This window comes from Primulina eburnea, chromosome 7, assembly GCF_022965805.1.
Source record: "Primulina eburnea isolate SZY01 chromosome 7, ASM2296580v1, whole genome shotgun sequence".
NCBI classification, from domain to species: Eukaryota; Viridiplantae; Streptophyta; class Magnoliopsida; order Lamiales; family Gesneriaceae; genus Primulina; species Primulina eburnea.
The window spans coordinates 24,494,515-24,566,603 of NC_133107.1; the positions used below are offsets into that span (position 1 = coordinate 24,494,515).

Here is a 72,089-nt window from a genome sequence, read left to right on the forward strand (position 1 = left end):
AACCATTTTTCTGAGCATTTATCTGTATTCCAACTCCATGAGAGAAATCGTTGCCATAAATTGAAACATTTATTAACCTGTGAGGATATGGAGTTGAGACTCTTACTAGGAATTTCTGAAGGCCGTGTACATTTAACTACCTAAAATAAGCTTTGAATTAATCATCTCAAATTATTTCATAAATTATAATTATGATGATCTTGATATAACTTTGACAGTTTTCAAATTTTATTTAAACACTTAGATAGTTCTGATTACATTTCTATTTAAATTAATCAATATGTTTTGTATTGCTATTAACGCTTAAATTGCTAGGGACTAGCAATAAGCTGGTTGGGAGGTGTGATAAACATAAAAATTGTACATTAATTAAATGTTTTATAATATAAATATATAGTTTTTGTTTTATTAAATTTTTAAATATTATATGTTTTATAATAAATTGTATAAAATATAAGTTGTTGTGTAATTATAAGTTTTTACTATTTTTACAGGTTCGATAAAACAAGAATAACCTTGGCGTTGCAAATGGGATTAAGATGATTCTTGGACCTGTAGAAAGTTGATGTTAATATCTACAATATTGGTGGCAAGCATGAGATAAAAATCCTCTCACAATTGGGATCAAATTAAGCAACAATTAAAGTTACCGAAGGAGTGGCAGTTTTACCATGCTCTAGTATTTTGACCATATCTCTCAAACTACTTGGTCAAATATTCTGAAAAAAATACCACAACTAGACAACTCAATTATCCACATGTTTCATTTTATGTGAAGAAGAAAATTCGGAGAAGATGCTTGTCAAAAGTGATGTGCAATATAATATTAATTTCTTGGAACACCAATGAAGACTTATGTGTAAAAAATAATATTTTATTTGTGGTTGTCTCCCCAAATTTGGCTATAAATAGGGGTGCATTGTAATGTATTGAGATATCCCTCATTCTATGAACAAATCTTTGAGTTCATAATATTTCTCTCTATATTTTTCTTTTATTTCTTCATTTAAATATAATTAGCATGTTAATTTCATATTCAAAGTTTTACACTTTGAATAATGAATAGCTAACTTCCTAAAGTTGAGATGATAAGGTGAAGCTCTTGGCATGATAATAAGGTTATTATAAGGTAAGAATCTATGTTTTATATTATTTAATCATTATTTATTGTTTATGTTATATTTATTTCTTTAAGCATTTTTATACCCTACTTATAAGTGGGAGTTTTGATTTATTGTTGCTATATGTTACACTAAATTCTTGGAACCATTTAAATGTTAGTTTGGTATTACCAACCATTTAAAATGGATGCCTTGAGTTATTATATATAAATATATTATAATATTAAATTCTTGGAACCATTTAAATGTTAGTTTGGTTTTACCAACCATTTAACTTGGATTCCTTGATTTATTATATATGAATATATTATAGTATTAATTTATTGGTACCATTTAAATGTTTGTTTGGTTTTACCAACCATTTAAAGTGGGAACCTTGATTTAGTGTTTACAAATATATATAGCACAATAAATACTTGACCACATTTATAAGTTTTGGTATATATTATGTACTTATAAGATTATAATTTATAACATAATATAAATATGATTATTTAATATATTGGAACCATTTTATTAAGTGGATTTCAATATTGTTCGTTAATGTTAACTTTATTAAAATACCAAGAGTGGATCCTTTAATCTCAACTACTTAAATTTAAATTTGAACAATTAAAATTTACCCATTAAAGATTCAATTAAAATTAAAAAGAAACAAAAACAAAAACAAAAAGACATTGTAGTGGACTTGTAATTACCTTAGCTTCCCTGTGGATACGATATTCGGACTCACCGAATTATACTACTTGTGGACAACCTGCTCTTGGGAGTGCAACAATCAAAGTCGCAACACCTGATCCGTTTTAGCAATTTAAGCATGCAAGGCATAAGTACTCAAAAATATAATACACATGTGACGTAAACATAATATTCATATCTTCATGCAGGCAGCAACATATTAAATCACATAAAGCATGTAAAACCTCCAAATTCAGATTCGACGACTTTCCTCACTGTACCAAGACGTGTCTTTTCAGCGTGCTTATGTCCTCACTCACATGCACCCTGAGAAACTTCCCAGGAGGTCACCCACCCCAAAACTGTCCCAAGTCAAGCACGTTTAACTTTGGAGTTCTTATGTGATGAGCTACCGAAAAGAAGATGCACCTTCGTGATGTGAGTAGTACATATCAAATCTTTTAAGTCCTATTCAACTGTACAGTCCATTACATTGAACAGTCTCGGAATCTCTCGCATTCCGGTGTGGGATTGGTTCATTCATGTTCCCTCCACCTAGAAGCATGTCAGGAGCCGCTCATTGTCTGTGCAACCTCATAGCACCGGCGATCACCCCCCGCCCTCTTCAGCCCCGGGCCTCACATTCCCCCAGATAGAGAGATCAAATTTATGATTGATGTTATAGCAGGAATCCATCCGATCTCGAAATCTTCTTATCGATTGGCTCCTATAGAGATGAAAGAATTGAATGAACAGTTACATGAGTTACTAGATAAATGGTTTATTAGACCCTGTTTTTTTTGTGAAGAATAAAGATGATAGCCTTCGTCTATGTATTGATTATAGGGAGTTGAACAAAGTGACAATCAAAAATAGATATCCACTCCTCAGAATTGATTATTTGTTTGATTAATTACAAGGAGATGCTATCTTTTTGAAGATTGATTTAAAATCAGGCTATCATCAAATAAAAGTAAAGTCAGATAATATCTCAAAGACTTCTTTTTTAACGAGGTATGTGCATTATGAATTTCTTGTAATGCCATTTGGAATAACGAATGCACCAGCTGATTTATGGTTTTGATGAACATAATTTTCAAGCCATTTTTAGAAAAATTCATGATTGTATTTATAGATGATATTCTCATCTACTCACGAACTATAGAGGAACATCGAGAACATCTGAAACTAGTTCTGCAAACATTGAAGGATAAACATTTATATGCCAAATGGAAGAAATGCGAATTTTGGCTTGAACAAATAGCATTCTTGGGCTATATCATCTCCAAAGAAGGCGTTCAATTGATCCAAGCAAGATTGAAGCTGTTAATAACTGGCCACGACCAACTACTGTTGCTGAATTACGTAGTTTTCTTGGGTTGGTTGGTTATTACCGTCATTTTATAGCAGAATTCTCAAAAAAATCATTGCTTTTAACTGCTTCGATAAGAAAATATGTGAAATTTGTATGGAACGAAGCATGTGATCACAGTTTCCAAGAGCTAAAGACAAAATTGACATCAACACCAGTTCTTGCAATTCCAAAAGGATCGAGAGGATTTTTAGTGTAAAGTGATGCGTCAAAACATGGCCTAGGAGCAGTCTTAATGCAGCATGGGAAAGTTATTACTTATGCATCAAGAAATTTGAAGGAATATGAAAAGAGATATCCTACACATGATTTAGAACTGGCAGCAGTGGTATTTGCGTTGAAAATATGGTGCCAATATCTTTATGGTGAGCGGTGTGAAATTTACACTAACCACAAGAGTTTGAAATATTTCTTCACGCAAAAAGAACTGAATATACGACAACGACGCTGGTTGGAATTAGTGAGAGATTATAATTGTTGTGTTAATTATCATCCAGGTAAAGCCAGTGTTTTTGCAGATGCGTTAAGTCGAAAATCTAGTTCGATTGCCGCAATGAAAGTACAAGAATCAAGCAAAAAGAACTGAATATACGACAACGACGCTGGTTGGAATTAGTGAGAGATTATCATTGTTGTATTAATTATCAACCAGGTAAAGCCAATGTTGTTGCAGATGCGTTAAGTTGAAAATCTAGTTCTATTGCTGCAATGCAAGTACAATAAAAAACTTATGGGATTTACAAAACTTGAAGATTGACATTATTCAAAGGGAGCTGCAATCCGGTTATCATCCCTCATGGTTCGACCAACACTTGCAGATAGAATCAAGGCCGAACAAAGTGCAGTTAATGAATTGCAACAACTGAGACACCGAGATGAGGAAAAAGGAAATTTGAAATTTGAATTGAATGGAGAAGGAATGTGGACATATCGAGGTAGATTGTGTGTGCCAAAACCAGAATCAATAAGAATTTACATTCTTATAGATGCACATGCTACACCCTATTCGATTCATCCAGGAGGCATAAAAATGTACAAAGATTTAAAATCATTATTTTGGTGGCCGGGTATTGAAAGAGACATTGCTCAATTTGTTGCACAATGTCTAACTTTTCAACAGGTCAAGACTGAACAATAAAAGCCAGCAGGACTCCTTAAACCATTACCCATTCCTGAGTGGAAATGGGAACATATTACAATTGATTTCATTCTTGGGTTGCCAATAACACAAAGAGGATTCAATGCTATATGGGTTATTGTTGATCGGCTCACAAAATCAGCTCAATTTCTTCCAGTGAAGACCACCTACATGATGAATCAATATGCTGAAGAATACATCAAAGAGATAGCGAGGCTTCATGGCATCCCAATGTCCATTGTATCTGATAGAGATCCCAAATTTACGTCTGCATTTTGGAAAATTTTACATCATGCTATGGGAACTCGATTAGCATTTAGTACAACATTCCACCCTCAAACTGATGGAGAATCAGAATGAGTAAATCAGATATTAGAAGATATGTTGAGGGCGTGTACTATTGATTTTCCAGGTAGTTGGGACAGTAAAATACCGTTGGATGAGTTTACATATAACAATAGTTATCAGTCAAGTATTGAAATGTAACCATATACTGCATTATATGGTAGGAAATGTCGATATCTAGAACATTGGGATGAAATAGGAGAAAGAAAGTTATTAGGCCCTGAATTGGTGCAACATACAGTAGAATCAGTAACCAAGAACAAAGAAAAAATGCACACTGCCTAGAGCCGACAGAAAAGTTATGCTGATGTGTGACGTTGTCAATTGGAATTTCATGTTGGTGACCATGTATTTGTAAAAATATCACCATTGAAGGGCATTTTTCATTTCGGTAAGAAGGGAAAATTAAGTCCAAGATATATCGGTCCATTTGAAATCTTGGAAAAAATAGGAGACAGAGCATACCGAGTTGCATTACCGCCAAATTTGTCAAATGTTTATAATGTTTTTCATGTTTAATTGCTACGGAAATATTTGACCAATCCATCTCATGTTCTTCATTACGAACCATTGGAGCATGCATCGAATATCTCGTATGAATTACGGCAGTCCAGATCCTCGATAGAAAATCAAAAGTATTATGAGACAAGGAAATACCCTTTGTCAAAACTATTATGGCACAATCATGCAATCAAAGAAGCAACTTGGGAGCGAGAAGACGAAATTCAACAGAGATATCCTGAACTATATGGTACGTAAAATTTCAAGGACGAAATTCTTTGAAAGAAATGAGATTTGTAATGCCCGGTTACTAGTACAAATGATTAATAATGCGTTTATGTCATTTATTATATTGTTATTTGTTCATTATGTTTCACGTGCTGATTGAGGTATCAATAGTGAGATTGAGTATGAATTATATATTTTACATGGTGTATTGAGAATGAATATATGTTTAAATAGTAATAGTAAGATGTGTAGGTAAAATAGTGTAATGAAAGTTGGTATAGAACTGCAGGAAATGAGTATAAAATATGTCAGTTCTTACTGGTTTTAGCATAATGATTCAGATATTGATCAAATTTTGTGAGGCCACAATAATTAGAAATCTAAGATATAAGTTTACAACTTTCATGTTTTGAGTTTGTTCCAAATCATTGTGGAAGACAAGTCAAAAGCGCCCCGAAGTGTGTCGTGTGTCTTGTTATTCTTACAATGACACATTTTGGTAGATTGAGGATAACATTTTACTCGGACCTTCAAATGACATGCGGCCAATTGGAGAAGCAAAATAAGACATAGGGCTACAACTTTCGTGTTTATCACTATTTTAAATTATGAAGGGAAGAAACGTTTCTGGAGCAATCTTTGATGAAACTGTGTGCAGAGGCAGAATGTGTGGCGCTCGAGCAAAAAGATCTTAGAGCCCGAGCATCGGTGCACCAAAAATTTAGTGTTTGGACAGAAAGTTCTGCGCCCGAGCGGTAAGATCTTACCGTCCAAGCGCCGCTTTGTGTAGGAAAAGTTAAGTTTCGAAATCTTGAAGCAGTCTTACCACTTCTTCCACCTTAACTCATCATAAACACAAAAGTAACAAGAACCCTTCCTAGTTTTCATCTCTCTTGTTGTTATACATGTAGAGGTATAAATTTCACCTATTATAGCCATAGTAACTGAACTATTGATATATTTGACAGCATAAGAACGAGAAACATCGCCTCAAACCAGTATTCGTATGCTTGATGTAAGGCCCGAGAAATTTATTTCGTTAATCAGAAAAGGATTTGACGATGATTATTATAATCATGGATGATAATTGAGATACTTATAGACGGAACCGATTAGACCGGGAGAGTCGAGAAAAGAATTGATAAAAGGTGCCAATACAAGTCCCCGCGCACATGCACGACTTGAATGCGCGCACATGCGCGGAACGTCCAGTAGCATTGGCGCATATGCGCGACGTAAATGGCGCACATGCGCGGGAGGGGCAGTAGGTACGGCGCATATGCGCGAGAAAAGTGGCGCATATGCGCGAGAAGTCAAAGCACTAGTTTGCATAATTGGCGCATATGCGCGACATAAATGGCGCATATGCGCGGGATAGGCAGAATGATTGGCGCATATGCACGGAATAATTGGCGCATATGCGCGAAACGTGCAGAACATGCACAACGCCACTTGCCCTTGTATTATGAAACGGGGGTATATATATATATAAGCATGCGAAATCCATCAGAAACAAGAGAAGGAAGAGAAAGAAAAGAAAGAAAAAGAAAAAGGAAACCGAGGGAAAATTTGGAAATTGAGAACGATCCGTTCGTCTGATTTTTAATCCGACTTCAGTACTGTGTTCCTATCAACGCAGGTTACAACTGGACGTAAGTTTTATTACGTTTAGACAAGATTTGAATTTATGATATTGTCAGAATTGAATATGAATCAGATATGATGTTTCTGCTACAGTAGACAGTATCGAATTGAAGTCAGATTAAAGAACAGACTGTTTCTGTAATTGTTATGATTTTTAAAATATATTGACTGAGATTCTATATCAGAATTGTGTTAATATTCAGAGTATGAATTATGTTAACACAGATTATGAGTTCCAGTACTATATATGTGATGTTCAGATTGACGGGGTTATTCAGATTGTATTATTATGCCGTCGAAACCTCAGTTGATTTAGATTAATCAGATTCAGATATGATTTCGATCAGATTGTGATATTATTGATATGACTCAGATTGTATCTTGTTCAGACATTGATCAGATTGTATACTGAATTAAGTAGTGATCAGAACAGATTGTATATTGAGTTATTCACTGATACATTGTATTCGATATTGTCATTTCAGATTTGATATGGACAGAATTGAATACAGGTCATCGTCTTCGTCAGACAGGGACGACAAAGGTATAATTCATGTGATAGTCGGGAAGCATAACTCAAATTATATTAATTTGAGTTTCCCAATAAAATCACATACTAGATTATTATTTATATTGTTACCTGATTATGCTTTGATTATAGAATTGTATTCAAGCATGTAAGGTAATTGTGATATTCATTTATGAATATGATTATGCTTTGGTTACAGATTGTTATTCATTGCAGTTAAGATAGGAAAGTCTTGACAGTCATTGTCAGACTTCTAGACGTTTGGTGTATCGTACATAGGAGCAGACATTGTCCTATTGTAGCACCACGATACAGCCATGGCCGAAGTCTAGGAATAAGACGTACAGTTACCACGATTGGTTGAGTAGGTAACAGCCATTGACGTCTTATTCATTACGGGATCCCTAGAGTTATAGTTGAGTCGAGTCTAGACATGATTTGACTAGAACTGCATGCGTTTATAGATGTGGTCTCATAGAATATGAAACCCATATTTATTTCTTTCAGTATGATAGCATGTTTATATGATTTGATTTAAATTGCATGTCTATCTGAAAGGAGTTGCATGCTTATTGTGATTTGATTTCATAGATTATGAAATCCATTCCTTTGAATATATTCATGACAGCATGTCTTATAATTTAGATTATTTATATACATGCTTACCATGTTTTATACTGGGATTTATTCTCACCGGAGTTATCCGGCTGTTGTCTTGTTTTGTATGTGTGCATGACAACAGGTGGGGCTGGATCAGGGTCGAGATGACGATGAGAGAAGACGAGTTAGCGTGGTGATTCCGGACTTGTAGCAGACTTGGTTTATTACTTGAATTTAGTAATTGAACCTTAGACTTAGGTTGTACAGTATTGTACTTTTCTACTGAACTGTAGTTTTTATACAGAGATGTATATTGTTTAGATTCCATTACCTTCCGCAGTTATATTTTAAAAAGAAAAATTTTTAGACCCTGTTTATCAGAACTGATAATTAAATCCCAATAATGAGTAAAAAGATGATTAGCGTCCGGGTCCCCACAACAGGTGGTATCAGAGCTGATAGTTCCTTTAGACTTAGATTATCAGAGCGATAGATCCTTTAGATTGAGATAATCAGAGTTGATAAATTCTTAAGATTAAGATAGCAGAGAATGAGCGGGGTAGATTGAATTTTTCTGTCCTTGCATGTGATTGCTAGCATGAGATTTATTTCAATATTGACTACATTGTGTGTGCTAGCATGATTTACTGCTTTCCCTATTACATGTTGGTTGTTATCTGAGTTGATTGCAGCATGTAATTGTTAAGCCTGGATCAGAACCGAGTCTGAATCAGAGGTATATGATCAGAGGAGGGCTGAGACAGATTATATAGATTGTGTATTAATGTGTTTGATATTCAGATATACCGCCTCGGAGATTTCCAGAAAGGGGTAGTACTTCGTCTGAACAGATGGATGCATCAGAAACTCAATTAGAAGAAAAGATGAAAGAGTTTCAGTTATTACAGCCGCCGGTTCTGAATGGTACCGAGACATCTGAAGATTGTCAGAACTGGTTTGATGATATAGAAATCTTGTTAGATTTACTTGACTGTACAGATGAACAGAGGGTTAAAATGATGCCTTACCAGTTACGAGAAGCCGCCAGGAGTTGGTGGATTACCAGTACAAGAATGTGGGCACAGAGAGGTACAGTGATTTCATGGGAAATATTCAGAACTGAATTTTATCGACGATTTTTCTCAGTCTCGTACCGAGAGGACAAGAAAGCAGAGTTTGAGAATTTGAGCCAAGGGCAGCTGAATATTGACCAATATATTGCTAAATTCTCTACTCTACTGCATTTTGCTCCTCATTTAGCTAGGAATGATGAAGCTGTAGTGAATCAGTTCATCAGAGGGTGAATTCGGAGGTAGTTGCATTTATGAATTTGCAACGACCTTATCATTTTGCTGATATCTTGAGTAGAGCAAAGAGAGCGGAGATGAGTCTGATTAGACAATTGACAAGGTTGTGTGTGAAGCCACTTCAGACACAGCAATCCCCTCTTCGATATGATCACGGCAGAACGAGTGGGAAGCAAGATTTGCTGAAAGCTCGAAAGAAGTCATTCAAGAAGTTGGGAAGTGGTTCTAGCCCGAGTTATACTGGAGTATATTGCAGTACTTGCGGAGGGAGACATCCCACCGAGCAATGCCAGGGAGTAACTGGTAGATGCAATATTTGTGGACAGCCGGGACACTTTGCTAAAGTCTGTCCCCAGAAGCGTTCCCGAAGATTGTAGGGAACAGAGTTCAATTGTAAACATAGATCCAGAATTCACAACAGGTACTATTCTTTATGATTCTATTGCATATGTATTGATATATACTAATGCATTTGTTAAGAATATCTTTGACTGAGTAGCATGGAAATATGCTATATCGGTTGGGTTTGTATGTACTGTAGTATTGATGTCCTTGCTTGTTGAGGAAATGTTGATATCAGAGATTTCTGTATATATTGTATACTACAGTTAGATGAGAATGAAATAGAGATAGATTATGATGTACTTGTGTTTTCTGATTTGAACGCATTGTTGATATATATATATGCTGAACAAGTACAGACCGATTGTTGAAATTGTTCCAGAAATAGTAAGATTCAGACCAGAGATGACTGATCAGTGGAGATACCACGATAAGGATTCTAGATTTAGAATTCCTTTGATATTTGTATTGTATATGACTCGATTAGTACAGAAAGGAGCAGATTGCATCCTTATGTATTCAGTAGACCTACTGAAATCGAGCCTAGCATTGGCAGATTTGCCAATGAGGTGTGAATTGGCTGATGTTGCCAGATAAGATTTTAGAATTGCTTTATATCAGAAAGATGGATTTCAGAATTTAATTCAGATCAGATACTGATTGTTGTTTTAGAATTCAGTACAGAATGATATTGAATGTACAGAATGATACAGAATGAATTAAAAGATCAATAGAAGAGTACCGACCAGGAGTACATTGATTTAGTGTTTCGCTTAGGCATATTTCAGTATATTCAGAGATGTTCTAATGATTTTATGCTCATTGTATCTATGAGATTTTGATATAATTGCAGCAATTGATTGACTGAATCGAATATCTGAAGATTATAGTGAATACTCTGAGAACTGTGATGATTGTATACAGAAATTATTCAGATAAGAATCTTGCTTGAAACAGATTGTATTCAAAGGATGCAATATCTGAAGATTAGTATACAGATTGATTTCGTTACAGTTGAGATTGCAATCAGGGATTGATAAGAAACCGACATCAGAAATTTCAGAAATGTCAGAATTGTCAGAAATGTATTTTGTCCGATTTGACAGATTATTTTGTTTGACTGTTGCTTTATATCTGCTGAATATTGTTATTGTTCTAAATCAATATTTGAGACATCTTATATTGTTTTGGGGAGCATATTTTGTTTGCAGATGAGATATAACAGTTGATCAGAATGACATGAAGATATTTACCAGAAATCCTTATTTTATGAGTTCACTGAACTCACTAGATCTGTATAGGATATTGCTATTTCGTTTCTGATTTGATATTACTGTTGTTTTGAATCCGTATATGCTACAGATTAGTGTGAACTAGAGGGAGTATATACAGTTTCAACCGAATCAGAGTTGAATTCAAGAGTTACAGTAATTCAAGAATGTGATCAGAATGTTCAGAACTTGATTGTAATAATCAGAACAGAGTAACAGATATGTGATTTTGTATTTTGTATGAGATGGATTATCTTATGATGTCAGAATGTTTCAGAATTGATATCGATAGTCAGAGCCGAATACCAGGTAGGTATATTTTCTTTTATTTATATTATTAACTGATTTGTTTATATCAAATAGTTCGAATCAGAAAGGACAGATAGTGTCAGAAACTTACAGTAATGAATTCAATGTTCAGTCTGATGATGGAGAGAGTATTGTATTCGAACAGATAGTTGTGATATAGACAGATAAGATCAGTTATAACAGAATTGTGTTGAAATGTTGGCAGAAATTGTACTGATATGTTTAAATCGCTAACAGAAAAGACAGAAAGATAGGAATCAGAAGACTTATTACAGAATTGTACGGTTCTAAATAGAAATGGGAGTACATTTCTATGGCTTTCGTAATGAAATTACCGCCATTTTCTATAGATTATGATATGATATGATTAAGATTGACAGATTGTTCAATCTATATCTATCAGTTTGTACCAGATAACGTACAAACATGACCAAATGACACGGATCGATGTCAGAAAAGTGATCGGAAAGATCAGAATGCCACAGTAGATTATATTAGATTGTGATTTGATTGATTTTGTACGTGTGACAGAGTATATCACGAGCTCTCTCTTAGATGGTTTTACAGATTGACAGACCGTCAGAATGTATTAGCCAGATATTAGAAGAGTTTAGCACAGCTTAGTGCTGAATGTTAGCACTAGTTGTTATGACTTATTATCACTGTGTGACAATAACTATTAGTTTATCAGATGGGTAATGCGATAGTTATAGACCAGACATTACACAGTGAATACTATAGAATTCTTTTGAAGAAAATTCGAAGAAAAATGAAGATAGTTCAGAAAGAACAGATGTCATAAACCAACATCGGATGATGACGATTGGTATATGAAGCTGAAGACTGTAGATGTCTTTGATAACAGCAGATGGTACGGATATGTGATGAACTGGGATTGGTTTATACGGATGTTGTATAACCAACATGGCAAGATCTGTCAGAAGGATTGGAGAAGTACTATGATATTATACTTGGGGAATTCATATTCCAGACTGGAATCAGATATTTTAGTTTTGATTTACACTCTGTTATGCATTTCTTCTGATATCTCTGAATTGATTACTTAGAGTTCGAGGACGAACTCAGATCTAAGAGGGGGAGAAATGTAAGGCCCGAGAAATTTATTTCGTTAATCAGAAAAGGATTTGACGATGATTATTATAATCATGGATGATAATTGAGATACTTATAGACGGAACCGATTAGACCGGGAGAGTCGAGAAAAGAATTGATAAAAGGTGCCAATACAAGTCCCCGCGCACATGCACGACTTGAATGCGTGCACATGCGCGGAACGTCCAGTAGCATTGGCGCATATGCGCGACGTAAATGGCGCACATGCGCGGGAGGGGCAGTAGGTACGGCGCATATGCGCGAGAAAAGTGGCGCATATGCGCGAGAAGTCAAAGCGCTAGTTTGCATAACTGGCGCATATGCGCGACATAAATGGCGCATATGCGCGGGATAGGCAGAATGATTGGCGCATATGCACGGAATAATTGGCGCATATGCGCGAGAAGACAAATGCTAGTTTTTATAACTGGCGCATATGCGCGACATTGTTGGCGCATATGCGCGAAACGTGCAGAACATGCACAACGCCACTTGCCCTTGTATTATGAAACGGGGGTATATATATATATAAGCATGCGAAATCCATCAGAAACAAGAGAAGGAAGAGAAAGAAAAGAAAGAAAAAGAAAAAGGAAACCGAGGGAAAATTTGGAAATTGAGAACGATCCGTTCGTCTGATTTTTAATCCGACTTCAGTACTGTGTTCCTATCAACGCAGGCTACAACTGGACGTAAGTTTTATTACGTTTAGACAAGATTTGAATTTATGATATTGTCAGAATTGAATATGAATCAGATATGATGTTTCTGCTACAGTAGACAGTATCGAATTGAAGTCAGATTAAAGAACAGACTGTTTCTGTAATTGTTATTATTTTTAAAAGATATTGACTGAGATTCTATATCAGAATTGTGTTAATATTCAGAGTATGAATTATGTTAACACAGATTATGAGTTCCAGTACTATATATGTGATGTTCAGATTGACGGGGTTATTCAGATTGTATTATTATGCCGTCGAAACCTCAGTTGATTTAGATTAATCAGATTCAGATATGATTTCGATCAGATTGTGATATTATTGATATGACTCAGATTGTATCTTGTTCAGAAATTGATCAGATTGTATACTGAATTAAGTAGTGATCAGAACAGATTGTATATTGAGTTATTCACTGATACATTGTATTCGATATTGTCATTTCAGATTTGATATGGATAGAATTGAATACAGGTCATCGTCTTCGTCAGACAGGGACGACAAAGGTATAATTCATGTGATAGTCGGGAAGCATAACTCAAATTAGATTAATTTGAGTTTCCCAATAAAATCACATACTAGATTATTGTTTATATTGTTACCTGATTATGCTTTGATTATAGAATTGTATTCAAGCATGTAAGGTAATTGTGATATTCAGTTATGAATATGATTATGCTTTGGTTACAGATTGTTATTCATTGCAGTTAAGATAGGAAAGTCTTGACAGTCATTGTCAGACTTCTAGACGTTCGGTGTATCGTACATAGGAGCAGACATTGTCCTATTGTAGCACCACGATACAGCCATGGCCGAAGTCTAGGAATAAGACGTACAGTTACCACGATCGGTTGAGTAGGTAACAGCCATTGACGTCTTATTCATTACGGGATCCCTAGAGTTATAGTTGAGTCGAGTCTAGACATGATTTGACTAGAACTGCATGCGTTTATAGATGTGGTCTCATAGAATATGAAACCCATATTTATTGCTTTCAGTATGATAGCATGTTTATATGATTTGATTTAAATTGCATGTCTATCTGAAAGGAGTTGCATGCTTATTGTGATTTGATTTCATAGATTATGAAATCCATTCCTTTGAATATATTCATGACAGCATGTCTTATAATTTAGATTATTTATATACATGCTTACCATGTTTTATACTGGGATTTATTCTCACCGGAGTTATCCGGCTGTTGTCTTGTTTTGTATGTGTGCATGACAACAGGTGGGGCTGGATCAGGGTCGAGATGACGATGAGAGAAGACGAGTTAGCGTGGTGATTCCGGACTTGTAGCAGACTTGGTTTATTACTTGAATTTAGTAATTGAACCTTAGACTTAGGTTGTACAGTATTGTACTTTTCTACTGAACTGTAGTTTTTATACAGAGATGTATATTGTTTAGATTCCATTACCTTCCGCAGTTATATTTTAAAAAGAAAAATTTTTAGACCCTGTTTATCAGAACTGATAATTAAATCCCAATAATGAGTAAAAAGATGATTAGCGTCCGGGTCCCCACACTTGAACAGTAAGTTGGCATGTTTTGAAGTAACACATGAGTAATATTGTGTATTTCAAATGCTTCCCATTGATTATTGCAATATTTATATTGTTATTATGTTTATTGATGAAAACATAGCACCATATTCCATTGTTATATATTAAATATGAAAAAAATTCATGAATATAGAAGATAGGTGCTATGTCATGAACATGAAATAAAAGGAAAATGACGGATTTTTATATGATATATGAGCTTGTTGACATCATGGGTGGTTTTAAGTCTTTCAAACCTATTGGCCAATACATGTTCATAGGGCGTGGGGTTGTCAAAGAAGCTCCCTGACGTCCAACACAATAGTAGTTATATAATAAAGCAAGAACAGTAGTACATGTCAACTAATGAGGCTCAAGTACAAAAATGAACATGATATATGCTATCGTATGATATGGTTTAAAGATTCATTGTTGATCACAACTTGATATGTATAATTCTTCGATGCATATTGATACGTATAAGTGCCAACTTATTGAGATTTATAAACTCACGAAGCTCATGTATTACAAGATCAGGTAATGAAGATACATAAAATTCCGGTTCACCAATGGAAGCTTGTGACGTGCCTTGCCTCGACAAGAACCTGGACGTCTTATAGCATAGCTTCCACATATGTATTATAGTGGACTTTATGTCAGGGTTTGAAACAAGTTTTACAATGTTTATGACTATGTGTATAACGATACAAAGTATGTTTGTATATGAAAATATGATTATATGTACGTATATGTTGGAAACTGAATTTCGGTTGTTTGACAAAATAAGTGCTTAAATCGATTGGATTAACTGATCAAGAAGTTTGAGAGTAACTGAACAAATACTTAAAAATGAACCTACACAGTCAATTACATTCAGTTGTGAGCTTATCAGCCATTGCTTCAGCTGATTCCTCAGCTGTTTATGTCATTAGTTAACGAAAAGAACATTCAACCGACAAACAGTACAAAAGCAAATTGCAACTATTAGTGGAAACTATTCAATTCAGATGCAGTGTACGAATGTCAGAAAAAGATTGAAGTGACAAACAACGGATATAAAGAATCAAATTATATTGATTATTACCGTTGTGAGAAGCCTATAAATAGCATAGATGAGCAGTTAAAAAAGAGAGACACGATAAAAACGATCATTGTTGCTGTTACTCTGCTGAAACTCTCACTTATATTCAAAGAATTAGAAGCTCACTTTTATCAGATTTATTCGTAGCAATATAGGTTACTTTTCGAGCTTACTAGCACAATTCATATTATTGTAAATTTGATCTTAAAGAGATCAGTTGTGCTAAGTTCAGTTGACTACTGTGAAATATTTTGTAAACTAAGAGTTTCAATTTTGGCAGTGTTAAGTCCAAACTCAAGTGAGTCTGTACAAGTGTTTGTATTGATCAAAGTCTTTTAGTGGATATCCTATCCTTGTGATAGATGAGGTGATGTAGGACTGATTGAAATCTCCGAACATCTATAAAATCTCGTGTTTTCTCTGATCAGTTTTTCATTACATCTATGAGTCCGTTTATTTCCGCAATTTATTGTTAATTGATTGATATTGACTGACAAGATTTTGAGTTTTAGTTTGTCACTAAACTGACTCAAAATTCGAAAAGATTGTGAAAATTAATAGTGTTTATTCAACCTCCCCTTCTAAACACTTCTTCACCAGTTAATCGATCCTATCAAGTGGTATCAGAGCAGTTAAATCTTGTCTCAGAATATTCTTATCCACAAAATTGATCACCGTGTCTTTATTCAATAAAATACCGATGTTTTCCAGAGAAGATTTCGATGACTGGAAAATCAGAATGCAGGCTGACTTAGTTACACAAGACGACGATATGTGGTATGTCATTACTGAAGGACCCATGAAAATCTTAGAGGCAAATACAACAGTTGCAATAACGGATGGGGCACCTCATCACATTGAGAAGCTTAGAGAGGAATGGACAACAGAAGATAAGAGGAAAGCCAACCTCGACAATGTGGCTAAGACATCTTATACAAAACGCTGGATAAATCACATTCAAAAAAATCAAAATGTGCAAAACTGCTAAAGAGATATGGGAGAAATTGATTCAGCTTTGTGAAAGAAACAAACAAACCAAGGAGAACAAGCTATCAGTTACTGTTCAGAAATTTGATAATATCAAGATGAAAGTTGGAGAATCCATGATCAATTATGATGAGAGGGTCAGTGGTATCATAAATGAGCTGAATGCACTTGGAAAGGTGTATTCTAACAAAGAAATAGCTGAACTTCACGAATGGGACGTAAAGACCATGGTTATGCGTTAGTCAAAGGACCTTAACAAGGTTGAACTTCACGATCTGTTTGCTTATCTAAAGGCATAAGAGTTTGAACTACAAACCAGAGAAGGGGAACCTTCCACATCAAATGTCACAACTGATTTAATTGCTATCAAGCTAGAACCAAATGGTTCAGTTGACAAATCTACTGATCAACTGAGCAATGACGTATTGTCATTGTTTTTCAAGAAGTTTGGAAGGTTTATGAGGAGAAATCAAGGAAACTTCCAGAAAAAATTGTAATGCACATGAGCTGTTCCCGATTGGGCTTAAGTCTCCTCACGGTTATCCCGTTACCCATTACTCATAGAACTTCTCCAGCCTAGGCACTAGAGCTTTTGCCTTCCCAAGATTAGAACCCAAGACATGCTGGACTTATATAGATCTTGGCATCAATCCGGGTACCAGTTGAGCTAGTAGATCAACTGGTACCATGATTGATGCCAAGATCTATATAAGTCCAGGAGGTCATGGGTTCTAATCTTGGGAAGGCAAAAGCTCCAGTGCCTGAGTTGGAGAAGTTCTATGAGTAATGGGTAATGGGATAACCGTGAGGGGACTTAAGCCCAATCGGGAACAGCCCATGTGCGTTACTAGATCAACTGGTACCAGGATTGATGCCAAGATCTATATAAGTCCAGGAGGTCATGGGTTCTAATACTGGGAAGGAAAAAGCTCCAGTGCTTGGGCTGGAGAAGTTCTATGAGTAATGGGTAATGGGATAACCGTGAGGGGAATTAAGCCCAATCAGGAACAGCCCATGTGCGTTACAAAAAAAGGCGCATTTTTTTGTAGTGCACATGGGCTGTTCCCGATTGTGCCTAAGTCCCCTCACGGTTATCCCATTACCCATTACTCATATAACTTCTCCAGCCCAGGCACTGGAGCTTTTGCCTTCCCAAGATTAGAACCCAAGACCTCCTGGACTTATATAGATCTTGGCATCAATCCTGGTACCAGTTGATCTACTAGCTCAATCCTGGTTCTAAATGTCTTGTGACCAAATTATGTTTAGGATTGGAAAGCGTTAAATTATGAACGGGGACCAATCCGCTCACTAAATTATGAACGGGTTAGATCGAGGTTGGAAATCGTTAAATTATGAACGGGGACCAACCAGCCCGTTAAATTATGAACGGGGATCTCATGTATGTGGCAGTGGATACGTCCCTGTCAGCCCAGTACTGTGGTTTGTCTGATCAGGCATTTATTATGTTATGGGTCACTTGCTTTGAAACATGCCTCTACGCAAAATGATGAAGTTATGTATGTTCTAGTATGCAGTATGTTTATGACAAGTTTTCACGTTATGGCACGTCTATGTTATGTACGTATGTTCAAATTTTAGTACGCAAATTCAAGTTCAAATATGTATGTTCTATTTTAAAGTTGCATGCGGTTTTATTATGTAGTACTCGCTATTTCCCAGTTTATACGTGTTGAGTCTTTAGACTCACTAGACTTGATCGATGCAGGTGAGTATGTTGATGAGGAGACAGGAGGTGGCGACCAAAGGGCAGGCTTGGACTGAGCGAGAGGCTAACCCGAGGACCGCAATGTTTGTGTTTTTACACAAATGTTAAATTACTCTGATTTCATATTTTGATGGAAATACTTTGAGCAAACCTTTTGTGAGCAAATTTTATTGTAGTTATTTTGAACAACCATGTCTTATGGGGGACTTGGTTGAGATATTTTATGGCAAACTTTGAATGTTATTTTATATTTAAGAAAATTTTTTAATTTTTCCGCAAATTTTGAGTATGAAATGTACGGTACGTTACAACAATATCAGAAAAATCACTCCAAATAAGAACCTTATACTTGCTACAATTGTGGCACGACTGGCCATTTCATTGCTGACTGCCCCAAGCCAAAGAAGGACAGTCGAGGATCAACCGAAAAAGAAAAGAAGCCCTATGAGCATAGAAGAAGAACCAGGGATAACAAGAAATCTCTCAGAAAGAAACATGAGGTGCTTCTAGCTGAGGAGAGTAAGTAGAAGTAGGCAGAAACTGACAGTGAGGAGTCAGAACCTGAAAGCCCAATCAGTTCAAGTGATGATGAAGATGAATTCACGTGCTTAATGGTAGATGATGCTGAACTAAAGTCAACAAGTGAACATGTATTTGACTTCAGCTCTACTGATTTCACTCGTGAGGAACTTATCATCACATTGCATGACATGGTAAATGAGTATCACAAACTTGCTCGATCATTTGAGAAAGTCAGAGCTGAGCAAAATGATCCCCATGATAACAAAACTGAAACTGATGAGTCAGTGGAAGTGTTAAATCAACAAAGAGAGATTGCAAAGCGAAAGCCTGAAATGATTGAGAACCAAGCTTTGATAAATCAGTTTAAAACTGAAATTTGAAAACATACTGAACTGATTCAGGCTTGGAACAACTCTTCAGTTACATTGACTGAAATGCAAAATTCACAAAAATCAGTGGTTGATAAAACTGGTTTAGGATTTAACAGTAACGTTGAAAATTCTGCAAGTGATACACAACCAATGTTGAATAAAAGCAAAGGAAAGTACATTAACTTTGTAAAATCAACCATGATAAATGAATTCTCAGAACCGAGTAAACCAACTGTTCAATCGACTGAAAGTAAGAACAAAACCAAATGATATGGAATTGGATATAGCTCTGAGAGTTCAACCGATTCAAGAAACTGGTCACCTAAACGATTCAGTTACAAAAATCAGCACTCAAGGAATGGCTATTATAATTACTACAACTGTAAGCCAGTTCAGAAACGGTATTAAAAGAATAGTTAGTTGAAAAAAAATATAAATTATACTGTTTCTTCCTCACACCACACACTTAATACCCAAAATTCGAGAAAAACTATTTGGAACACAACAACTGGAAAGTTAGTTAGACTAGTCCTAGTCTGGGTTCCCAAAGGTATAATCAGTCAAGGACCCAAATGAATATGGTTACCAAGATTATATACTGTGTGTGATTGCAGGTGACAGGTACAAACAAGGAATCTACCTGGTATCTAGACAGTGGATGTTCACGGCATATGACAGGGGATGCAAATTTGCTATCTCAACTTATAAAATACAATGGACCAAACATCAGTTTTGAAGACAATTCCAAAGGAAAAACTGCGGGTAAGAGTAAGCTTATCCATGATTACTTTACAATCAAAGATGTTTTACTATTTGAGAATTTGAAGTATAACTTGATTAGCATCAGTCAGTTATGCGAAAATAATTTCTCAGTTCAGTTCGACAAACACACTTGTTCAGTTAGAGAGTCAACTGATGAAATCATCCTAAATGGAAATCGTTGTGGAAATACTTACAAAGTCAGTTGGACTGATCAACCTCATGCACCAGTTTGTTTCATTGCTTCCAAATCATCTAAAAACTGGTTGTGGCATAAGAGGTTGAACCACTTAAACTTTAAATCTATTGCCTATCTGAGTAACCATGATTTTGTAACTGGTTTGCCCAAAATAGATTTCTCATAAGATAAAATTTGTTCAGCATGTCAGTTTAGTAAACAAGTAAGATCTTCTTTCAAAAACAAAGGTTGTAAATCATCCTCCCTATGTTTAGAACTATTACATATGGATCATTTTGGTCCAATAACAGTCATGAATTTAGGTGGAATGAAATGCACCTTAGTATTTGTGGATGACTTTTCAAGATTTACTTGGGTTATTTTTCCTAAATCCAAAGACCAAACTGCAGCACAAGTGATTAAGCTTCTCAAAAAACTTTAAAATGAAATATCAGTTGGGAATGATTGTATAAGGTCCGATCTAGGGACTGAATTAATCAATAAAAATCTTTCACAATTCGTAGAAAATGATGGAATCAAGCATGAGCTCTCAGCTGAAAGAACCCCTCAGAAAAATGGTGTAGCTGAGAGAAGAAATCGGACCCTTAAAGAAGCTGCTAGAACGATGCTTGTTGATTCTAGTATTTCTCAAAGGTTTTGGGCAGAAGCATTAAACATTGCATGTTACACTCAGAACAGATCAATGATTAATAAGAATCATTTGAAAACACCATATGAGATCTGGCATGGACGAAAAAGTGTGGTTTCCTACTTCAAAATATTCGGCTGTAGATGTTTTGTTCTCGATAATGGTAAAAATCAGTTAAAAGCTTTTCATGATAAATCTGCAGAGGGAATATTTCTTGGATATTTATCAGTTAGTAAAGCATATAGAGTTTTTTTATAAAAGCTCTTTAAATGTTGAAGAATCAATATATGTTGTATTTGATGAATCTGTGCTAACTGATAAGCCAACTGATCCAGTTGAACCAGTTGATCGATTTACAGATACCAGTTTGGAGGATGATAATGAAGAAGAGAATTATATAAATCGAAACATTCTTCAAACACCTGAACCAGAAGTACTGATCAATCAGTTGAACAGTAAGTTATTCTTGATAATCAGTTGGTGGAGCATATAAATAATATTCAGTTACCAACTGTTCCAGCTCCAACTGAAACTGAAGAAAGCATTCAGTTGCCAACTGAAGCAGTTGCTAATTTGGACGTAACAAATACTGAAGTCAGATGGAAGAAATAACATCCTCCAGAATTATTGATAGGTAATCCATCTGATCCGGTAAGAAATAGAAATCAAATGCTTAATTTATTTATTCATTCAGCTTTTGTTTCACAACTGGAACCGAAGAAAACTGATGAAGCTCATACTAATCCTAACTAAATAAATGCAATGCATGAAGAGCTCAATCAGTTTACCCATAAAAATTTCTGGAACTTAGTTCCAAGACTAGTTTTTAAAACTATTATAGGTACAAAATGGATATTCAGAAACAACTGAACGAAGATGGTTCAGTTGCACACAACCAAGCAAGACTTGTGGCACAAGGATAGAGGCATGAAAAAAGAATTGACTACGATGAAACGTATGCACCAGTTGCAAGCCTGGAAGCAATCAGAATGTTCCTTGCCTATGCATCATTCAAGAATTTTAAAGTTTACCAGATGGATGTGAAAAGTGCCTTTCTGAATGGTCAGTTACAGGAAAAGGTTTATGTTGAACAACCTCCAGCTTTTATCAATTACTATTTTCCTGATCATGTCTATCATTTGAACAAAGCTTTATATGGCCTTAAACAAGCTCCAAGATCTTGGTATGAGAAACTTTTAAAATTTCTAACTGATCATGATTTTATTGTTGGATCAGTTGATAAGACTTTGTTCAAATTTTCGAAGAATGATCACATTTTACTTGTGCAAATTTATGTAGATGATATCATATTTGGGTCAACTAAACCCAAATTATGTGAGAAATTTGCCAAGTTAATGCAGGACAAATTTGAGATGAGTATGATGGGTGAACTGACATTTTTCATCGGTCTACAAGTGAAGCAACTGGAAACTGGTATTTTTATCAGTCAGATCAAATATACGAAGGAATTACTTAAGAAATTTGGCATGGAAACATGTTCAGCTGCAAGTACTCCCATGAGTTCATCAGTTAAACATGGCAATGATCAAGGGGTAATATCAGTTGAGACGACATTCTACAGAGGTTTAATAGGTTCATTATTGTACCTAACTGCTAGCTGTCATGATATTGTATTTGCTGTTTGTATGTGTGCTAGATTTCAGGCAAATCCTAAACAATCGCATTTTTCAGCTGCCAAGCGTATTTTAAAATATCTTAAGGGCACACAAAATGTGGGATTATGGTATGCTAAAGACTCTTCTTTCAATTTAGTTGAATATTCAGATGCTGACTATGCAGGATGTAAGCTAGATCGTAAAAGCATCAGTGGATCATGTTAGTTTCTAGGAGACAGACTGATCTCGTGGTTTAGCAAGAAGAAAACATCCATGGCTACTTCTACAACTGAAGCAGAATACCTTGATGCTGGAAGCTGCTTCGCCCAACAGCTCTGGATCCAGCAAGAACCGAAAGATTATGGGGTTGATGCTAAAGAAACGCCAATATTTTGTGACAATACGAGCACAATTGTGATCACATACAATCCAGTTCTTCACTCAAGGACTAAAAAAGTTGATGTCAGGCATCACTTCATCAGAGATCAAGCTCTAAAGAAAGCTATCAGACTGGAGTATATTCCAACTGAACAACAAGCTGCAGACATCTTCACCAAACCACTACCAGGGACTGAATTTTCACATTTTCGAAATAGTCTTGGTTTAATTGATTTAACTTGATCATAACATTTTTGTTGTCATTTTACTGATTATCTTTTATAACTGATCAGTTGATCTTTTATCAAGAAGTAACTGCTCAGTTAGTCAGTGGTCAGTTAATAACATTTTAGTCATCTGTTATCAGTCAATGTTTTTCGACTAACATCAGTTTGTTTGCAGAAAAGTAAAGAGACAACAATGAATCAAACTGAAATTTTATTGTGAAAACAAAAAAAATCGAAGCACAGTTACACGATGTAATGCCCAGACATTCGTATGCATATGATGTAAGGTAATGTTTATGATTAAGTATGGTCATTATTTCTTTTATGGTTTATTATGATGATCGTTTGGGGATATGTGATGTAATGTTGATGGGTTATGGTTTCAAGATATGATATGAATGATATTGAATGATATAGAATGAAACAGAGAATGTATGGGTAGAATAGAAAGCTGATCTTTAGCTAAGTAGGTAATGGAAGTGCTAAAACGGTATGAAAATGTGGCAGTAATTGTGGTTTTTAGCATAATTTTTTGTATATTGATCCGAATGATGTGAGGCCACTTTCATTAGAAAGATAAGACATAAAGCTATAACTTCATGTCTTGAGTTTTGTTAAAATTATTGTGGAAGACAAGCCAAAAGCACCCCGAAGTTTGTCGTGTGTGTCGTCGTTCCTCCAGTGACACATGTTTGGAGATTGAGCATAAATATTTACTTAGACCTTCAAATGACATAAGGCCATTTGGAAATGCAAGCCAAGACATAGAGCTACAACTTTCATGTTTACCGTTTTTCCAAATTATGATGGGAAGAGGCGTTTCGGAGGCGATCTTTGAGATGGCTGTGCGCAGAGCGGCGCCCGAGCGATAAGAAATGACCGCTCGAGCGCCACTGTTCTGAAATTTTGGTCTTGGGCAGTATGGTCCACGCTAGGGCGGTAGTTTATGACCGCCAGTGCGCCCAGCACAGTACCAAAACGCGTTTTGGGTATTTTAAGGCATAAAATCGGTGGATACTCTCATTTTTCTCATTTCCCTTCTCCTCCTTTCTCTTCTCCATCGATTCTTAGCTAGGGTTCTTCATCATCTTCTTCTTCTGTCATTAAATCAAGCAATTAATCTTCAATCCGAAGTTGGAACATCATCTTTTTAGTGAAAGAGACAAAGGTAAGTGGTTTTTCTTCTTGTTCTTAAGTTGTTGAAGATGGTGGAGTTAGTGCGTGATAGTTGTGATTGATGTATTGGGTTAAATGGTCATCTAATGTTGTTATTTTAGTGTTGATGGTTAGTTATTGGGTTTATTATTGTAGGATCACCATCTTGGTTTAGGAACCAAGTGCTCCAAGTGTTGTAAGTGGAATCATTTCTTCAATGCATCACATGATCCTATATATATGTGTTTTGATGATTTTATGATGTTAACTGTAATAGCCCAACCTTTTATTATGTTAATTCTTATGGTTTATTATTGTTATGATCATGTTTTATGCTTTACTGGTTGAGATTATGTTCTATGGTTACTGGTTATGGATATGTTTATTTGAATGGTTATTGTTTTGGTATTATGTTCATAGTTGGTGATTATGGAGATGAATGGGTAGAATACAAAGTTGATCTTGAGCCAAATAGGAAATGGAAGTGCAGAAATGGTATGAAAAATGTGTTAGTAGTTGTGGTTTTTAGCATAATGTCTAGTATATTGATCCAATTGATGTGAGGCCATTTCCATTAGAAAGATAAGATTTAAGGCTATAACTTTCTTATTTTGAGTTTTGTTTAAATCATTAGGGAAGACGAGCCAAAAGTGGCCCAAAGTGTGTCGTGTGTTTCGTTGTTCCTGCAATGACACATGTTGGGAGAATGGGCATAAATTTTTACTAAGTCCTTCAAATGACCTGAAACCAGTGGGAGATTCACGAAAACACATAAGGCTACAACTTTAATGTTGACCACTTTTGCAAATTCGGAAGTTAAAAATGCGTTTTGGGCAGAATGAGGCGCATTGGCGCTCCAGAACTCGCGCCCTGGCGCACGGGGTGCTGAAGTTATTATTTTTGGGCAGTATGGGGCGCGCATATGCGCCAGAAATGTCGCGCATATGGACCTAGCAGGCTGTTAAAAATTTCCAAAACACGTTTTTGAGGGAATGAAGGCTTATATATGTCTTTTCTAGATGCTTCTCGACATTTCTCTCTTCCCCCATTATTTTCCTACGGTTCAAGCTCCTTTCTCTTCAAGGTTTTATTTCTTTCAATTCTCCACTCCAAGTTCAAGGATTCTAGTAGAAATTTTAGTGTCTCCTACCTTATACTTCAAGCTTCAAGGTAAGAACTTTTATATTTTGGAATTGGAAAGGTTTGGAGTGATGAATGGTTAAGTCTAATTATTGATTCCTTGGATTAATGGTAATGATTTATGGATATTATTATGATTATTGTTGTAGGAATCATTCAAAGAACATCATAGCAACCAAAGTGCTTGTGGGTTGTAAGTAGAAACTTCTCCTTCAGCTCACATGATGAATATAAGTATATAAGCCATGTTTATTGATAATTAGCTCCATTCATTGGTGTATATTTGATCTATATATTGTTATATGTTCATTGTTCAAGGATTTCATTGAATTCATTGATCAAGGAGCTAATACACCATTGTGCCTACCAAGTGTTTGTATAAATGCCTCAATAAGAGTTCCTATGATTAAAGCCAAGGAATGATAGTAATTCATGCATGTCATTGGCCAATCACATGATTATGAGTATCTCTCACAGTTTTGATATATTTATATCAAAGACATACTATCCACAGGTCACAGTTCACATACTATCATTTCCTTTCCTTTCACTCATGCCATGAGATACTATCCATATTTCCTTTATTATGTAATGTTCATTGAAGATAGTATCGCTCTACTTTCATTGCCATTGCTATAGCCACATTTTAAGCCAAAGTTATATATATGTAATTGCTATGTATATCTTTCTACTTACTGAGTTTATTCTCATTCCAGTTATGTCATGTGATGCAGGTGATAAAAAGAAGTGAAACGGATTGTACGAGGCGGGAGAAGTCATATAGAATGCCATGGGAAAAACTTGTTATCATGTCACTTTTTATTTGGGATAAAATGAACATGAGAAGTTTTAAAATATCATGTAGTTTGTTAAATGAATGAGGCAAAAAACAAGTTAGTATGTTGGCTTGTGGTTATGAGTTGAATGCTATTTTGTGAACGATCATGTATATTAGTATGGATAATGTTTATGATGTAAAGGATATATTGTTCTTTCCCTTTTAAATGTTAAGTCTTCCACATACGTTAATTAGTTAATTAAAATGTCATGGGAGTGGGTTGTAACAATTGGTATCAGAGCGAAAGTTCTTGGACCGTATATGACTTCTTCTACCTAAGACAATTCGGTATGTTTTCGATCCTGCGTCTATTGATTTTAACATTGAGAGTTGATCATATTCCATTGTTATTGATGTATTTTCTTCCTATCTATGTTAAAGTGAGCTTATGTGTAGGAAATGCCTCCTAAACGAAAGGTTACCGAAGGGGATGATAGGACCCCTACCACTGATGGGACTACCAACGTTGTAGACGAATTCAATAAATTAATACAAGAACAGGCGACAGTTCATGGTGAACAAATTCAATAGTTGTTGAGCCTGCATACCTCAACCCAGGGTCATGGTCAAGGAAGAGGACAAAGTTGAGTTGAAAGCACCGAAGGTAGTTCTTATGAAGTATTCAGGAGAATGAACCCTCCCAAATTTGTTGGTGGTGCCGATCCACTCGTAGCTCTTGAAAGGGTTAAATCATTGGAGGCTATATTCGATTATCTGAAGTTCAATGATCGAGATAGAGTGAGCTGTTCTGTGTTTATTCTAGTGAAAGCTGCTCGTATATGGTGGGAAGCTACGAAAGTGACTGTCAATGTTCACGAGTCAAAATGGGATGAGTTCAAAGAGTTATTTTATGCCAAGTACTTTTCAAGAGTAGTTAAAGCAAAGAAAGTTAAGGAATTTCTTGAATTGAGCCAAGATTCCTTGTCTGTTGCTGAATATATATTGAAATTTGAAGAAGGATGCGTGTTTGTTCCATTTATTGCTGAAAATGATAAAGTCAGAGGAGAACACTTCCTTCGTGGGTTGAAACCGGAAATTCGAAGGGATGTGCATATGGCAAAAGTGATCACCTATCAAGACATTGTGGAAAGAGCCTTACTTGCCAAGCACGATGAGCAGGAAATTGAGAAGGAGCGGCAATTAAGAAGACAAGCTTTTCAAACTAGAGGGCAAGGTGCAAGTGCTAGTACTCGAGGTGGTTACAAAGGAAGAGGCAAAATGGAGCAACACAATAAATCTTCCTTGCCTTCTTGAGATGTGGAGTGATCGTTATGCCCTAAGTATGGCAAGCCGCACAAAGGTGAGTGTCTGGTTGGAAGTGGCCGATGTTATAGGTGCAAATAAATGGGGCATACCGCACAAAAATGTCCTGTCTCCTCTGACAAAGGAAAAGTTCAAGGAAGAATCTTTACGATGACAAAAGAAGGAGCCAATCCTGATTCTTCAGTCATATCAGGTAATATTCTAATATCTGGAAAGGAAGCACTTACATTGATTGATACTGGTGCAACTCATTCCTTAATATCTGAAGTATTTATGCACTCCTTATCTCGCGAGCCTACTATCATGCCTTTACAATTCAATATTATGTTGCCTTCTGGTGACGAAATTTGTCCTACAAGTATTCTTAAGGCATGTCCAGTACAGATAGGTTCGAGATTGTTGTATGCTGATTTTATTGTAATTCTAATGTTTGCTTTCGATGTTATTTTGGGTATGGATTGGTTATACGCTTATCGTGCTGTGATTGACTGTGTGGAAAAGACCGTGAAGTTTTTAACTTGTGATTATGATAGTGATGAATTTGTTGGGCTATGTTCATCGCTCAGTATTCCCCTTGTTTCTTGTCTACAAGCTACAAAATTATTGAATAAGGGTTGTACTGGTTTTCTTGCCTTAGTATCAGATGTGAATAGGGACAGTAATGTGCAAATTCAGAATATTGATGTAGTTCAGGAGTATCCTGATGTATTTGCTGATTATGTTCCTGGCTTACCTTCTAATCGAGAGGTAGAGTTTGTTATTGAATTGAGTCCAAGTACAGCCCCAATTTCTAAAGCTCCGTTTAGAATGGCTCCAACTGAAATGAAAGAATTGAAGAATCAATTACAGGAGCTATTAGATAAAGGTTTTATCCATCCTAGTTCGTCGCCATGGGGAGCTCCGGTTTTGTTCGTGAAAAAGAAGGATGGATCATTGAGGTTATGCATTGATTATCGAGAACTCAACAAGGTAACTATTAAAAATAAATATCCTTTACCTCGAATCGATGATCTTTTTGATCAATTGCAAGGGGCCACCGTGTTTTCAAAAATCGATCTTCGATCCGGATATCATCAATTGAAAGTAAAAACGGAGGACATACCAAAGACTGCTTTTAGAACGAGGTATGGCCATTATGAATTTTTGGTGATGTCATTTGGATTAACTAATGCTCATTCAGTGTTTATGGATTTGATGAATCGTGTCTTTAAGCCGTATTTGGATACTTTTGTGATTGTATTTATTGACGACATTTTGATATATTCTAAGACACGAGAACTTCATAGTGAGAATTTGAGGATCGTGTTACAGACATTGAGGGAGAATCAATTATATGCGAAGGTAAAGAAATGTGAGTTTTGGTTAGAGCAAGTTGCGTTTTTGGGCCATATTGTGTCAAAAGAAGGAATAGCAGTCCATCCATCCAAGATTGAATCTATTAAGCAATGGTTCATTCCAAAGACAGTTTCAGAGGTATGGAGTTTTCTTGGTTTGGCAGGGTATTACAGACGATTCATTGCAGACTTCTCGAAAATAGCATTGCCATTGACAAGCTTGACACGAAAGGCTATCAAATTTGAATGGACCATAGAATGCCAACAAACATTCCAAACTCTGAAAGATAAGTTAACCTCTGCCCCTGTATTAGTACTTCCTTGTGGTACTGAGGATTTTGTTGTGTATACAGATGCTTCAAAGCTGGGTTATGTGTTGTGTTGATGCAACGTGGGAAAGCCATTTCTTATGCTTCTCGTTAGCTAAAAGAATACAAGAAGAATTATCCCACGCATGATTTGGAGTTGGCGGCTGTGGTATTTGCCTTAAAGATTTGGCGACATTATATATATGGTGAGAAATGTGAAATTTTTACAGATCATAAAAGTTTGAGTTATTTGTTTTTGCAGAAAGAGTTGAATATGAGGCAGCGAAGGTGGTTGGAACTAGTAAAAGACTATTATTGCACCATTAGCTATCATCCTGGAAAAGCTAATGTCGTTGCAGATGCTTTAAGCCGTAAATCCATTTATTTATTGGGTTCCATGATTTAGAAACCGTTATTACTCGATTTTGAAAGGAATGAAATAACTCTGGTATCTCCAGGTACGGTAGATCAGTTATCTACACTAGTTATTCGCTCTACTTTGGTTGATCGAATTTTAAAGGAGCAACAATTGGATATTCAATTATTAGATTTGAAGAATAAAAATGATTTAACAGGAGTTTCTGAATTTGGTTTGGATCGTGATGGTTTATTGAACTTTCGAGGTAGAATTTGTCTTCCTAAGGGAGATGATATTCGGAAAGATATACTTATTGAAGCTCATACAGCGCCATATTCAGTTCATCCTGGCAGTACCAAAATGTATCATGATCTTCGACGTCTTTATTGGTGGCCAGGTATGAAGAAAAATATCATGTTATTTATTTCTGAATGTCTAACCTGTCAGCAGGTTAAGATTGAACATCAAAGACCTGCTGTAACTTTGCAATCTCTCCCAATACCTCACTGGAAATTGGAGCATATCACCATGGACTTCGTAACAGGACTTCCAAGAACACCAAAGGGTTACAACGCCATCTGGATGATTGTTGACAGGTTAACTTAGTCGTCTCATTTTATTCCGGTCAAAACGACGTTTACAGTGAACCAATATGCTGAAGTCTATGTAGCTGAGATTGTAAGACTTCATGGAATCTCTATATCAACTGTATCTGATCGTGACCCGAGGTTTACTTATGAATTCTGGAAAAGTTTGCACAGAGCCTTGGGCACCAAGTTGGCTTTTAGCACGACATATCATCCTCAGGGTGATGGGCAGTCAGAGAGGGTGATTCAAATTCTTGAAGATATGTTACGAGCCTGCAAGATTGATTTCACGGGAAGTTGGGATTCTAAGTTGCCTTTGGTGGAATTCCCGTATAACAACAGCTACCAGTCTTCAATCGGCATGGCACCCTACGAGGCTTTATATGGAAGAAAGTGCTGATCTCCTTTATATTGGGAAAAGGTAGGTGAAAGGAATATGTTGGGCCCAGAATTGGTTCAACAAACAGCAGATGTCGTGGCAGTGATCCAAGAAAGAATGAGGACCGCTCAGTCTCGACAGAAGAGTTATGCCGATGTTCGTCGACGGCCTTTACATTCGAGGTAGGTGACCATGTTTTTATTAAAATAGCTCCTTTTAAGGGAGTGATGCGTTTTGGCAAGAAAGGTAAATCAAGTCCTCGATATATTGGTCCGTTTGAAATTCTTGACAAGATTGGAGACCGAGCCTATCGCCTTGCATTGCCACCAGACTTGGATCGAATGCACAATGTCTTTCATGTGTCTATGCTACGCAAATATCTTCCCAATCCATCTCATGTTCTTCGACATGAATCATTAGATCTTTTACCTAACCTAAGCTATGAAGAAGTACCGGTTCAAATTCTTGATCGCAAGGTAAAAGTATTAAGAAACAAAGATATTGGTATTGTAAAAGTTTTATGGCAGAATCATATGATTGAAGAGGCCACTTGGGAACCGGAGGAAGAAATGAAACATCGTTATCCCAATTCATTCAACGGTAAGCAAATTTCGGGGACGAAATTTTTATAAGGCGGGGAGATTGTAATAGCCCAACCTTTTATTATGTTAATCCTTATGGTTTATTATTGTTATGATAATGTTTTATGCTTTACTGTTTGAGATTATGTTGTATGGTTACTGGTTATGGATATGTTTATTTGAATGGTTATTGTTTTGGTATTATGTTCATAGTTGGTGATGATTATGGAAATGAATGGGTAGAATAAAAAGTTGATCTTGAGCCAAATAGGAAATGGAAGTGCAGAAATGGTATGAAAAATGTGGCAGTAGTTGTGGTTTTTAGCATAATGTCTTGTATATTGATCCAATTGATGTGAGGACATTTTCATTAGAAAGATAATATTTAAGGCTATAACTTTCTTATTTTGAGTTTTGTTTAAATCATTAGGGAAGACGAGCCAAAAGTGGCCCGAAGTGTGTCGTGTGTTTCGTTGTTCCTACAATGACACGTGTTGTGAGAATGGGCATAACTTTTTACTCAGACCTTCAAATGACCTGAAACCAGTGGGAGATTCACGAAAACACATAAGGCTACAACTTTCATGTTGACCATTTTTGCAAATTCGGAAGATAAAAATGCGTTTTGGGCAGAATGAGGCGCGCCGCGCCAGAACTCGCGCCCTGGCGCGCGGGGTGCTGAAGTTATTATTTTTGGGTAGTATGGGGCGCTCATATGCGCCGGAAATGTCGCGAATATGCGCCTAGCAGGCTGTTGAAAATTTCCAAAACACGTTTTTGAGGGAATGAAGGCTTATATATGTCTTTTCTAGATGCTTCTCCACATTTCTCTCTTCCCCCATTATTTTCCTACGGTTCAAGCTCATTTCTCTTCAAGGTTTTCTTTCTTTCAATTCTCCACTCCAAGTTCAAGGATTCTAGTAGAAATTTTAGTGTCTCCTACCTTATACTTCAAGCTTCAAGGTAAGAACTTTTATATTTTGGAATTGGAAAGGTTTGGAGTGATGAAGGGTTAAGTCTAATTATTGATTCCTTGGATTAATGGTAATGATTTATGGATATTATTATTATTGTTGTTGTAGGAATCATTCAAAGAACATCATAGCAACCAAAGTGCTTGTGGGTTGTAAGTAGAAACTTCTCCTTGAGCTCACATGATGAATATATGTATATAAGCCATGTTTATTGATAATTAACTCTTTTCATTGGTATATATTTGATCTATATATTGTTATATGTTCAATGTTAAAGGATTTCATTGAATTCATTGATCAAGGAGCTAATACACCATTGTGTCTATCAAGTGTTTGTATAAATGCCTCAATAAGAGTTCTTATGATTAAAGCCATGGAATGATAGTAATTCAAGCATGTCATTGGCCAATCACATGATTATGAGTATCTCTCACAGTTTTGATATATTTATATATCAAAGACATACTATCCACAGGTCACAGGTCACAGACTATCATTTTCTTTCCTTTCACTCATGCCATGAGATACTATCATATTGCCTTGATTATGTAATGTTCATTGAAGATAGTATCGCTCTAATTTCATTGCCATTGCTATAGCCACGTTTTAAGCCAACGTTATATATATGTAATTGCTATGTATAGCTTTCTACTTACTGAGTTTATTCTCATTCCAATTATGTCATGTGATGCAGGTGATAAAAAGAAGTGAAACGAATTGTTCGAGGCGGAAAAAGTTATATAGAATGCCATGGGAAAGATTTGTTATCATGTCACTTTTTATTTGGGATACAATGAACATGAGAAGTTTTAAAATATCATGTAGTTTGTTAAATAAATGAGGGGAAAAACAAGTTAGTATGTTGGCTTGTGGTTATGAGTTGAATGCTATTTTATGAACGATCATTTATATTAGTATGGATAATGTTTATGATGTAAAGGATATATTGTTCTTTCCCTTTTAAATGTTAAGGCTTCCGCATACGTTAATTAGTTAATTAAAATGTCATGGGAGTGGGTTGTTTCATTAACTCCTTTCAAATTCCATTCATGATATATAAATATATATATATATATATATGTATGTAAATATGTATATATGTAAATATGTATATATGGTAGTGCAATTATATGCATTTTTGAATGAAGGGAGTTAAGCTTTATGATGCCTCAAAGATGTTCGACAAAATGTCTGAATGAAGTTTTATATGATTGAATGATTGGATTGATAGTGATAGTAGCGGTGTTGTCTCTGGCAATTATAAATCCGCAATGTAATTGGCCAAATAACGATGAAAACATGTGCTCTCTTATAAGATGCATTTTATACAGAGGTACATGTCCCTCCTATAAGATTCTTTTTTTACGAAGAAGGTCAGCAATGAATGAACTATCTTATAAGAACTATCAATTCTTCAGTTGATCGATGAAATGAATATAATCCCAATGTATTGTTGTATTATGATTCTTGAAGGATGATATTATGCTGTTTCGATGTTTATGAAATGAGATGGATAATGTTTTCAAGAAAATGAAATTGCGGCTATTCATTTTATGTTTTACAATAAAATATATATGTATCTTGTTAGTACTGATTCCATTTGCTGAGTTTTATACTCATTCCAGTTATGTTCATGTGATGCAGGCATGGGTAAGAAAGACTGATCATCCTCGAGTTGTCGAAGCAAGAGAATGGAATATGCCAAACTTTGGAGATTTTAATTGGATGCTAATTTGTTATGTTAAGCTTTTTATTATTTTTGGAAACATTGAAAACCTTGTTTTGGTATTTGAATTAGAAATATGTGTAGATACTATATTAAATGGTATCTGATGGTTATGAAAATCTTTTGCAAGTATTTTATGTGTTGCTCGAGACAAGTGGCATGCCCTATTTACTGGGAGATGTTGCCCAATTTTTTTATATTACACATTTCTCCAAATTATATTTAAGAGCTTCCGCTCTAATTATGCAATTTAGTCACGAGTGTTACACATGATCCATGTGTTCTGCAGTGGCATCTTGCCAAACAATCAACGAGTTATTCAAATAATGACTCCTAATACTCTTGAAGGTTTCTGTATTAGAAATATTTTCAAGCAAGTGTCATTCCTTCCACAGCATCATATGGATCAACACATCATCCTTGAAAAGCTCGGAAATATGATCGACTTCAGCAAGTCTCTTAAATTTCCTTGCAATTGATCTCAGCTTAGCAGAATCAGGAAATTCATCACTGTTGATTGATTGAAGTTCACGAGCTGTAGTCCAAACGGACATAACTTCTGAAAATACGTACTCTTCAACAGCCTTCTTAAATCGCTGAAAGCGATATGGTGTCCATGAAGGATGATGGACGTGGGTACTGCTTTCATAATCCATCGAAGTTTAAGATGTTATTTTCAAATGAAAAACGGTCTTATTTATAGACAGTTATTGAGAGATAAGAGGAAGACGAAGAGCCATCAGTTATCAAATAGATTTAACTGATCCAGACTAATTTTTCATTACACTTATTTTAATTTTATGCATTTATTAAGGGGGAATATCAAGTTTTAATTGGTAAACTGAGAAGACATCAGTCAGTTGCTCTACAATTGAACTGAATTGGTTCCTAGCTGGTCAATCAGCTGCTGACATAAATGATCTTCTCCAATAAGTTAACTGATTAATCGTATAATATTCCATATTAAGTGAAGTGACTGATTGATTATCTCATTTAATTGCTGTCATTCAATGCATAGTACTTTGAGACGTGGACCCACGTGATCCATTTATATTCTTCACACGTTTTCATCACATGTACACACGCTTTTATCTAAAAATTTCCTGGACTAACACGTGTCCAAAAAATTTAAACAGTCACATACATATGTACAATACCCTGCCTCAATCCATTTCTTTATTCTTACGCGCACATCAGCATTCAAAGCAAATTTCTACTCAAAGCTTATCCTCTTTTGTAGATCTCAATTCACTCAAATGACCAACCGAGTTCCTGCTCACATTTTCAATGCTATGGCTGTTGATTTTGATTCAGTCTTGACTCTGAAGGATGAAGGCATCAAAAATATCTTTCTCAAACATGAAGCATCCGGAGTGAAGGGATTTCTAGGAAAATCTTCCCAACAAATTTATGTGAAGGAGATTCAAGACTTCTATGCTAATGGATACATCACTACTGATGGCAAGATCGCTACTACTGTCAACACTCAGCTGCTGATTGTTGATGAAGACTTCTTCAGCGATCTATTTCAACTGCCTTCTGAGGGGTTTGCACATATCACTGAGGTGAAGGCATCTCTGATGTTGAAGAGATGCAAACTCTTTTTTCTGCCGATGGTCAGAAGATCAAGGTTTTCGATCCCAAGAAGGAATTGAAGCAAGATGCCCAGTTGATGGCTGATATTATAGTCAAGGGTCTATTGGCAAAGGCAGGTTCATTTGCTGCCCTAAACCTGGAAAAAATTCAAGCCATGACGACAATCATGGTTGACAGAAAGATGAACTGAAAGAACATTATCTTCATTATCTTGAAGAACATGTTCCAATCAATCCAGGGGATATGCAGTGCAACTCAGCTATTTGATGAAGGTGAAGGGGTTAGTGGTTGATGCTGATGAGAAACCATCCAAGTTCAAAGTTTTCAATGCTAAAAATGTCCTGCCACCGAAGCTCAAATTGGACATGCCTCCTCAGAAGTTTTTGAAAGTAAAGAAAGAAATTGGGATGCAGGAAATTCCCAAGTCAGTCAAAAAGGCTAAGACAAAAGTTCAGAAGACAACCAAGCGCAAACTGAATGTCTTTGAGACCGACTCTGAGAAGACTCCGTCGTCCAAAATCACCAAGAAACCCAGGACTCTGAAGAACAAACGTGCTGCTACGGTTGGAACCATCCCAACTGAAAGGCTGATTCAGTCAGGAGCTCAACGGCCTATTCATGCTATACCTTAGCAAGCTATTCCAACTGAATCTTCAACTGAGGTTCAGCTACCTCAATCTGCTACTCAATCAAAGGAGAAGATCACCGAATCTGGTGATAAAAAGAAATCGGCTCGAATCATGGCTCCTTTGATCAACATTACTGGCCACACTCCTCTACCGATTGCAAGACCAAAAGGAGTAGTGATCAGAGAGATAATTGATGCCACAACTTCAGGGTTAAGCATTCCTCATGCCCTAACTGATTCAGAAGGTAAAAAGAAAATGCGAGAAGAGCCTAGGCCAACAAACCCAATCCAAACTCATATTGATCTGTTATGGAAAGAGATCAATGAGTTTTCTTTGACAAAGCTGAAAGTCTACGATGAATGGCTTAAATTCAGAACTGAATTTTTTGCTACCCAGCTTTAGAAGAAATCAGTTATGGAGAAATTTATAAAACTGGAGAAGGTTGTGCTTAAAATGGTCAAAACTTCTTCAATTGTTCAAACTCTGGAGCAGAAAAAATACTTATTTGACCATATACGTGAGAAGAAGTTACAAAAAATGCTTACTCAGTTGCGACTCAATTTTGATCCTAGTAGTCCAACCACATTCAATGATAAAGCTGTTTATGATCAACTGGACTCGGATCTTCTATCACTCCAGATAGAAATCAAACAATGGAAAATGGACCAAGAGCTGACTCTTCCAGCAGATTCCCATAATCTCTCAACTCAAGAGCCAACTGAACAATCAGCTCAACATCATGAGAAGTCCAAAGAACCAGTTACTGAGTTTTCCAAGCAAGCAACTGATTTTACTTCCAAAAATGTACAACCATTATCTTCAGCACCTCCATCCTCAGCTACTGAACTTAAAATTTACTTAGATACTGAGCTGTCACTGGAAATTCTTGATGAAGTTATCAATTCTATTACCGCTGATATCCAGCTGGAAACTACTAAAGCAGTTGGAAAAATTTTTGAAACTGAAGATCCAGCCAATCAAGATGAAGAACCAGCCGAACAGGCTATTTTTGAATTAACTGAACATCCAATTCAATCAGCTACCATGACTGAATAGGCAGTTTTTGAAGAGGCTTAGCTAGACTCGGCACAAACTGAAGAAGTGCCAACTGAAGAACCAGCTAATATTTCAGTTGCATATATAACTGAAGAACCAGTTTGTACATCAGCTGCGCAAAAAAATTGAACAACCATCTACTGTTTCAGCTGATCAACAAACTGAAGAGCCATCAAGTACATTTGTAGATCCGAATCTCTCTCTTCCTCAACAACTTCAAGAGGAGGCCTTACCAGAACATGATAAGAAATGGTGACACTTGAAGCAGATACAACTGACAGTGCACTGATCATCTTTGATCAACAAGACAGAGAACAGGAACCAGCAGCTTCTGAAGCTATGTCTCTAGTCATCTCGATAGCAAGTGAATCCTTGATCGAAGAAATTCAGGAGATCCAATCCAATCTCGCCGGTATAGTGTCTACCTTGTCAAATATAAAGTCAACTCAATTCTTGCGCACTATACGATTTGATTCGATGAAAGACAACACCATGGGAAATTTGCACAAAATCCAGAAGGACGTCACTTCTTTATTCCTTCAATTAGACGAAATTCGGAAAGACAGAGTGTCCACTTAAGCTCATTTCCAAACTCAAGCTTTGATTACAAGATGTCTAGACTATCTGGAAAACACTATGTCTAAAAGAATGGATTTACTACAAGACATACTATTCAATGCGGTGTCAGATCTCAACACAGATGTGCGGACTTTATCGAGAAAGGTTGACTGGTTTGACAAAAAAGGGGAAGAACAGGAGCCAAAAAAATCTTCAAAGACCATCTAAGATAAATAGATTCTTTTATTTATTCGGACTTTTGAAGATTATTTCTTCTTTTATTCTTTGTACGAATCTGTACATTGAAAGGATTATTTTATCTACAAGTATTCGATTCAGTTGATCAGTTAATAAATTTCAAGTTTTGTCAAACACCAAAAATGGGGAAATTGTTGGAAACTGAATTTCGGTTGTTTGACAAACTAAATGCTTAAATCGATTGGATTAATTGATCAAGAATTTTGAAATTAACTGAACAAATACTCAAAACTGAACCTACACAGTCAACTACATTCAGTTGTGAGTTTACCAGCCATCGCTTCAGCTGACTCCTCATCTGTACACGTCATCAGTTAATGAAAAGAACATTCAACCGATAAACAGTACAAAAGTAGACTGCAACTATTACTGGAAACGCCGCAATTCAGCTGGACTGTACGAATGTCAGAAAAATATTGACGTGGCAAACAACAAATATAAATATTCAAATTATATTGATTATTATCGTTGAAGAGAAGCCTGTAAATAGCAAAGATGAGCAGTTAAAAAAGAGAGACACGATAAAAACGACCATTCTTGCTATTACTCTGCTGAAACTCTCGCTTATATTCAAAGAATTAGAAGCTCACTTTTATCAGATTTATTTGTAGCATTCTAGGCTACTTTTCGAGCTTACTAGCACAAATCATCTAATTGTAAATCCGATCTTAAAGAGATCAGTTGTGCTAAGTTCAGTTGATTACTGTGAAATATTTTTAAACTAAGAGTTTCAGTTTTGGCAGTGTTAAGTCCAAACTGAAGTGGGTCTGTATAAGTGTTTGTTTTGATCAAAGTATTTTAGTGGATATCCTATCCTTGTGATAGAAGGACTGACGTAGAAGTGATTGAAATCTCCGAACATTCATAAAATCTCGTGTATCCTTTGATCAGTTTTTCATTCTATCTATCATCCATTTTATTTCCGCACTTTATTGTTAACTGATTGATATTGACTGACAAGATTTCTAGAAAAGATTGTGAAAATTAAGAGTGTTTATTCAACCCCCTGTAAGGCCTGAGATTTGATTATTGTAATCTGGAATTAAATTATTGACAAATTGACGTGATTATGGAAGGAAAAGCACGAGGAAGAAGTGGGAAAAATTGTGATATGTGTGAGGGCAGAACACCTCGCGCATATGCGCGAGACAAGGCGCGCATATGCACGAGTAGCCAATGTCGAGGCAGAAGACCTCGCGCATATGCGCAAGAAGTGCCGCGCATATGCGCGAGCAGGTGTTTTCCTAAAATGCGAGACAGAATGTCTCGCGCATATGCGCGGGAACGGGGCGCGCATATGCGCGGGGAGATGAAATGTTATGCGCTGAGACAGTAGGTCTCACGCATATGCGCCGGTGTTGGACGCGCATATGCGCGAGACGTGTTGAATGGAAACATGAGACACATGTCGTGCCATGCCTATTACATGTTAAATTCTCCATTTCAATTCAGAATTTGCAGCAAGAGATCGAGACAAATCCGCCATGGAAATCTTCAAGCTTTTCATCTTTTAGAATTTGATTGTGCAAGATCCAGCCGTTCGATTTTCAATCCGAGTTTAGTTTCGTGCTTCTCTCGTCAAATGATTCAAAGGGATGTAAGTTTTGTTACTTTCCTATATAGTTCAAAATTTTGATGTTGGAGGAATCATAATATGATTTGTATTAGGTGTTCTTGAGATTTTGATAAGTATATAATCAAAACCGGATCGAAGAACGGACACCATATGCAATTGTTATTGATTTTCCAGCCTAGGTGAATGTATTTGTGTAGATTTTGAAATGATGGGTTGTATTCGTTGATGATCATGAATTGTTGAGATTGGCCTCTTGTTATTTGCGTTACCGGGATTTCGAGATTGTGCCGTTATGCCGTCGAAACATACTTAGATTGAGAAGTATTGATTTGAGTTGTATGTGATATTGTACTTCTCGAATGTTATTCCAGATTGGTATTGCAAACTTGAAGTCGAGAATTCAACTGCGAAACCGATAGAAGAACGAGCCAAAGCCAAACCCCGAACAAAGAAAGGTATAAATCAATGTTAACCCGGAATTGATAACTCGAGTAAGATAGAAATTGAGTTTCCCAAAACCACATATTTACTTGTTATTGTTTGATATATTTGAACTCTTTGAATGTATGTGCTTGTCCTATTGAGTTATTGAAAATCATAGAATAGAAGATTGATATCGTAAAACAGTCTTTGGTAGAGGTGCCAAGTCACTGGACGTTTGGTTTATATCTATGCGCTTAGGAGAAGATCAACTCCTATTATAGATACTCGATATAGTGTACCGAAATTCAGGAATAAGAACGTACCACCATCTAAAAGGGGAGAGTAGGTGGGAGACTGGTTACGTTCTTATTCAAACGGGGATCCCTAGATAAGAGTCGAGTCAAAGATTAAGAGGTAAAGAGTGATTTACAGTGTTGTATCTTAGATCATGTTGTAGACATTAAACTTGATCTTGTAAATTAAATAAGATAAAGCATAACTTGTTGTATTATTTTGTACACTTATTTATTGGGTGTTCAATTAAAAAAATAAAATTTCGACCTAGATTATTTAACTAATCCATTTAATCCCAAAGATTATTTAAGAAGATGAATTAGCGTTCGGGTCTCCACACCCCCCTTCTATACACTTCTTCACCAGTTAATCGATCATATCAGTAAAGTTGTTGTTGCTTGAGATTTTAGGGTTTTACAACATGTGGGGACATCATGCCAAAATTTTTATAAACCTTCAAATTGATACTCTTGTTGAATTATTTCATAATAAAGGATATCATCAAACCCTAGTTTGATTATGAACACAAGTATCATTAATCTTGTCAAGTATAAAAGAAGGGTGTTACAATATGAGTTCCAAGAACCATACAACTCTTGCATGTGCATTTGAATGTCAGCTGCATTCATTATTTCCTCAAACTGTCTGCATAGTTCATTTGACATAGAAGCTATCATATTACACTTTAGATTGCATATTACGATCACATCATCTCGCATGCTTCACTAGTTCAACAAGACACATTAGTATATGTTATTTTCTCTTAATTCAAGACAAATTTTATCAGCCAATCTTGAAAACTAGAGTTCGATTAGCTTGTTTTAATTGAGAATAACAGAAACAGATAACTTGACGAAATTGTAAATATAGTGAATATGAAACAGATAATCATTGTCGATTATTTTAAATATTTTATAAGACCTAAAATATGAATTTTAGTTTTTACGAATTTCCACCCACTATTTTGATATTTTCACCACCCTCTGATGAAAACGAGAAATCTAATTATCTTAGTGAGTACACAATACCCAATTGATAAATTATGATTCTGAATAATGTCATCTAATCACAATTTCCAAAAGGTAGAGCTCAATTGTAACCCTCGTGTAATTTTGCATCACGTTTGAGTAGGGCCCAATAATATGTTCATCTTTCTCTTCACGCGTCGAGCCCAACATATAAATGTTGAACCTTAGTGGATAATCGCCATGAGATCCGAAAATAATACGAGGAGAAGTCATAGGAGTTTCACGCAATGCAACCCTCACATAATTTTGCCTCACGTTCGAGTAGGGCCCAATAATATGATCTTCTGTCTCTTCTCGTGTGGAGCCCGACCTATCAATGTTAACCCTTAGTGGATGATAGACATGAGATCCCCAAATAACATGAGCCAAAGTCATAGGAGTTTCACGTAGTCCACATCAAATATATTAGTGGAAGCCATAGCTTTCCGAAGTCCAGACCTTCTCAATAATATAAGTCCGATCGCGGGTAAGGTTTATTATGCAACCACCATTGATGGAAGACAAGAAAATATTAAAAATTTAATTTTCTTTTTAACGGGCATAATTTAAATTTTGAATCTTATCAGAAATGAGATATTTTAATTTTGAAAATTTTATTTCATCATTAATTTTAAAATCTTGTGTTATGTTTGTTTGTATACTTGCTAGATTCATACAACTCTTGTTATTATATTAATAATAACGTATATACTTATTACTTATAATATATCACATGTATTATAAATAATGATGGATGATCGATAACCGAGAGTTAATTGATCAATATGAGCCATATACTGATCCATGTCCAAAACCTACGTAAATTAAGGGATGCAAACGCAATGTTACATAAGCTTCCAATATTTTATATGGTTCGATTTTCAACTCTTGATGGTTTGAGGTCATCATCTTCAAATCTCGAGCTCCCATTAAATCTAATATTTACATTAAATTTTCGTACCATATTAGGATACAAATTTAATGGGTGGGAACGTGTCATAAACCAGCCTCACTTTTAATAATTATCAAATAATGAAAACACAACATGTAAAATATCCTAACACACACCTAGCAAATTATTCATGACTTTCGATCATCTTTTTACCGTATAATATCAAATATTATATTAAATCCATAATATAACATATTATCAACAAATCATGTACCTTGTAAATTATCATTAACCACCATAATTAATAATTAAACAAATTTTTTATTTAACTTTAATTAATTAATTTTTTGTAAAACACTTTTTACCGTAAATAATTAAAATTTAATTATATATAATTATTTATTTAGTAAGAAAATTTCATAATTTAACAAAAATTTACTATCGAGGGTTGATTTGATCAATTTTCATGAAGTATCAATTTCGGCTCAAAAATTTTGAAAAAAGACTCGGGACACACAAAAGGGTCCCTGTCGGACATGGCTGCCCGAGACCATCTTAGGCACCCTGACCGTGCGCTTTTTGTACCGCTCCTGCGCTGATCGAACTGTTCGGGTAGCCACCGTGCGGGCAAGGCTACTAGCGTTGCCCGAACTGTTCAGGTAGCCACCCCATGGGCCAGACTGCAATTTTTATTTTGTTTTAATATTCCTACATATTTATTTTCCTCCCTTAGTCATAAACATTGGCTTTGACACAAGAGATTGAATCATCCGAACTTCAAGTCAATCAATTATCTCAAGAAGCAGAACATAGTTGATGGTTTACCAGATACTAATTTCGTTAAGAATCATATATGTTCTTCATGTAAACTTGGCAAACAAGTAAGATCTAGCTTCTAGAATAAAGGTAGTAAATCAACATCAAGGTTTTTGGAGTTAATTGCATATGGACTTGTTTGATCCAATACCTATCATGAGCTTAGGGGGAATGAAGTATACTCTTGTTATTATTGATGACTTTTCTAGATTTACTTGGGTAAGCTTTCTTCTTGGAAAAGATCAAACCAGTAGCCTCTTGATCAAGTTTCTGAAAAAGATTCAAAATGAAAAATCAATTTCTATCATTAAAATCATAAGTGATCGGGGTACTGAATTTACTAACAAGATTCTTGAGTTATATTTGGATGAATAGGGTATTCATCATTAATATTCAGCTGCCAGAAAGCCTCAACAAAATGGTGTAGCTGAGAGGAGAAACAAAACTCTTAAAGAAGCTGCTAGAACAATGCTAGCAGATGCAAACAACTCTGAGTGCTTCTGGGCAGAAGCAATCAATACAGTGTGTTTCACACAAAACATAACCATGATCAAAAAAGGCACAATCAGACCCTATATGAGATATGGAAAGGAAGTAAGCCTAACGTATCTTATTTTCATGTGTTTGTTTGCAAATGTTTTGTGCACAATAATGGCAAAATTATTTATCTGCATTTGATTCAAAATAAAATGCTGCACTATTTCTTGGATATTCAGCAGTAAGCAAAAGATTCAGAATTTTCCATAATAGAACTATTAATGTTGAAGAATCTATTTATGTTGTTTTTGATGAAGATAGCAATGCTCCTTGAATTTCTAACTTATCAAATCTAAGTAACAGATTAGACAGAAGTCATCTGGAACTGGATAGTGAAGATGATGCAGTACCAAGTGTCAAAGATGCTCAATATCCAGAACCAGACATTCCTCTGGTAAACCAGTTGTTCAGACACAGGACATGCCAGAACCTGCTACTGCTTTAGCTGAGCATGATCCGAATCCATCAAACTAGGAAGAAATTTCTTTAAATCCTTTTGAAAATGTCACCCTCTATCTTTGGTTATTGGTAATCCAACAGCTCCATTAAGAACCAAAAGGAAAATGATAAATGAATATATGGATGCTGCTTTTATTTCTCAGGATAAACCAAAGAAGATTGAAGAAGCTCTTCTGGATCCTAGTTGGATTGAAGCTATGCAAGAAGAGCTGAAGCAATTTAAAAGAAATGAAATTTGGTTTCTTGTACTTAGACCATCTCATCGAGCAGTAATAGGAACTCAGTGGGTATTTAGAAACAAGATAAATGAAGAAGTACTGTTGTTAGAAATAAAACAAGACTGGTGGCTCAAGGTTTCAGACAATAAGAAGGGATAGACTATGATGAAACCTATGCACCAGTACCAAGGTTTGAAGAAATCAGAATATTCTCAGCCTTTGCTGCTTTCATGAACTTCAAAAATTATCAGATGGACATGAAAAGAGTCTTCCTAAATGGTCTACTGCAAGAAGAAGTCTACGTTGAAAAGCCTCCAGGTTTTATTGATCATTTCTTGCCGCATCATGTTTTTAAATTACACAAAGCCTTGTATGTTCTGAAACAGGCACATAGGGCTTGGTATTACACTCTCTCAAAATTTCTTGTCAATCATGATTTTACAATCGGCACAGTAGACAAGAATTTATTTACTTTAGTTAAGAATAAGCATATTTTTTTAGTACAGATTTATGTTGATGACATTATCTTTTGGTCAACTAACCCCAAATTTTGTGAAAGTTTACTAAGATATTGCAGGAATAATTCGAAATGAGCATGATGGGAGAATTGACATTCTTCTTAGGACTACAGATCAAGCAACTCAATACAGGAATCTTCATAAATCAGGTTAAGTACACAAAAGAGCCAGTAGAGGTAACTCAATATCGTGCTCTGCTTCTTCCACTCTAATGAGCAAATCTCCTAAACTTGATAAAGATGAAAATAGAATTTCAGTAGAGGTAACTCAGTATCGTGGTCTAATTGGTACATTGTTATATCTTACTGCCAGTACACCTGATATCATGTTTGCTGTTTGTATTTGTGCAAGATTTCAATCTAACCCTAAGTGTTGGATCTTATGCAGAGCACCTTGAGGTGCTTCAAACAAAATATTCTCCTAGAGCTACAATAGCTCATGTTCTAAGAATGTTTACACCGATGAATTAGATCGAGTTTGGTGTAGAGCCAAGCGGAAAACACTCGAAATAATCCTTCGTTAAGAAATACTGATATATTTGTATATCTTTTGTAATGAATAAACAAAAAACTATATTAGTTTTTGCATTCATTCGTTCAGTTATCGTGAGAACTGAACCAACGTATGCTCTAGCTAATTAAATCAGTTTGAAAACGATAGTTAATTCGGTAAAAACACAAGATATATTTATGGATGTTCGGAGACTTCAACTGCTCCTACATCACCCCTTCTACCACCACGGGTAGGATTCACTAGAAGACTTAGATTTATACAAAACCTTGTACAAACCCACCCAGCTTAGGACTTACCCACTGCCTTAACTGAACTCCTAGACTAGACTGAAGGCAGCACGTTCCAGTCAACACTTCTTTAACGTGTATGTGAGAAAGACTACATACAAAAGTTTATTTTCCTTATGCAAGACTGTATTTGAGTGGTGGTGAGTGTGTGTGTGTGTGTGAGAACTGATCTATGAAAACTACCCGAAAGGTGTTCTCACACACTGAGGGAAATATGCTTCTAATCTAAGCTGATAACACTTTGAAGTGTTCCCTCACAGGTGGGCTGAATGCTTCTTTATTAAGCTGATATGACTCTGAAGCGTGCCCTTTCATATCTGTGTTGTCTTCTCTATATGTTTGAGTCTTCACTGGTCTTCTATTTATAAGCGGGAAGACTGAACGTACAGTGAGACTCGTTTAATGTATCTGTTGCATTTGAATCGGCTCTTTGGACTTTGTGTCTCGTCTTTTTGACTGCCCTTCTGAAGCGCTTTGTCGTTAATGCTCTGATGCAAAATCCATTATTTTCCTTTGACTGGACAGATGTTTTGTAGCTTTGCGCACAGCTGGAATCCACATAAATCATATTGTCTTGATCTGCAACTGATTGCTCCAAAATGAAGTTCTGAAATGGTTAGTTGAACTGGTCTTCAGCTGGGCTGGTGAAATCAGTTAACTCTTCAGTTGAACTGATTTCACTATTGTTCAGTTGAACTGATCTTCAGTTGGGTTCTTCTTCAGCTGAACACTCCTTCACCTGGCCGGGCTTCTGAGGTTCTCTTGCTGAACCAGCTATCAACTGAACAATCAGTTGAACTCTTTTGTGATACATCAGTTTAACTTGTTCAGTTTGGTTGATCGGTTGATGCTTTCAGTTGGCGTCTTCAACACCTTCAGTTTTTCCTCGCTTAACTGATCAGTTAGAAGACTGATCAGTTCCTGGCCACCTGCGCACTAAAGTAAATCATTAGAAACAAAATAGCAAGTTTTGTTAACATCAAAATTAAGATTGCGAACATGAAATGTTTCAACACTAAGCAATCACATTATATTGCTGCTAAACGTATTCTGAAATACTTAAAGGGTACTCAAAATGTCGGCCTATGGTATCCCAATTATTCTTCTTTCAATATTATTGGAAATTCAGATGTTGACTATGCAGGTTGCAAACTGGATAGAAAATCACAAGTGGTTTTTGTCAATTTCTTGGTGATAGGTTGATCTCCTGGTTCAGTAAAAATCAAACTTCCATAGTTACGTCTACTGCTGAAGCAGAATACCTTACTGCTGGAAGCTGCTGTTCTCAAATACTGTGCATGCAACAACAACTTAAGGACTATAGAGTTCAAGCCTCTGAATCACCTATATTCTGTGATAATACCAGTGCTATAGCAATTACACACAATTCAGTACTTCATTCCAGAACGAAGCACATTGACATCAGACATTATTTTATTAGAGATCATGTGCAGAAGAAGGACATTCCTACTGATCAACAAGCAGCATACAACTTTACAAAGCCTCTGCCTGAGAATAATTATTTTCTTAATGTTCTCGGTTTAATTGATTTATCTTAACTACTATTTACTATCTTCTATATTCTTTTATACATTAAGTAAAAGTAGTAGATAAACTAGAGATATGACAATATTTCATTCATAAAACTAGATGCGTTACATTGTCTAAGCTATTACAATTGTTGATATCAGCAATATTGAAAATCATAGAGGAAATCTAACTAGATCTGCTGGAATCACCCCCTCGCTTTGCATGATCGTGGTTTGTGAAATGTATGATTCCACAGCTTAGTCATTCTTATAATATTGAATAATCTAACTGCTTATTCAAATTACAGGTCATTGAACTTCTTCCAAGTCTTCATCTATTGGAGAATGATGTCTTCAAACATCTTCTTACGAGACGCCGGAAGTTGCCTTCGGAACTCCTCTGCTGAATCCGACTCTGGAGAAGACTCCGAGAGAATGCTTGCACTATCCATTTGATTTGATTTGATAAATGTGTAAAAGAATTAGTTTGTGTGCTTGCAAGTATTTATATTGAGCCTTGGGGAAGCTAAAGAGTCACTTGACTATTCATCTCATGCACGAATATCAAGAGTCATCTGTCTTTCCTTTGGATCTTTAATCTTCGCTTTTAATATTTATTTATTATTTGCATTTATTCAGGGGGAATAATTTATTGTGACTGATATTTCCGTGCCATGTCATAAGCAGAAGGAGATTTGTCTTTTCGATAAAACAATGTGTCTACTGGTCATTATTAACGTGTTGGATATATTTCAGTACTTTATGACCTCCAGTAGATATTATCATAAGACGACAAATCTTCTTCTGATTTCCTTTAGTAACCGCTTGGACATCCCGCCTCTTTCATTGTATTTTAAAATTTTGGCGTACTTGACACTCATATTTTAACTTTTAAAAAAACTCAACCGCAAACATATTGACACGTGTCCTTATGTTTACATTGACGGCTATACATTTTGAATATTAACCGCTTCTTCTATCTCATTTCACTTTTACTATTTCAAACTAGCTACTGCTTTCTCTCGCATTTCTCTACTACATAATCTACTTCGAATTCATCTTATTTGCAGAAATGGCTTGAGCTTATACACTAAATGCTTACCAAGTTAACTTTGTATCAGTTCTGACAATCAAAGAAGACAATATTTTTAAGATGTTCAAGGCCATTGAAAAATCTTGTATTAGGAGATTTCTGGAAGTTCCTGCAATCATCTACAAGACAGCCCCCCTGGACTTCTATGCTAAAGCGATCATTGAGGATGGGAAGATCATTTACTCCCAGGGAGATGCATCTATTACCATTGATGCTACATTGCTGGGACCGACTTTCCTTCTCCCATTCTCAGGTACTTCTGATTTCTCATTTATTTCTAAGGAGATGTCCACTGCCCTTACCTCCTTCTCAGCTTCTGGAGAGGAACTCTCTCCCTCTTACTTCAAGAAGCTTCTGAAGATGGAATACCAAGTGCTTGCCGATATTGTGGCAAAGGCACTTCTGGTCAAAGCTGGTACGTTTGATAAGCTGACCAAAGAAAAAGTTCAAGTGATGGTAGCTATCACTTCTGATATTAAAGTAAACTGGAGTTAATTTTTGTTCAGAATCATGAAGGATATGATTGTGAGGAGGGGTATTGGTTTTTCTGTTCAGATCAACATGATGTTGAAGGATGCTGGTTTTCCATTAACTTCTGAACAGAATGCTTTTTATGTCACAATGGTCGATGCTGATAATGTGCTTGATATAAGGCCTAAGCCAACTGTGGCTGAATTTGTTGCCCTGAAAAAGGAGAACGACAACACTCAGACTGAGGCTCAAGGACTTCAAAAGAAAATCAAGAGGAAAAGAGTGGGTATCTCTACTGATTCAGATAAAACAATATCTGAGGAGTCTGCTGGTCTAACCAAAGCCTCACTCCCAGCATCCCCTAGCAAAAAGAAACCCAGAACTACCATTCGTCTCAAAAAGACAGCAGCCCTTGTTGATATTGACAATGTCCCTCTGAGACAAGTGTTTCCAGAAGCTACCTCATCTAAACCAATCTCAGTCCCCTCTTCAAAACCAGCAGCCATCCCCACTACCACAACTTCTACTTCATTTCAGACTCTCAGACCCGCTTCTGAAGTCGTTATTAGAGAAACTACTGCATGGCCTTCTGCCATTAGACATGTGCTACCTGCATCATCATCAGATAAAGGCAAGGAAAAATTCATTGAAGAACCGCAAGTTCATGGCGCCAAGTCATCAGTTAAAACTGCTATTTATCTTCACGTGGAAGAGATTGAAAAATCTGCCAGTGAAGACGTGACTTTCTTTATGATTGGCTTAAGGTTAGAGTTTTCCACTCAATCACATACTTGAGATCACCAGGTGTCTATGCAAAATTGGTGAAGAATGAAAATAAGGTCTTTGATTCTGCTAAGACCGAAAATATGATTGAGGAGATGAACAGAAGAAGCTACATCCTCAAGCAGCTGAAATGCCAGAAGCTGGAATCTGTTTTAAAAGCTCTCAAGTCTAATTTTGACAATATGATTCCTACTGCTGCTCAGGATCAGAATGTGATTTAACTTTTGACTGACCAACTGAGATTGATGAATGAGCAACTTTTTGCTCAAGAACATGCTTTTGGAGAGCCTTTGCAGTACCGAGTAGGTGACGTCCCAGACTTTCTTCAGAATAAGCCAGTTGAGGAAAGGACCACAGCTCCTTCAAAAGCCAAGGTCTCCAGTACTCCTGCATCGCTGACATTGCCTTCCAAATCATCATCTCTGATTTCTGTTCATGAGCTGGCATTAGTTGATGAAGTTATTCAATCAATTGAACTCTCAGATACTGCACCAGAAGCACCTCAGGTTGCTGACATGGTACTTTCAGAATCTCAATAGCAGATCAACCGATGGAACATTCAGATGCTTCTCCATCCCAATCACTCCCAAAATCTGGAGATATTTTCTGCTGAACATCAAGCAGAAATGGAAGCTCTATTTAATAATAAATCTGAATCTATTCCAGCTGTTGAGACACTGGAAGCCTCTGAAGCTGCCCAACCAGAAGAGAGTGCAGCTCCTGAATTACCTACTGCTGCTGAAGGAAATTCTGCTAAACCAACTACTGCTCCACTAGAATATGCCTTTACTGCTTTGATTGTCCCTCCTGCTTATTTTCCTGCTCGCATCGCTCATCTTGCGAATATTAGACATCGTATGCTCGAAAGAACTCCATCCCGGAAGAGCAATTTGATCTTGAGTTTGAGATAGACATTCTCCAAAGAAATCTGAACAATCTGTCAGAGATTGTTAAACAATTTTCCTTTGAACATGCTGGTGAGGTTAGTGCCACAAAATTATACCGTGACCGCATCTCCAAAAAAGTCACTCGCACGGGCAGAATCATTGGTCAAATTACATGTTGAAACGAGTATTTTTCGACAGACTGTTCTCTCTAGTCAGGGGAACATCTTGATTGGACAAGCTGATATCATTAAGAATGTCTCTGATCATGAATCAAATATTCGCTGAGTCTCCACCAAAGTTGAAGTTATGGATTCAAGACTTGAAACCATTGATGCTAAGATTGAATCTCAATCTGAATCTATTAATGATCTAAATGAACGAGTCTCGAATCAGGCACATGTTCTGGAGATGCTGAATCATGGAATTATTTCTCTTACTGGCCGGATGGATGATTTACTTTCTCGAATTCACGCCAGTGATGCCATAAAGTGGGAAGCAGAAGGCAGGAATGAAGAAGGCAGAACTGGAGGACATCATGCAGAATCCTCCTTCAGAAATCAAGATCCTTAGGATGAGGAAACAATGTTCAAAGAACTCGGCACTGATGATTAAACACTTTTGAACTATGTTTTACTGCTTATTTACTTATCGATTATTTTGCCATTGATTGCTATCTTCTTGTTGTTATAATTGTTGTTCTTCGTATATACTAACATCTAGGTTTTGGCATCACCACAAAGGGGGAAATTGTTACCCTTAATTTAATTGTTGTGATGAGAGTCAAAACCAGTAGCTCGTAATAGATAAATCAGAAGACAATATAAATTGACAGAAGCAGAACTCTCCTTATGAAAAAAAGAAGCATAACTCGACTTATAAGACCAGAATCAGAACTTATAAGAAGGAGAAGCAAAACTCGACTTGTAAGAGCATAATCAGAACTTAGAAAAGCAGAAGCATAACAGAAATTGACGTCTTTTACTTGATCGTTACAATCTTAAATGTTACCGTTACTTTACATAGTACTAGCATTTATTGCACCATTACTACTGAAAAAAGACATTTAACGCTCCTTACTAGTTTTGGTATGAAACAAGACTGATTACTCTGAAGCTTTTTGCAAGACCCTTTTTAGGTGATAAGGATGATTTTACTCAGGAGTCTCAGAAGATGTTTGATTATAGACGTTTGATTCAAAGCTTTCTATATATAAGTGTCAAATCCTTTATAGAAAACAACATTATTATTATTTTCAACGCAACGATTATTTCAATGCTAGTTTGAGCTATCATCAACTACTGCTTATCTTCAAGCTCAACCTACAGAAAAGCAGCACACGCTTTATTCTAAATATCTGATCTTTTGAGATCATATTGTTCTGCTACTGTTTCGTAATCTCTTCAAGCTAAACACTTTACTATATCTTATTGAGAAGAGTTTGTAATCTGGAAAAGAGTTTTTTCCAGAACTTTGTTGAGAAACTAAGAGTTTCAGTAGACAAAGGAAGCTAAGAGTTTTAGTAGGCAAAGGAAAAGCCCTACTGAAGTGGGTGCGTAAAAGTGTTGTACTGTAATAACCAAAGTCTTTTAGTGATACCTTCTGGAAACAGAAGAAGGGAGACGTAGAAGATTTTATCTTCGAACTTCCAAAAACAACCATTGTTCTACTGCCTACTGTTTTATTGTTTTCACCTCATACCATCAGATCGCTTCCGCACTTATTATTGTGATATGCTGGTTATACTTTCGAACAAGATAAGCTATAATCTCTAACAGGATTGTAGCACCCTTTGCAAAAACGTTCAACAAAGGAACGAGTTATCCACCCCCACCCTCCTAACTCTATATCGATCCCCAATAGATTACTTATAGGAATTGATTTTTGGTAAATAAGTTTATGTTTCTCGAAATTTTTGTTATGGGAAACCCGTAGAAGGGAATTAAGAATGCAAATAACTTATGTGTTAATCGTATGATTTTCAAAACTAAGGATCAATTGGATAATTTTTGAGGAAATTAAGAATAAATTTTGCAATTGTTAAAGAATTTGGGGACTAGTTTTGTAAGGCCCGAGATAATAAAGATGATATTATTTTAATCCGAGAGTATATAATTGGAAACTTTTGGAGTGTTGAATTATATTCGAAGATGTTTGCAATTATTTAGGATTGAAATTGAATTAAAAAGAGTTTTGAGGACCAAATTGCAAATAGTGAAGACTTCAGGGGCTAAAGTGCAATTAATGGGGAATTGCCACTTGTCTTGCCATGCACTTAAATGACAAACTCCTTCATTTTATTTCAGCATTTTCAAGGAAGGAACCGAGACTCCATGGCTTAATTTCTCCAATTTCTTTGAATATCTTAGAAATTTGATTTTACGAGATCCGTCTATCAGAATTTAAATCCGGACACGGTACCGAACTCCTCTCGACACGGACTACTACTGGACGTAAGTTTTATTGAGTTTTGGTATCATTTGAAAATAGGATGTTGTTAGAATTTGATATAATTCATATATGATGTTCTGGACATGTTAGACATCGTAGAATCGAAGTCAGATCAGAAAACGGATTGATTCTGGAATTGATATGATTTTCTGATTATATTAATCGAAATTGAATAGATTTGGATTATAGACTGATTACAAATCGTATCGAATATGGGTTATGATTTGTAATTAATATCTGGTGATATGGTATTGACGGGAATACTGAGATTGTGCCGTTATGCCGCTGATTTGAGTTAATTCAGATTAATCAGATTCAGAGTTGAATTGAGAATGGAATATTGATATTATGATTCTCGATATATCGTTTCAGATTTAAAGAGACAGTCTTGAGTTCAGAACTGATATTGATATTGTGCCTGTTTTATATTGTCATTTCCAGATTGAGAATGGACCGAGATAGAGTCGGGACTTCTTCTTCTTCTGAGCGAGAAGATAAAGGTATAAATTAATGTCGAGTTGGGATTGCACAACTCGAGGGAGGTTTGACTCGAGTTTCCCTAAATCACATACTTTACCTTATTGCATTGATATTTGCATGAAGTTGATTGATATACTTGTTATCTTGATATTAGATGACAGGTATTAGACGAGTTATCTTGTGACAGAAGTGCCGGATAGTGGTGGTATCGCCACGGCACATTGCACGATGTCTCAAGATAGGATATTAGCGATAGAGCTACAGTCCTTGACGGTTAGGTCAGGACACTGGATGTTTGGTTATATCGAGTAATGGAATCTATTACGGAATTCGATATAGGAACACCATATTTGGTTATATCGAGTAAAGGGTATTGGAATTCTTCTATTACGGAATTCGATATAGGAATACCAGGGCACTGGTTATATCGAGTAATAGAGATTATGGTTCCATCCTTTACGGAATTCGATATAGGAATACCACATCTGGAAACCGGGATCCCTAGACTAGGATTGAGTCTAGTCTAAAATGTAGAGTCACTAGCCTGAGTGACAGCTAGATTGAGTGGTATTGATTAATACTGATTATGTTTCTGATATTGGTACATGTCTGGAATAAGAATTATTCTTGATATTGATTATGTTCCTGATATTGGTACATGTTTAGAATAGAAGTTATTCTGACTATTGATTATGTTCCTGAGATTGGTACATGTTTAGAATAGAAGTTATTCTTGAGATTGATTTTGTTCCTGATATTTGGTACATGTTTAGAATAGAAGTTATTCTTGATATTGATTAAGTTCCTGACATTGGCACAAGTTTAGAATAGGAGTTATTCTTGATATTGAGTATGTTCCTGATTAAGGTACATAGTTAGAACTTGATTTAGGATTGTATGGATTCATGTTCTGATTTGATACATGTTAGAACTATCCGTTATATGCTTTTATATTGTTTATATGATTGCATGTATACATGATTTATACTGAGAATGTAATTCTCACCGGAGTTATCCGGCTGTTGTCTTGTCTGTATGTGTGCATGGAAACAGGTGGGATAGGAGCGGGGTCAAGACGAGAACGAGGCTGGATTAGATAGCGTGGAGATCCGGGCTTCAGAAGCAACTTAGGATTTAGCACCGACATGTAGTTGAACCTAGTTGGATTATTGTAGATGACATCAGATTTGTATGTTCATGTTTAACATGTAATTTGATTTTAATTACATTACGTTTCCGCTTTGCATTTTAAAAGAAAAATTTTTAGACCCTGTTTATTATGAATGATTAAATATTCCTAAAGACGATTAAGGAATGGATTAACGTCCGGGTCCCCACAAGTTTATCAATAAATGATAATCGAATGGTTTAAATAATAAGCAATGATTTAGACTTTTAAGAATATTTAGAACCTTGAGATATCTTGGTTATAATGTTATAAGGAATGTGTTAATCAAGGATTTTTTTAGGATGAAACAATATTAGGCTTGAAAATCTAAGCGTTGGTGGATGCGTTCGAGATTTTAAGATTGAAATTTGATAGTTAGATGTACATTTTGGGAATAAAATAAGGAAAGTAATATACGATAAGTATGGTCATCCATCTTTTAATATTGAGAATTGTAAGAAAAGTTGAAATTCGAGGTTATGATAACATAGCACTAATATGATAACATAGCACTAAGTCATTATGTGTCTTTTTAAGTTGCGCTTTGCAAACCAGGATTTAGAAAGTAAATTTAATTGGGATCAAGTAGACGTAAGAACATTCTAAAACTTAAGTTTTATTATAGTAGCGCAGCGGAAACGTGGATTTTTTGGATACTAAAACTAAGTCTAAACTGTTTATTATCGAGGATAAGCGAATTTCGGGGATGAAATTAAATTTAAGGGAGAAAAATTGCAACACCCAGAAAATTTAAAGGTCCACACGAACAACATGCATACAAGTTATTAAATTCCTTGTGTATTTCAATTAATTGTTTTAATTGCATTAATTAATTATTTTGTGCATATTGACATGTTTAAAATATGTTTTTAACATGGTTGTATTAAAATGTATTTTTAAAGGTTATTCGAATTGTGATCGAGGAATAGAGATCGGGGGCTGAAAAATGTAAAAAAAAAATTAATTAAACAATTGTTTTTAATAATATAAATTAAGGGTGATTCTTTTTCTTATTTTTGAAAATAAAGAGTTTTGAGGTGATTTGATACGCCGGGACGTAATTTTTATCGATTTTGGATTTTCAACAAAAATACGAACGTTTTGACAACCGCGCTAATATATTCACAAACTTATTTAAGCAAAATTAGTTTAAAGTTATTAAATTCCTTGTGTATTTCAATTAATTGTTTTAATTGCATTAATTAATTATTTTTTGCATATTGACATGTTTAAAATATGTTTTTAACATGGTTGCATTAAAATGTATTTTTAAAGGTTATTCGAGTTGCGATCGAGTAATGGAGATCGGGGGCTGAAAAATGTAAAAAAAATTATTTAAACAATTGTTTTTAATAATATAAATTAATGGTGATGCTTTTTATTATTTTTGAAAATAAAGAGTTTTGAGGTGATTTGGTACGCCGGGACGTAATTTTTATCGGTGTTGCATTTTCAACAAAAATACGAACGTTTTGACAACTCGGCTAATATATTCACAAACTTATTTAAGCAAAATTAGTTTAAATATTTTTATTAAACACTAATGGGCTAAATGTGCCTAATTAAGTTTGTTAATGGGCCTAAGCCTTGTTAGTGGATTAATTAAGTATATAATATACTAACCTACCCTAAGCCCCATTAAAACCCCACGCCTCTTTCCCCCACAATTCCAAACTTCTCTGAACACCATTACACGGCACATACAATAATTTTCAAGGGAAGCATCGATATTTCTTCAAGGTTTCAAGCCAAGTTCCCGTCATCATCATTCTTCGATTCGTCAACGTATATTCGTGCGTTTAAAACGGAAAGGCATGCCATATTCTTTCTTCACTCATCATCACACCATATTATGTATTTAATTATGTTTTGCATGAATTCAAGTGAATCTTTCAAATAATTTTGTTTATGCATCAAAGGTGAATTTTTAAAGCATGTTGTTGATCAAAAAATCATGATTTTTATGTGCATAAGGGGCTGCCATTATTAGGAATTGTTATGGGATGTTTGTACACGTTTTTAATGGGTCCGAGAACACATGAACATACTGCACAACATGAAAATTAAAAGCTGGAACTGAAGGGAACATTTAGGAAGAAAGAGCCGTGAGTGTGTTGGTTGTCAAAAATTCTTGAGGTTCGGTGGTTTTGCATGGGGTCACGGGGCTAGCCAGGGATGGTTGGGGGCTTGTCCAGGGTCAGGTTCAAAGGCTAGGTAGCGTCAGGGCGGCTAGGGTCGAGGGAGGCGGCTCAGGAAGAGTCCTAGTTAACTATGCGTGTATATTCTGGCAGCCGAGGGAAGGAGGGGGTACGACTCACTAGGGGCTGGCTATGTGGTCTGGGAAGGCTTAGGGTGGTTCAGTGAGGGTTAGGAGGACTTGGGCTCGATGATGGCTCGAGTAGGAACCCCTACGCAAGAAGGAGTCAATACGCTTAAGGAAGGGGCGTGCACAACTCTTGTTTCTGTGCAGGGTTGCAGCGCAGTTCAGGGGCTCGTTTCTGGGGCTTGGGCAAGTTATGTAGGTCCTATAGGGTCTAAGGATGATGGGCAACAGCTGTGCCAGTGGCTAGAGTGGCTGGGCTGGCCGCTGGTTCAAGAGGCCGTGAGGAAAGCCATGCGCGCATTTTGTTGTGCAGAGTTCAGGGGTTTGCTACTCGAGTTTAGTGGCTTAGGCTGGTTTGGGCTGGGTCTGGGCATGGTCCAGGGAAGGTTAGGGTCAGGTGAGCTCGGTGGTGGCTCAGCTGGAAGGGTCGTAGTTGGGTTAGGAGTCCTAGAGCAACAAGGACACTACAAACGCACACACGCATGCACTTGGGTTCAGGGGGCAGGAGGTTTTTGAGTGGGCTAGGATTGGTTCTTTGGGCTGGTCTTAGTCAGAAGGGTTCCTAAGTGGGTTTGCTTGGGTTTGGCTCGAGTTGGCTCGGGCGTGGCTCGAGTAAATTAGGAGATGGCTCGGTGTGTTCGATTAGGTGTCAAAAACGAAAATTAAAGAACAAAAATTAGAAACATGGGTCCACGGGTATGGGTCATGGCTCACAAGGTTAGAATAAATAATAAATATGTTATGTTTAAAATTTGGGAAGAAAATAATGAGTTTTGGATTTATCCGGAATTTAATCGACTCACAAAACATTAATTAAGGAATTAATTGAAACGCCTAGATTTAAGCTTAATAAAATTATGAAAAATTATATTAAGCTTAAATAATTATTAAAAGTCTATGTTTTTAATTTAAAAATTTTATATTACGGTTTGGTTTAATTCGAGATTAAAACGCATTAATATGTTATATTTAAAGATTAATTTAAAAGTTCTCGATTAATGCTAAATAAAAATATGAGAAAATTCATGTAAGCTTAAATAATTTTTTGGGACATGTTACAGTCAACGAAATTAAGAAAATGTATAAAATGGGAAATTTTATGTCTAGGGATAAAATGATAATTTTACACCCGAAAATTAGTTAACGCCATGGCATTGCCCTGAATATTGTTTTACATGCTAATATGATTATTTCAAATATTTATGTATTTTTTATTGGTAATTTTAATTTTTTTTTAATATGTCAATATGTTTATTTTAAATGTTTATGATTTAAGATGTTAAAATTTTATTTTAAAAGTTTATGGATATTTATGATTAAATATGTTAAAACGTTTATTTTAAAATTTTAAGGATTGTTATATGTTAAAAGGTTCATTTCAAAATGTTTATGGATTTTTATGACGAAACGATAACGTCAAAAGATATGTTGCATGTTTGGTTTAAAAGAAAAAGTTCTATGCATGTATAAATTTTATAAAGTGTTTAGATAATGAAACGTTGAAGGAAGTGAAGTAATTTTGACTAATACGATGATATGTTGGAAATATCGTAAGGGTTATGGTCCTAGTGAGAGCCTGACGATCGTGTTTCCTAGGATACGAATATGTATACGATGATATGTTAATACGTAAGGCCAAGGCTCAGTTGACCCGTGAGAGTGTTGTTGATGTCCCCGCCGCCCAGTATTGTTGTTACATGTAGATGAATCCATCGCCCAACACGTAGACGTAGACGAACACGAAAGTCACAATTAACGATCTGAATTCAACGAAAAGGAAAAAGGAATACATATATGTGAGACCCCGAAAATATAATAATATTGATGGCATTTTTGTAAATAAGTTGAAAAATATTCAATTTATTTTGATGGCATTTTCGTAAATAAGTTGAAAAATAATGAATTAATTTTAAGGGCAAAATGGTAATTCATGACGTATCTTTGTCATATGAAGTCCAAATGATTTGAGATTTGGATATAACGTAGAAAACTCAAAGATATAGAAGTTTCATGTTTTGAGTTTTGGAAAATTTGATCGTTGGACTTGTCCAAAGGGATATACAGACGTTAAAATTTTAAATATATAATATAATATTTTATTCTGGGGTTTGTGAACACAATGCTATGTTTGGTATGATCCTTAGATACCCTGATATGATTTGATTCTGGGGGGTTAGTGAAAACAATGCTATGTTTGGTATTATATGACCCTTAAAACATAGACATTAGTGGCCCCGATGATTGATTGAGATTTGGGATTTGATGACGCTTTGTCGACGTTATCATATGAGTATCCCTGATTGAGGCCGGTGTGCCAGCTCGAGCATTGATTTGATAGAGATTTGTTTGATTCTGACATGTGTTCAGTGGATGGGCATTTGACCTGATACCTCCTCGACATAGATGCATTGCATATCATATATCATTGATATCTGTGGTATATATGTTGGTTGTTTCATACGGAGCTTTGCTCATCGCCAAGGGGGGCTGTTGTTGTCTTTGTGTGTGGACAATGGAAGGTACTCAAGCATATCAGGAGGCTGGAGAGAGTACTTCTGGAGGGAGTCACAGTTTGAGTTGAGGTTTTATGTTTTGTCCTCAGTATATATATATGTATCTACATACCGGGGCATGTCTCGAGGATATGAGTTGTTTGTATGTATTTGATCTGGATTATGTGTGGGCTTGTTTTATATTGTGACATGTTAAGACGAGAATATATTATATATTATTTTTAGTATTATAATTACAGTTGACATGTTTTGGGCTCATTGTTAAACTCGTTTTCCGCTGAAATTAATTAACCCTAATCAGATTGTATTGTAATAAAGATTAGGAGCTAAGGGCCCCACACGGAGTGGTATCAGAGCATAGCTGGGAATGCTGGATTGAATCTTGTGTACACGTGAATAGGCACAAATGAATTGTGCGTATGTGTTTGATTTATTTGTATTACTTGCTCTTGCTTGATTTAGTTTGAGTAAGTTATTGATGAGATTGATGATATGAGATGATGATGTTGTGAAATTGATATTGATTTGTGATATTCATCTTTTAATTTGTAGATGGATCCCACGAATGAAACTGCGAGTAGCAGTACTGAAAGGATAGTTGGACAATTTGAAGGATTGTCCATGGATTTGGTGATGGCTCGATTCTTGGATCTGAAACCACCGAAGTTCTTTGGCACTGAGAGTGCAGAAAGAGCTGAGGCCTGGTTAAAGGATATTGAGAATTTGTTTAATATTGTCGAATATTCTAAGGATCGAGGAATGAAACTTGCTCTCTACCAACTGAAAGACCGAGCAAAATCTTGGTGGGAAGCCGCTGAGATTGGATTGAAAGAAGACGGGATTGAAGTCACGTGGGATGTCTTTAAGGCCCATTTTTTGGACCAGTATTCTCCTCCTTCTTATTATACTGCTCAGGAGAATGAATTCAATTGTCTGTAGCAAGGAATGACGACTGTTGCAGAATATGCTTCGAAGTTTTCTACACTGTTGAAGTATGCGCCTCACGTAGCGGCAAATGCAAAAGTGAAATATAACAGGTTTGTGAATGGATTGCACCCTGCTATATATATTTTTGTCATATCTGGTTTGTGTACGAGCTACGCAGAGGCAGTTGAACAAGCTAAGGCCGCCGAAGCTGGATTAAGGCGAGGAGGTCCATAGTATACTCCTCCACCTCCAGTGACAGCTCAGCAGCCTACCTTGCGTCCGAGAGGTAGAAAGTTTACGAAGATTGGTTCCACTGTTTCTTCATCTTCTTCGAGTTCCAGTGGATCCCAGAGAGGGAGTCCCATGATTGCTCCTTATTGTAGCTATTGTGGAGGCAAACATACTATCGAGCAGTGTCGAGGTATGTTTGGTACTTGTTATCAGTGTGGACAAGAAGGTCATTTCTCTCGTGTATGTCCGAACAGGGGTACCACTTCTTCTCAACCCCAGCTAGGATTTAGAGGTGGCCCTAGATGCTATTCCTATTCCATCTTTCTAGTAGTCGAATGTTCCACAATATCGAGGACCGGGTGGTCAGACTGCTCAAGTCCCTCCTCAAGTTCGAGTGTATGCCATGACCGAAGATCAGGCGAAAGAAGCTCCTGGTGGTGTGATTGCAGGTATCTGCATGCTTTGCGATTATCTTGCACGTGTTTTATTTGATACATGAGCATCTCACTCATTCATATCTCATGCATTTGTTGTATCTCATTATATTATGTATACTCTATTGTATGATGAATTGTCGATTGCCACGCCATCAGGAAAGATTATTCTTTCTGAGAAAGTTGTGCATAACTTTGTATTGATATACGAGGATAATGTGATGTTCTTGAATTTGATTATCCTCCCAATGCACGACTTTGATTGTATTGCTGGCATGGATATCTTGAAAACAAATCGAGCTACTGTTGATTATTTTGATGGAGTAGTTCGATTTATACCTATTGATGGACCCAAGTTGAATTTTTATGGCAAGGGTTCCCAAGCCAAAATTTCATTGGTATCCTCTCTGGAAATGTCTCGACTTTCGACTAGCGGAGATGATTGTTATCTTATCTACGCTATTGATGTCGCTAAGAAGGAGCCTTCTTTATCTGAGATTCCTGTTGTAAAAGAGTTTCCGGATGTATTTCCCGATGATATTCCTGATTTTCCTCTTCATCGAGAAGTTGAGTTTAGTATTGATCTTATGCCGAGCACTGCGCCTATTTCTAAAACTCCTTATCGCATGGCACCTCTGAAATTGAAAGAATTGAAAGAACAATTACATGATCTTCTCAATAAGGGATATATTCGACCGAGTATATCACCTTGGAGAGCTCCAGTCTTATTCGTTCGAAAGAAAGATGGTACTATGCAAATGTGTATCGATTATAGGCAATTAAATCGGGCTACTATGAAAAACAAGTACCCACTTCCTCATATTGAGGATTTATTTGATTAGCTTCAGGATACTTCTGTTTACTCTAAGATTGATCTTCGTTCTGGTTATCATCAAGTACTAGTTAGAGACAAAGATGTGCCTAAAACTGCTTTTCTTACCAGGTATGGCCCCTATGAGTTCCTGGTTATGCCGTTTGGTCTCAAGAATGCTCCTGCTGTATTTATGGATCTAATGAATCGTTTCTTTTGATATTATCTTGACCGATTTGTTATTTTATTTATTGATGTTATTCTTGTGTATTCGAAACCAAAAAAGGAGCATGCTGAACATTTGAGACTGGTACTTCAAACTTTTCGTACTAGTCATTTATATGCTAAATTGTCCAAATGCGAATTCTGGATGGATAGAGTTGTATTTTTAGGCCATGTCATTTCAAAACACGGAATATCTGTTGATCCTGTTAAGGTCGAAGCCGTATTGAATTAGCCAAGACCTACGAATGTTTTTGAGATTCGTAGCTTCATGGGTTTGGCTAGCTGGTTATTATCGTCGTTTTATTGAAAGATTTTCAAAAATAGCTAAACCTATTACTCAACAGAAGAATCAGAGATTCATTTGGGCAGATGAATGTGAAGCTAGTTTTCTTGAATTGAAGACGAGATTGACCACAGCACATGTGCTTACTATTCCCTCAGGTACCAGAGGATTTGTTGTGTGCACAGATGCGTCTGGTAAAGGTGTGAGCTGCGTTCTGATGCAACATGGCAAAGTGGTTGCTTATGTTTCTCGTCAATTGAAATCTCATGAAACACATTATCCTGTTCATGATCTTGAATTGACTGCCATTGTGTTTGCTTTCAAGATCTGACGCCATTATTTTTACGGAGAAAATTTTGTTATCTATTAAGATCATAAAAGTCTGAAATATCTCTTTTCTCAATCTGATTTGAATATGAAGCAACGCAGGTGGATGTATCTCCTGAAAGATTTTGATTGTGAGATTCAGTATCACCCTGGATCGGTGAATGTTACTGCGGATGCCCTTAGTCGTAAGGTGCATGATTCTAAGTTAGCATCTGTCAGTGTCGCCAAGGTACATGAGGATATATGTACTTTTGGTTGGACTTTTCACTCGAATTGGAATTCTGTCACTGTCTCAGCATTGCAAATTGAGCCGAATTTGATATCGAAGATACGAAAGGCCCAACGAAGCGATGCTCAGATCCAAAATTCTAAAGAACTAGTATCTGCAAGACATCAGTCTGGGTTCCAGATTTCTTCTGATGGTTCTTTACGACTTAATGGTCGAATGGTAGTTCCTGATGATTCTGATTTGAAATCTGCCCATCTTCGAGAAGCACATTGTAGCAAATACAGTATTCACCCTGAAGGTCGAAAGATGTATTTGACATTGAGACCTCAATTCTGGTGGAGATGTATGAAGAAGGACATTGCTGAATTTATTTCGAAATTTCTTGTCTGCAGCAAGTGAAAGCCGAGAGAATGAAACCGGGAGGATTACTCCATAGTCTAGAAATCCCGAAATGGAATTGAGAACATATTTCTATGGATTTTGTGACTCATTTACCTCGTTCGCCCAAGGGATGTGATGATATTTGGGTTATTATTGATCGGCTTTTGAAATCTGCGCATTTCATTCCGTATGAGCGGACTTACCTTATCAGAGAATGGCCCGTTTATACATCGAGAATATTGTGAGACTGCACGGTGTGCCAGTCTCGATTGTATCAAATCGTGATCCCAGGTTTGCTTCTAAATTCTGGAGTAGTTTCCAAGAAGCGATGGGTACGCTTTTGGCTATGAGTACGGCTTATCATCCTCAAATTGATGGCCAGACTGAGCGTACGATTCAAACATTTGAGGGTATGTTACGTGCTATTGTGATGAATTTCAGAATCGGATGGCAAGATGCCTTATCATTGGTTGAATATTCTTATAATAATAGTTTCCAAACGAATATTGGTATGGCACCATTTGAAGCCTTGTATGGGAGATGATGTAGATCACCGTTATTCTGGGATGAAATTGGTGAAAACAATTGACTGGACCCGAAATGATACAGGAAATGAATGATAAGGTTCAGTTAATTCGACAGCGGATGAAAGCTGCACAGGATCGTCAAACGAGTTATGCGAATAAAGGAAGACGACCCTTGGAATTCCAGAAAGGTGACAAAGTGTTTTCGAAAATATCTCCTTTTAGAGGCACTGTTCGCTTTGGCATGCGAGGGAAATTATCTCCTCGATATGTTGGTCCATACGAGATTTTTGATCGAGTTGGGGATCTTGATTATCGGTTGGCATTGCCACCAGCTTTATCTGCGATTCATGATGTGTTTCATGTTTCTATGTGGAGGAAGTATGAACTAGATCCATCACATGTACTTGCACCTCATGAGGTTGAACTTGATCCTTCTCTTTTCTATGTTTAACAACCTGTTTTCATTATGGATCGGAAGGAGAAAGTATTACGTAATAAATCGATTCCGCTAGTTTGAGTGCAATGGACACGACATGGTGTGGAGGAGTCAACGTGGGAATTGGAAAGGAAGATGCGAGAATCATATCCGCACTTGTTTGATTCTATTCCACCTGTTCCATTGTATTCAATGTATAATGATCCATTTACTGATTTCAGTTTTGATATGTACTATAACTGGTGACATATTATATGTTTGCCAATGTTATGTATATAAAGATGTTTGAGATTTCGAGGACGAAATTTTTTAAGTTGGGGAGAAATGTGAGACGCCGAAAATAAAATAGTATTGATGGCATTTTTGTAAACAAGATGAAAAATATTCAATTTGTTTTGATGGCATTTTCGTTAATAAGTTGAAAAATAATGAATTAATTTTAAGGGCAAAATGGTAATTAACGACATATCTTTATCATATGAAGTCCAAATGATTTGAGATTTGGATATAACATAGAAAACTCAAAGATATGAAAGTTTCATGTTTTGAGTTTTGAAAATTTTGATCGTGAGACTTGTCCAAAGGTATATACAGACGTTAAAATTTTAAATAATATATATTATATTATATTACATTATTAATATAATATAATATTTAAAAAAAATAGATAAAGTTGAAACTCACGTTATGTGAGTTTCATTCTTTCGAGAGAGGATACATCAGAGAGAGAAGAGAGATGAGTGATAACAGTGTTTTCGACTTTTTTTTTTCGATCGTGCGACTTATCAGTTTATCCAATCGACGAGCCGATTTCAGTTCTGGGATCGTTGCCACGAGGTCTTCGATTTGAGGTATAAATTTTATGTTTTTGGTGATGTTTGAATTCCGTCGATTTTTGGAATAAATCCGATAAATTGTTAAATCATACTGGAAAATGAAGATTGTTGAACAGTGTATGATTTTAACGAATAAGAGATGATTATAGGATGTTATTTTGAATTATTCACAATTTCTTATAATTAGAGAATTTTAATCATTTGATTGAGATTGAAGAATTATTTGTCAGTTATTATTAATCCTGATAAATATATGCGGTTGAATAACTGACAAGAAACTAAGTTGTGAAGTCGGAGTGGAATTATGCGATGAGTTGAATTTGATATGAATTTTCGAAGTTTCAAAAGATAATTGAAACTTATATTGTTGATATTGAATGATGTTATTGATTGAAATGGATATGTTATTGATGTAGATAGATTATTATATTGGTCTCTTCAAGCTACATCAACTGGAAAGAAGAATTGAGGTATGTTGCGACCGGGTAACATACGACATGTATCTATATTATATGATATATGTTTGATTGATTGGATTGAGAATATGTGTCTATATGCCTTATGTGAGGACTTGATGTGGCATACATGACATTGTGATTGGAATATCGATGTATAAAATAAATATTTCGTTAACACACATCGTTTGATGCATACATCGATACATGACATGCACGTTGAGCTATGATCCTTAGAAACCCTGATATGATTTGATTCTGGGGTTTGTGAGCACAATGCTATGTTTGGTATTATATGACCCTTAAAACATAGACATTAGTGGCCCCGATGATTGATTGGGATTTGAGATTTGATGACGCTTTGTCGACGTTATCATATGAGTATCCCTGATTGAGGCCGGTGTGCCAGCTCGAGCATTGATTTGATAGCGATTCGTTTGATTCTGACATGTGCTTAGTGGATGGGCATTTCACCTGATACATCCACGACATACATGCATTGCATATCATATATAATTGTTTGGATATATGTGGTATATATGATGGTTGTTCCATACGAAGCTTTGCTCACCCCCAAGGGGGCTGTTGTTGTCTTTGTGTGTGCACAATGGCAGGTACTCCAGGATATCAGGAGGCCGGAGAGGGTACTTCTGGAAGGAGTCACAGTTTGAGCTGATGTTTTATGTTTTGTTCCCAGTATATAAATATGTATCTACATACCGGGGTGTGCGCTAACCTACACCGTGAAAATACGATCATCGGGGTCCTCTGAGGACTTGTCCCATACACGAGGTCCCTATGGGGCCTTGGCCCTCACGTTTTCCCACAAATTTATAAGTTCACCGTCCTCACTTAAAGGAATCTCCCACAAATCATATATCATATGTCACAATAAATTCAAATCCCCCAAATTATTTTTTATTTCCTTTTAAAATCATAAAATGGCATAACATTCCAAAAATAGAATTTTAAACAATATAATTTGCACAGCTTTACAATAAATCGTAAAATAACATATTATCATCAATATCATCATTTTATATCATAAAATATCATTTAACACGCATTATGATCCTTCGGGACGCTGCCAAGCTTTTACGTATTTTCCTAGTGTAAAATTACTGTTTTGCTTATGGACGTAAAAATTCTTGAATTTTATCTTTTTCTCACTTTTAATAATGTGGGCTTATTCTAAATAATTAATTAAGCTTAAATATAATTTTTCATAATTTTATAAAGCTTAAGACTAGGATTTTCAATTAATTTTTTAATTAACGTTTCGTACGGCGATTAAATCCAAGATAAATCCAAAACTCATTATTTTGATCCCAAATTTTAAACACAACATTTTTATTATTTATTCAATGCATGTGAGTCATTAACCACACCCGTGGACCCATGATTCAAATTTTAGTCTTTTAATTTTCGAAATTGACACATATAAGGAAACACCGAGCCATCTCCTAAGATAATCGAGCCATGGTCGAGCCGCCTCGAGCCAAACCCGAGCCAACCCACCTAGGCACCCTCCTGACCAAGCCCAACCCAGAGAACCTATCCCTAGCTCGCTCAAGCTCACCTGAAACTTGACCTAAGTTCTGCATCTGTGTGCGTGAGACCTCATGCATTTCTAGGACACCTAACCCAACTAGGACATTTCTAGCTGGTTACCATCGACCCTTATGGACCCTAGACCAGTCAATACCTGAGCCACCCCCAGCTCGATCCCTTGAGCCACGCACAAGCTGCCTGAAGAGTTCAACAGCTTGCGCGCATGGTTCTCTTATTCGCCCAAGACTCCTAACTAGCAAGGACTCTTCCAGCCGAGCCACCACCGAACCACCTTGACCCTAACCGACCTTGGACCCCGTCCAGACCCAACCTAGACCACCCCAAGCCCCTGAACCCTTGTAGCGAGAAACTTGAATTCAGAGCACCACCTGTGTGCCCTTGAGTTCTCTCACGATCTCTCGAGCCAGTGACCAGCCCAGCCACTCTAGCCCCTGACCCAGCCCTTGCCCATAACCCTTGGACCCTAAAGGACCTACCCTGAGCCAACCAGTCCCAGCAGCAAGCCCCCTTGGCTGCTGTCACCCTCACCAGGTCACGCGAGGAGTCCCTGCTCCATGGGACTCCTCCAAAGCTATGCACGATGGGTTCTAGCCATATTAGGACCCTTCCTGACCCTGACCCATGTCCAACACGAGCCATATTTAAGACCTGGTTGAACCCCTAAGACCCATGCATAGTAATCGAGCCACATGCATCTAGCACCAATCAACACAAAACTCACGGCCCTTTGTGATTCTTTGCCCAAGGTTCCAGATTAGTTTTCTCGATTATTTTGTCATGTTTTTGCTGTAAATTATTCAAATTTTATCATGTTTTGGCAGCATACTCGTTGGATTCAAAACGTTTTTCAAAACAAGCGTAAAATCATCGTATTTTTGAAAATAATCGTTCTATCATTAAAATATTCAAACACCTATTTTTTTCACACATAAACAACTAAATCATGCATAATATGATTTTTATGATGTTTGAAAGGGTTTAGAAAATGTGCCTTTGCGTTTATAACACTCGAATATACGATCTTTGGCGAGGGTGCGACGTTGGACGACCCTACAACGAAGAACACAAGCTTCTTCTTTTCCCAAATTTTTGAAAATACTGGGTGTGTGCTTGAGGTGTATTTCGGCTGATGGGTGAAGAAATTGTGAGGTTTTGAAAGCTTTGGTAACTTATTTATAAATAATTAACATGATAATAAGCTTTGGTTTTGGGCTTGTAAACTTAAGGGTAATTGTGCCTACTTAAATTAGTTAAATTGGGCCCAATAATACTTAATTTATTAGATAATAAAAGTTTGAAAATTAGTTTCCATAAAATAATATTTTTGATCTTTTAAAACTACTTGTTTGCCCAAAACCGGCTTCCCGAGAAAATCGAGCTCGACTTGTAAAATAATTCGAACTCCAACATTTTTAGAAAAATTAAATCTTTTTAAAACCATATTAGGAAGCCTTGGCATCAATTAAATAAAAATATATATTCTTGTCTTGATCATCCCCAGTCTCATTTCCCCTGCCTATCATCGAATATTCGGGTAAATTTTTAATTTCATGTCATCATGTCAAATTATCATTTAATTATTCAATCATGCATTTAATCATATAATAAATATCATGCAAGCATTTAAAAACAATTAAATCGAACAATTAAGCAATTAAAATAATGTGAGGGGTTTGACATGTACTTGCGGAGCATCGATATGTGGAAGAGATTGTGGACTCCTGCGAGATTATGTGGCAATGCCACTCGATATGATAATACTCCTACTCTTTCAATAATCTCGAATGGTCCAATGAATCTTGGACCATTCGAGATTATTGAAAGAGTAGGAGTATTAATATAATATAATATTTAAAAAAAATAGATAAAGTTGAAACTCACGTTATGTGAGTTTCATTCTTTCGAGAGAGGATACATCAGAGAGAGAAGAGAGATGAGTGATAACAGTGTTTTCGATTTTTTTTTCGATCGTGCGACTTATCAGTTTATCCAATCGACGAGCCGATTTCAGTTCTGGGATCGTTGCCACGAGTATTCGATTTGAGGTATAAATTTTATGTTTTTGGTGATGTTTGAATTCCGTCGATTTTTGGAATAAATCCGATAAATTGTTAAATCATACTGGAAAATGAAGATTGTTGAACAGTGTATGATTTTAACGAATAAGAGATGATTATAGGATGTTATTTTGAATTATTCTCAATTTTTATAATTAGAGAATTTTAATCATTTGATTGAGATTGAAGAATTATTTGTCAGTTATTATTAATCCTGATAAATATATGCGGTTGAATAACTGACAAGAAACTAAGTTGTGAAGTCGGAGTGGAATTATGCGATGAGTTGAATTTGATATGAATTTTCGAAGTTTCAAAAGATAATTGAAACTTATATTGTTGATATTGAATGATGTTATTGATTGAAATGGATATGTTATTGATGTAGATAGATTATTATATTGGTCTCTTCAAGCTACATCAACTGGAAAGAAGAATTGAGGTATGTTGCGACCGGGTAACATACGACATGTATCTATATTATATGATATATGTTTGATTGATTGGATTGAGAATATGTGTCTATATGCCTTATGTGAGGACTTGATGTGGCATACATGACATTGTGATTGGAATATCGATGTATAAAATAAATATTTTGTTAACACACATCGTTTGATGCATACATCGATACATGACATGCACGTTGAGCTATGATCCTTAGAAACCCTGATATGATTTGATTATGGGGTTTGTGAGCACAATGCTATGTTTGGTATTATATGACCCTTAAAACATAGACATTAGTGGCCCCGATGATTGATTGAGATTTGGGATTTGATGACGCTTTGTCGACGTTATCATATGAGTATCCCTGATTGAGGCCGGTGTGCCAGCTCGAGCATTGATTTGATAGCGATTCGTTTGATTCTGACATGTGCTTAGTGGATGGGCATTTCACCTGATACATCCACGACATACATGCATTGCATATCATATATAATTTTTTGGATATATGTGGTATATATGATGGTTGTTCCATACGGAGCTTTGCTCACCCCCAAGGGGGCTGTTGTTGTCTTTGTGTGTGCACAATGGCAGGTACTCCAGGATATCAGGAGGCCGGAAAGGGTACTTCTGGAGGGAGTCACAGTTTGAGCTGATGTTTTATGTTTTGTTCCCAGTATATATATATGTATCTACATACCGGGGTGTGCGCTAACCTACAACGTGAAAATACGATCATCGGGGTCCTCTGAGGCCTTGTCCCATACACGAGGTCCCTATGGGGCCTTGGCCCTCATGTTTTCCCACAAATTTATAAGTTCACCGTCCTCACTTAAAGGAAACTCCCACAAATCATATATCATATGTCACAATAAATTCAAATCCCTCAAATTATTTTTTATTTCCTTTTAAAATCATAAAATGGCATAACATTCCAAAAATAGAATTTTAAACAATATAATTTGCACAGCTTTACAATAAATCGTAAAATAACATATTATCATCAATATCATCATTTTAAATCATAAAATATAATTTAACACGCATTATGATCCTTCGGGACGCTGCCAAGCTTTTACGTATTTTCCTAGTGTAAAATTACTGTTTTGCTTATGGACGTAAAAATTCTTGAATTTTATCTTTTTCTCACTTTTAATAATGTGGGCTTATTCTAAATAATTAATTAAGCTTAAATATAATTTTTCATAATTTTATAAAGCTTAAGACTAGGATTTTCAATTAATTTTTTAATTAACGTTTCGTACGGCGATTAAATCCAAGATAAATCCAAAACTCATTATTTTGATCCCAAATTTTAAACACAACATTTTTATTATTTATTCAATGCATGTGAGTCATTAACCACACCCGTGGACCCATGGTTCAAATTTTAGTCTTTTAATTTTCGAAATTGACACATATAAGGAAACACCGAGCCATCTCCTAAGATAATCGAGCCATGGTCGAGCCGCCTCGAGCCAAACCCGAGCCAACCCACCTAGGCACCCTCTTGACCAAGCCCAACCCAGAGAACCTATCCCTAGCTCGCTCAAGCTCACCTGAAACTTGACCTAAGTTCTGCATCTGTGTGTGCGTGAGACCTCATGAATTTCTAGGACACCTAACCCAACTAGGACATTTCTAGCTGGTTACCATCGACCCTTATGGACCCTAGACCAGTCAATACCTGAGCCACCCCCAGCTCGATCCCTTGAGCCACGCACAAGCTGCCTGAAGAGTTCAACAGCTTGCGCGCATGGTTCTCTTATTCGCCCAAGACTCCTAACTAGCAAGGACTCTTCCAGCCGAGCCACCACCGAACCACCTTGACCCTAACCGACCTTGGACCCCGTCCAGACCCAACCTAGACCACCCCAAGCCCCTGAACCCTTGTAGCGAGAAACTTGAATTCAGAGCACCACTTGTGTGCCCTTGAGTTCTCTCACGATCTCTCGAGCCAGTGACCAGCCCAGCCACTCTAGCCCCTGACCCAGCCCTTGCCCATAACCCTTGGACCCTAAAGGACCTACCCTGAGCCAACCAGTCCCAGCAGCAAGCCCCCTTGGCTGCTGTCACCCTCACCAGGTCACGCGAGGAGTCCCTGCTCCATGGGACTCCTCCAAAGCTATGCACGATGGGTTCTAGCCATATTAGGACCCTTCCTGACCCTGACCCATGTCCAACACGAGCCATATTTAAGACCTGGTTGAACCCCTAAGACCCATGCATAGTAATCGAGCCACATGCATCTAGCACCAATCAACACAAAACTCACGGCCCTTTGTGATTCTTTGCCCAAGGTTCCAGATTAGTTTTCTCGATTATTTTGTCATGTTTTTGCTGTAAATTATTCAAATTTTATCATGTTTTGGCAGCATACTCGTTGGATTCAAAACGTTTTTCAAAACAAGCGTAAAATCATCGTATTTTTGAAAATAATCGTTCTATCATTAAAATATTCAAACACCTATTTTTTTCACACATAAACAACTAAATCATGCATAATATGATTTTTATGATGTTTGAAAGGGTTTAGAAAATGTGCCTTTGCGTTTATAACACTCGAATATACGATCTTTGGCGAGGGTGCGACGTTGGACGACCCTACAACGAAGAACACAAGCTTCTTCTTTTCCCAAATTTTTGAAAATACTGGGTGTGTGCTTGAGGTGT

General features: G+C 36.3%; 2 protein-coding genes and 2 long non-coding RNA genes across 4 annotated transcripts in view; all 4 read left to right on the plus strand.

Annotated features, from left to right (window-relative positions):
• The window catches only part of LOC140835798 (uncharacterized), a 21,742-nt gene extending 17,985 nt beyond the window's left edge, over window positions 1–3,757 (plus strand). The window contains 1 exon segment of the mRNA XM_073201205.1: window positions 3,669–3,757. Within this exon segment, the coding sequence (XP_073057306.1) occupies window positions 3,669–3,757 (89 nt within the window).
• Window positions 3,758–25,466: 21,709 nt separating this feature from the next.
• Window positions 25,467–26,405, plus strand: LOC140836235 (uncharacterized). Its single transcript, XR_012119044.1, has 3 exons — window positions 25,467–25,588; window positions 25,708–25,751; window positions 26,293–26,405. It is a non-coding gene; the product is annotated as an uncharacterized lncRNA (long non-coding RNA).
• A 621-nt stretch (window positions 26,406–27,026) lies between these two features.
• LOC140835799 (uncharacterized) lies at window positions 27,027–27,650 on the plus strand. Its single transcript, XM_073201207.1, has one exon. It carries the CDS (start codon window positions 27,027–27,029, stop codon window positions 27,648–27,650), a length of 624 nt encoding a protein of 207 aa, XP_073057308.1.
• A 4,399-nt stretch (window positions 27,651–32,049) lies between these two features.
• On the plus strand, window positions 32,050–33,018 carry LOC140836234 (uncharacterized). The gene is made up of 3 exons (XR_012119043.1): window positions 32,050–32,169; window positions 32,289–32,332; window positions 32,875–33,018. It is a non-coding gene; the product is annotated as an uncharacterized lncRNA (long non-coding RNA).
• The last annotated feature ends 39,071 nt before the right edge of the window (window positions 33,019–72,089 follow it).

Bases quoted from the DNA above. Each gene is read 5' to 3' on its own strand.
- LOC140835799 (XM_073201207.1), top strand. From the start codon at position 27,027: ATGAACCCTCCCAAATTTGTTGGTGGTGCCGATCCACTCGTAGCTCTT.